The 72089-nt window shown below is 37.5% G+C and overlaps 1 protein-coding gene across 1 annotated transcript; it reads right to left on the bottom strand.

The window, feature by feature from the left end:
• Positions 1-18824: 18824 nt before the first annotated feature.
• On the bottom strand, positions 18825-54786 carry LOC112616348 (40S ribosomal protein S4, X isoform-like). The gene is made up of 3 exons (XM_025373312.1): positions 54691-54786; positions 53740-53796; positions 18825-19463 (listed from the first exon to the last, which is right to left on the bottom strand). The coding sequence occupies exons 1-3, from the start codon at positions 54784-54786 to the stop codon at positions 18897-18899; spliced, it is 720 nt and encodes a 239-aa protein (XP_025229097.1). The 3' UTR covers positions 18825-18896.
• Between the last annotated feature and the right edge of the window lie 17303 nt (positions 54787-72089).

The following is a 72089-nucleotide window of genomic DNA, read 5'->3' as shown; positions in this document are numbered from 1 at the left end:
CTCTTCTTGCTACCTGCTAATTGCTAATTAGCTACTTGCTACTTGCTAATCTTCCTCTCATATTTTCCAGTCCCCACTGTTATCCCCAGACACACACTGATATGTTTCTGTCACTATAAACATTACATTTTCTAGAATTCTATAAAAATGAAATTATACTATATGTACTCCTTCTTGGTCTAGTGCCTTTTGTTAATACTTAGCATAAGTATGTTGAAATGAATCCATACTGTTGTGTGTATCAATAATTCATTTATTTATATTGCTAAATGATATTTCATTACATGAATATGCCCCAATTTGTTTATCCATTCACTTGTTAATGGTCATTCGGGTTGTTTTCAGTTTTTGGCTATTACAGATGAAGTTTCTATGAACATTTGTATGTAAATCTTTGTTTGGGTGTATTTTTTCACTTCCTTTGAGTAATTATTAATATAGTCACTCCAGCTTTTTTTTTCAGTAGTGTTAGAATGATATATCTTTTCCCATTATTTTACTTTTAACCTATTTGTGCATTTATATTTAAGCGTGTTTCTTACAGGCAGCATACAATGGAACTTTTTTTATTCTAATCTGACAGTTTCTGCCTTTTAACTGGAATGTTTGGACCATTTCCATTTAATGTGATTATAAGTGTTTTTAAGCTTACGCCTACCATTTGCTGTTTCTTTTTTATTTATCTCATTTTTTTCTTTGTTCCTCTTTTCTTCTGTCTGCCTTCTTTTAGAGTAATTATTTTTATAATTTCATTTCAATTACTTTGTTGGCTTATTAGCTATAACCTTTTGTTTTGCTCTTTTAGTGGTTATTTTAGGGTTTATAGTATACATTTTTAATTTTTCCCAGTCTGACTTCATTTGATATTATGCCACTTCACATGAAGTATAATAACCTTAAAGAGTATACTTTCATGTCTCCCCTTCTGGGCTTTGTTCTTTTGTTATCACACATTTACTTAATACATGTAAAAGTAAAATTAAGGTAAATTTTAGTTTTATTACATTTCGAAGAATTGGGGCCATAATTTCTTCAAATATTTCTTCTGTGTCCTTTTATCTTTTCTTTCCTTTATGCATGCCAATTACATGTAAGTTAGATGTGTGAAGTTGTCCTACGTTTCATTGATGATCTGATGATCTGTTCATTTTTTTTCATTCTTACATTCTGTGTTTTATTACAGATAGCTTCCATTGCTGTATTTTTAAGTTTATTAATTATATATTCTTTAATGTCTTATCTATCATTCATCCCATCCAGTATATTTTTCATCTCAAACCTTATTGTTTTCATCTCTATAATTTTGCTTTGGATCTTTTAAAAAACTCTTTAATGTTTCTACTTAACATGTTCAATCTTTCCTCTAGCTTTTCGAACATAGGGAATAGAGTTATATTAACCATTTTAATATCGCTGTCTTCTAGTTCAAATATGTGTGTCAGTTCTGGGTGTGTTTTGGTTGCCTGGTAATCTTTAATAGGACATCAGGAATTGTGAATTTTTCCTTCTTGAGTGCTGGATGTTTTTGTATTCTTATAAATATTCTTCAGCTTGCTCTGGGATAAAGTTAATTTACCTGGAAACAGTTTGATCTTTTGGGGTCTTGCTTTTAAGATGTTTGTCAGGAATAGAGCAGCATTTAATCTAGGTCTAATCTCTACTACTGAAGCAAGGCCCTTCTCATTACTCAACACTCCATGAATTATGAAAATTACCAGTCTGGCCAATTAAAACAGCACTATTATTGGAGTTGTCTTAGTACCAAGTATTCTTTTCTCTAAAACTTTTTGGGAGTCCTTTCATTGGCCTTGGGTAGTTTTCTTAAGTGCATGTGCTGTTTGGTGGTCTGCTGAATGCTTGAGGTGGATTTTCTGTAAATCTCCGTAATTTCTGCCTGTGCAGCTCTCTTGTTATTGCTCTCTTTTGTTAACTCCAGATGTGTTGCTCTCCTAGGCCTCTTAGCAATGTCTTTTCAACCCAGGGAGTTTGACACATTCTATTTGAGTTTGCCACAGTGGCCTGGAAACTCTCTCAATGCAGTACATTGGGCAATAGTAGGGCTAATTCTGTTAGCTTCTCATTTATCAGGAATTATATCCTTCATAGCCTGATGTCCAATGACTTAATGACCATTGTTTCATATATTTTGTCCCATTGTTTCAGATGGGAAGGTAGATCCTGTCCCTGTTATTGCATCTTGGTTTGAAGACGTTCCTAGTCATTCTTTCTTTGATGTTGGGTTTTAGCTCTCTTTTGAATGCTCTCTCTCGGAATAGTTTCTTCCTCAACTGTATGAGCAGTCAGCACAGGATAGATCTGCTCTTGTCTCTGGAGGGAATAGGTACTTATCTTGGTATGCTTTGCCTTGATTTAATGCTTCCTTAACTCTCTACTCACAGTCAAACGAAATATGCTGAAGCTCAAGATTAGCAATTGGGCCGAGTACAGTGGCTCATGCCTATAATTCCAGCCATTTTGGAGGCTGAGGTGGGAGGATCACTTAAGCCCAAGAGTTCAAGACTCACCTGGGAAACACAGTGAGACCCTGTCTCTACAAAAAATTTTAAAAAATAGTAGGGCATGGTGGCACACACCTGTAGTCCTAGCTACCTGGGAGGCCAAGTCAAGAAAATAGCTGGAGCCCAGGAGGTTAAGCCTGCAGTAAGCTGTGATCACACCACTGCATTCCAGCCTGGGTGACAGAGTGAGACCCTGTCTCAAAAAAAAAAAAAATAGCAATTGTACCTGGGGATGAGGGGCCCTGGAGATCACCCAGTCACCTCTAAAATGTCTTCATATAGAAGCACAAAGCATAACCTTTGTTTCAATCTAGATCAGAAGGAACCAAAGCTCCCACATTTGACTGGAGCATCCTTTCATCAATTCTGCCTCTCATGACATCAGCAGCTTGGCTGAGGATTTAGAGATTCAGAATTCTAGCCAAGTATCTTTCCATCCTCTATGACTAACATGGTAAATCCATTTTGGAACAAAGTAGGAAGAAAGAATTTTTTACTTAAATGCCAGTATTTATAGTTTGTTGTGTATGATTATGTTAATGTTAACTGTATATATTCATTTCCCCTTGGTATACATTCACTTTTTCTCAATTTTTGTTATTTTTGGAGTTTTAATCCCCTACAGATCTGTCCATAGGTAAGTACTTGAACTTGGTGGGTCCAGATATTAATAACTATAGCACAGATGAGTGGAATGAGCATAGAAGGTAAGTAGCCCCTTTACAGGTGACTTGAACTAGAAATCTTTCTGCACATGCTGTAATTTATAATAGTAAATCTGAGTGTGCACATACTAGTCATGGAAATTGAGCTCAGAAAAATTTAACGGGTATCAAAATTTTACACTTAAAATTCTAGTCTTGCTCATGGGAGTAATTAGCCTTTACTCAGACAGAGATTATCAAGCAATTTTTCTTCATACACTTACTCTTATTATTTATAGCAAGAATATTTTGACAGTAGTGGAAAGCGTCCAAATGGGAAGAAGGTTGACTTTTATGAGACTATGACTTTAGGGTCAAATGACTGATAATATTCAGTCTTGCTTTCAAAAATAGACAACTGAAAATTAGTAATGGGAAAAGTGTTCCTCAGAAGACAGGCTGATATAGATCTTCAAATACTTGGGGTGAATCACTGGAAAGCAGCGTTAAAAATGTTTCCTCGCCAACTTCTCCTTCATTAGCAACAGAGAAAATCAAGTCTTTAGTCTTTGACCACTTTGTTGAGAGGAATTATGATCAGGTTGGGAAGTCTTAGGAAGGCAGTGTGGAAAGAGCACTACCGGAAATTTTTGTATCTGTGCCCAGATCAGCCATGAAAAGATGTGAGTTTTAGGAGACCATGGGCTGAATTCACAACATCCTGCATGTTAGCATTTCTTCCAAGAGTAAATTTCTCATTCATTAAATAGATATTTTGCAAGCACCTACCAATGATCATGTACCATTAGCCAAAAGGAGAAGAGGCAAGCAAGTACGAGTAAGGCAAGCTTTGCCTCTAGGACCCCTCAAATTGGGGTCATCTAATTTATTCACTTAACGCATTCCATACACTTCATGTTTCTTCTGTGGGGAATTGATGGGGAGGACAAAGCTATAGTTTGTATGCCTATAACTCTGTCTGATTAAGATGTATTTGTCCACCTTTTGTACTTTATTGCATTTGTTTTTCTCTACTAATTATCAATCTTCCCAGAAATAGGAGTTGTGTCTGAAATTACTTTTTTGACCCTCCCTTCTATCCCCTCCCAATCAGAACCATAGACAGAAGATTCCACAAACCATATCAAGCAACAGTTTAATAGGTTTTAATGACTCAAACTCCTAGGAGTCTCCATTATGTCAGGTAACATCAGATATCTCTTATTTTTGAAATACTTTGTATGATCTTCTTCTTGTTTAGATATTATATATTCTTGGAGCAGGCAAAAGACCCACTGTACCTTTGGGAAGAGCTTAAAACTGAATTCTAAAACTGGCATGTTCATACAATGGAATACTATTCACCAATAAAAACAATGAACTACTGATACAACATGGATAAATATCAAATGTGTTGTTATATGTGAAAGAAGCCAGACTTAAAAGATTACATACAGTATGGTTCCATTTATATGGCACTCCGGAAAAGGAAGAACTATAGAAGCAGAAAATAAATCTATAGTTTTCAGGGTGTGGGGGCTGGTGGAAGGAGGAATGAGGACTATAAAGGGGTATGAGGGAATTTGGGAAGTAATGGAAATGTATATTTTAACATGGCAGTCATTACTATATGCACTTGCCAAGATGTACAGAACTGTACACTAAAATGGTATATTTTATTATAAATAAGTTATACCTCAATAAACCTGGGCAAGAGGAGACATGTTCAATGCCCATTAGGACCTATCACCTTGAGTTTATGTGTGTTAGGGAGGTGCTGAGAGCTATGAGCTCATACAGGATGCAATCTTGGGGGAAATATGTATTTCCACAATACATATTAGTTTGCACTCTGCTGTATCAGCCAGACAAAAAAAAAGGATGAATAACTGTGTGTGTGCATGTGTATATGCTTATATTTCCTATTTAAGGCAGTAAAGGAAAGCTATGCTGACTGAGGATAAGGAACAAAAAAAAATGAGTTAAAAGATAAAAAAGAGATAAATTGATAAATCTGGCTATATGTAAGGTACTCTTTTAAACATTTTACATATATAAATTATTTCACTCTCATAACAGCTCTATGGTGGGTACTATTATCGTCCGTGTTTTACAAATGAGAAAACTGAGGTGTGGCTTAGATAAGTAAATTGCCAAAGGTCACACAGTTACTAAATAATGAGTCTGGGATTTAAACCCAGGCAGTCTGGTTCCAGAAGTCAGGCTCTTCCTAACTCTACTCCACTGCCTTTCTAATCATTAGAGAATACTAGCTAGAACATTAGAAAATAATTGTCCCCACCTAGATTTCATGTCAAGTTTAATTTCCAGGATCACTTCTAGTAAACAAAGAGCAATGTTCTCCCCACCCAAATCCAAAGGGGGAAATCAGGAGGCAGAGTGTTCATAAGTTGTTCATTCCCAGTCATGTTATATCAAGCTACACTGGACTTCACTTTTGACAGGGAATAGAAAGATAAGACAATATTTTAGAAAAAGAAGAGGCAATTCGTTTGTGGGGTGATCAAAGGGCAGGCTATGTCACAATTCATTTTGAGTGTCAGATATTTACAGAACTGCTTTCTCCCCCACAATTCAGTTTCTTGTTACATAACTTTTTTGTAGCTACAATTTATTCCATTAATCCCACATGTTCTAATATGACGGCAGTGTCTTTAAAACTGCGACCCAACGGCAAAAACATTGGCTCTGCCACACACACAAAAATCCCCAGCAATAAAATCTGTTTAAAAAGATAAATCCATTTCGATATTCTTATTTATTTACACTTTACCTTGCTCCACAAAAAAAAAAAAAAAAAAGATATGTGATATGGTATTTTTTTCTGCAAAGCCCATGAACATTCACAATTTAACCAATCTATATGTCTGCAGTCTCACCATAGATGATGTGCTGACCAAATATGATACATATTAGAATTCGTACTGAACATCACATTCATCTTCAAGCTGCAATCTTTTCCCATGTTTCTTTGTCAAAGACTTTTGGAAATGTTATGCTAAAAATAACAGACTTTTAATGTGAGTAACAGGTTAACAAAATGAAAGTTGCTATAGAAACAGAATGCACACTTCAGAAAATGGAACTGCAAGGAGAAATCGTATTTATTGGCTACAATGAATTGGCGAAAGCTTATCAATATATATCTTATAGTCTGTTGCAGATAGCTTTGGTAGCTACTAATTAACAATATTTCCCAAAATTTTCCTGAGTTTTAAGAATGTAGGCAATCACGGATGTTCATTCAAGAGGCAGAAAAAAAAGATGGCTACTTCATGGATTCATGTACATAAGGAATCATTCCTTCAGCATAAGCAAAAGTAGGTCTATTAGGGTAGGGCCTTCATGTCTCCTTAATGCTGCGTTTTGTTTTGATGTCTTAACCATTACTATGTGCAAGGTTGTCAGAATTATTCACATCAATGAGGGAGCGCCCGAATCTCTGAGGATTATAATTTACATGGGGTTTGGTATGCTTGGTTTGCTCTGTGTAGTAATCCTGTAGTGTACTTAAGGAAAACCTTAATGATTGGATATCTCCTGTTTAACTGCTTTATTAGGGAGTATTTTATTTATTATTGCTCTCCAACTGCGACTTTTGACTGAATATTGCCAAGATTTGACTATATTCTATTAAAGAGAAACAAATAGCAGTTTTTATACAGCATGCACCACTCTGCTTTTATAACCTGCATTTTTCATGCAGTAAATCCAGACACTTTACAATCATTAAGGATATAGAAGAAGACTTAGCTCCATAACAGCTTCTCTCCAGAGCTCAACCTGTGCTATAAAACAAGCCACCACAGAAAACATGCACTCCAGCTCAGCTCCCTAAAAGCCCAAACCCCCTGTTGTAAATAAGGTATTTCTGGTAGGAAAGTCATAGTTTGTGTTGAATGTTTTGCTTCTTTGATCCAGATGGCTGTTGTTTCTTCTCTGCTTACCTCCTCCAAATTACAATTTGCCCTCTTTCTCAGATCATTAATAATGTAGCCTCTGATAAGTGCACAGGCCTTAAGTGAGACGACTACATTGCCATTGCTAGGACCCAGCTGGTTTCTGCACTGAGGTTATGTAAGGCTCTAACTAGGCAGGCTTTTTCTTCTCCTCATACATCTGGAAAGCTTTCCTCCAAGGAATATCGAGATGATTGTGATGAGCACTGCTTTGGACTTTACTGAAGTTGCCCTGGGACTCCCTTATTCCCATGCTGTCTCCCCAGCACCTGGCTCCTCCTGTGTGAGAGAGCAGTGATGGTAACAAATGGGGCTGTTTGGGCTAGACCGACAGAGAGAAAGTTAATAGGCTCAGACTTAATTGCTTTCTACCTGAGACTGCAATTTCCTTCAGGATATGCAAATGGCTCTCTGGAGAAAATGGAACCAAGATAGATCAGGGCCATTTTCAAACTTTATGAAATTCTGGACGTGAAGCAGTAAAAATGACCTTTCTTTCTTCCCTTGACCCTAAAGAGCAGTCTTAACAATACAGGAGGATCATGTTCAGCAGCGACAATACCTGATGAAAACTGGGCCACATTGGAGTGTAGGTACTTTTATTGAGTCTTGACTATATGCTGGGCATTGTGCCTTATCTCATGTCTTAGCTTATTCTATTTTTACAACAGCCATGTGAGGTAAGAAGTATTCTTGTAATGGTTAATCAATTCTTTTTTCACCTCAGTTCTTTTGAATGCTTGTTCTCTTTCTTGTTGAACACATAAAACATTCAGAACTACTGAATTCCCTTTTTCCTTCTGTCATTTTTTAAATACTACATCTTTCTCAAACAAGAATCTTACTCTTTTTTTCCTCATAATGTTACTCTAAAAATAATAATTTTAAACATCCTTTTAATGGCATTGATCTTTCAATTTAATACAGAAATCAGCAAACTTTCTTTGTAAAGAGCCACATAGTAAATATTTTAGGCTTTGCAGGCTATACAGTCTTTGTCTCAATGACTCAGCTCTTCTGTATTAGTGTGCAAAAGCAATATAGACAAAACATAAAGGAATGGACATGGCCATGTTCCAATAAAACTTTATTTACAGAAATGAGAGGCCTGCCCATGAACTTTATTTTGTGAAATCTGGATTAAAAAAAAAAAAAAAAGAAAAAGGTGGCAGAGAGATGGTGGGGAAAGCAAAGTGATAGTTCTTAATTAATTCATTTCTAGGACCACTTTATTGTCTGGTTTTAGACAAGTCACTTCATTTCTCTGTGGCTTAGTTTCTTTATCTGTGAAATAAGAGTAACAGCTTCCTCATGGGATTATTGTGAAGATTAAAAGACAAGAAAGTTCATCCTGGACTTCTCCCCGTTTAAGTTTGGTTAACACTGTTAGATTATTTACAATATTTTAGGCATTTGTTTAAATGCTCATTATAGAACCATAAGACAAAGCCCTTGTTTCCTTTACCACCTCCCAGGAATTCAAAGAACATTAATCGTGGCTCAGAGGATAAAGGAAAGCTTCAGATAGGAGGCATTTAAGGTCAACCTTGAAAGATGAGTGGAATTTTTTAAGTTGAGAAGCAAGAGAAGGACGTTCCAAGTAGAGATAATAGCAGGAGCAAAGAGATATAAAAGCTTTGTAAAATTGCATGGTATTTTCACAGAACTGTGAAAAATAGTCCAATATGGCTGGAGAACATGATGATGCATGGCACGGTAGATACTGATAGACCCTACCTGATATCCATTCTCCTTCCTTCTTTACTCATAAGTCTTTGATTTTTTCCAAATCAGAATATGTACCCAACTTAAAATATACAATCTTTCAGTGTCCCTGGAAAGGGACAGCAAAGAATAAGGCTTTCTTTTTGCCACTTGTATTTTGGGTTCGGGGGGTACACATGCAAGTTTGTTGCATAGGTAAATTTCATGTTGCTGAAGCTTGGTATACAAATAATCCTGTCACCAAGATAGTGAGCTTAATACCTGATAGGTAGCCTTCTAACCCATACTTCTTTCCCATCCTGCCCACTGAAGCAGTCCCCAGTTTCTACTGTTCCCATCTTTGTGTCCATGTGCATTCAGTGTTTAGTGAGAATATGTGATACTTGGTTTTCTGCTCCTGAGATAATTTGCTTAGTATAATGGCTTCCAGCTGCATTCATGGTGCTGCAAGGGACATGATTTCATTCTTCTTTATGACTACGTAGTATTCCATAGTGTATATGTACCACATTTTCTTTATTTAGTCCACTGTTGATGGCCATCTTGGTTGATTCCATGTCTTTGCTATTGTTAATAGTGCTGCAATGAAAATACCAGTGCCTGTGTCTTTTTGGTAGAACAATTAATTTTCCTTTGAGCATATATCCAATAGTGAAATTGCTGCATTGATGGTATTTCTGTTTTAAGTTCTTTGAAAAATCTCCACACTACTTTACACAGTGGCTGAACTAACTTACATTCCCACCAGTAGTGGGAATGTGCATAAGCATTCCCCTTCTCTGCAACTTTGCCAGCATCTGTTGTTTTTGACTTTTTGATAATAGCCATTCTGACTAGTGTGAGATGGTATCTCATTGTGGTTTTAGTTTGCATTTCTCTAATGATTAGTGATGGTGAGTACTTCTTCATGTTTGTTGGACATGTGTATGTCTTCTTTTGTGAAGTGTCTGTTCATGTTCTTTGCCCATTTTTTTATGGGGTTATTCATTTTTGGCTTGCTGATTTGTTTAAATTTCTTGTAGATTATGGATATTAGACTTTTGTCAAATGCATAGTTTGCAAATATTTTCTCCCATGATGTAGGTTGTCTCTTTACTCTGTTGATAGTTTCTTTTGCTGTGCAGAAGTTCTTTAGTCTAATTAGGTCCCACTTGTCAATTTTTGTTTTTGTTGCAGTTGCTTTTAGGAACTTAGTCATAAATTCTTTGCCAAGGCCAATGTCCAAAGTGGTATTTCCTAGGTTTTCTTCTAAGTTTTTCATTATTGTTTTAGGTCTTACATTTAAGTCATTAGTCCATCTTTGGTTAGTTTTTGTACATGATGAAATAAAGAGGTCCAGTTTCAATCTTCTGTATATGGCTAAAGAAGGCTTTCTTCTGACCTGGAATGTGGATTTAACACTTGAAGTTTCAGTAACCCATTCACAACCATAAAAACCAAAGCCACATATTGTCAGTGACATAACAGCCTGTTTTCCCTGTGACATTTTTCAGCCGCCACACTGGTTCTAATGACCTGTTTCCAGATTTTTGCTACATGAGAAAAAAATAGTCTGCTTATTTGTTTAAGCCACTGCACATTATGTTTTTCATTGTTCACAATTGAACAAAATTCTAACTTATTCACAATAAAGTTGGAAGTAATAAGAAAGATGCCAAAAATAGATTAAGTTCATATTGTTAAGAGTACCAATTGTTACAGTAAAGAGTTTAGACTCTATTCTGTAGACAGTTGAGAAACATCAAAAGTTTCTAAGCAAAGGAGAGATGTAAAATATTTTATTAAACAGTAGACCATTAAGCTCTGAGTATACGCCAGGTACTATGGGGAACCACATAGACAAACAACAATAACAACGAGAAGGAGACAGACAAACAAATACAATTACTACAAATAATATGTTTATGAAGGAAACAAATGGTTTAGCTAAAGAGTAATCAGAGTGGCCTACTTTAGGTATAATAAGAAAACCTCTTTGTGGAGGTAAAAATTGAATTCAGACCTAAAAGATGAGATGAAATTGATCATTCAAATACTGCTAATAGCATTCTAGGCAAACAGGCCAGCATTTGCAAAGGTTCTGAAGCAGGACAGAGCTTAACAGCTTATAGGAACTTTAAGAAGCTCAGTGGGACTAGAGCTTATTACCCAAATTGGGAGTTAAAGGTTTCATCTGAGGACTTAGAGATATGTAGTACCTTGTAACACTATGGTAAAGGGTTTTAAAGGCAACAGGAATCCATTGAGGGGTTTTAAGTGGTATGATCCAAGTCATGTTTTAAACGAGTGTTCTTGATATGGTATAGAGAATGGATTAGAAAGGAGTAAGAGTAGAGTGATATAAACCAGACATCATTTGTTGTACTGGTCTAGACGAAAGATGATGGTGGGATGATGATGGCCTTGTCTAAGGCAGTGATGATAGGGATGAAGAAGTGTGGATACTTGAGGTTCATCAGGATGACTTGCTGTATGGATTGGATATAGGGGGTTAAGAAAAAGGAGGAATCAAGGATGGCTGTCTCTGAACTGAGTTTCTGGGTGGAAAATGATACCACTTACTGAGATGGGGAAGACTGATAGGAGGGGATAGGTTTTGGATGGAAAATTAATTGTTCTGTTTTAGACATGATAAGTTTCCAATGCCTCTGAGATACTTAAGTGGAAACAAGTAGACTGTTGGATATGTGGAATGTGTGAGTCTGAGATTTAGAGAATTCCTCTGGCCAGAGATAAAATTATGACTCATCACCAAAATGATGGTATTTTAGTCCAAGAGAATAGATGGGCTCACTTTGGAATATTATGTAGAGAAAGAGAAAATATGAAGTCTGTTTGCGAAAGGAAGAGGAAGAATTGATTAGAAAAAAGAGAGAGGAAGGGATGGATTTAAGAGAGAGTTTACAGGAAGAATCCACAAATTGTTGGAGCCTGATTAGATTGCAGGAGTAAGAAAGTTGAAGTCAAAGATAGCCTGGAGGTTCCCTTTTGCTTGATTGATTATATGCTGATGCTTTCTATCAGTATGTGATACACAGAAGGAAAGTGGAGTTTCAGAGTGAGATAACAAGTTTGATTATCGTGCTGTAAGGTTGAACATCAGATAGGCTTAAAGCCTGGAACTGCTGGCTGATGCTTTTGAAAAATTGTCCCTTCTTCACCTATACCTGAAGCAAACACTCAGGAATTGTGCGTAGTTGTTTTGAAGCTGGTGGAAAGGTAGACAGAATGCCCAGAATAGTCATGTTGGTTGTGGAGAGCTTTTTGAAGGCTATGAACCTCCATAAGGATGGCAAGGGGAATTTCTTATGCCTAGTGCAATTCTTATTCCATATTAGTTGTGTCGTCCACAGCTGAATGTTCCTGTGGGGAAATTTGGGGACCTAGAAAGCTTTACCTTCAACTGGGCATATATTCTGTACATTCAATGCCATTTACTGATCTTCACAGAAACTTCACAGAAACTTCACAGATCTTCACAGAAACTTCAGCTGTGTCTATTGCTGTGTTCCTGAGGATCATATCACTGATTCACTGTTTAAATGGAGTTACTACAAGGTCCTTGGATCCTGATAGCTGTGTTGATAAGGAGAATGAGAAACCACAAAGGTATTACTATCAGAATGCTAAGGTAACAAGTGGACCATCTTTGTTATTAAAATAAAAGGTGTGGCTAGGAAGAAAGGAAGAAGCATTACAGTGAAGTATGTCAATTGCCACCTTGGTTCCACATAGTTTGACTTTCTGGATTGAATATTAGAAATGGTCACAGTTATAATTTCCTGGTTGCTTCTATTGCTTCAAGTCAAAGGGTCAAAGATACCTGAGGTATTATGCCAGAACATGAAATTACTGAATCCAGTCTGAGTAGTCATGGAAATTGAGACCAAAGCTGTTTTCTGGCAGAAATTGAATACTTACGGTATTTTAGATGTGAACGAAAGAAGTGAAAATTAAACAGAGCAAATTCTTTGCCTTTATTTTAGATTTTGTCAGAGGCAGCAGATTTTTATAACAAAAAGAATATTAAAATAAGAAGTTTTAAATGTGGGAGGAAGTAGTGGCGATAATGATAAAATTAAGTAAAGCTCAATCTTCACTGATCTTGCTTGAAAAAGTGGATAAAGAATAACTGGGTCCATGTAGAGTTTTAATTATGAATAACTATGCTTTAAATTTTGTGTACTAAATGTCTTCCTTTATTGTCAGCTCTGACCTTAGAACTCTGAGATTTATGCAAACTAATTGGGTTTTTAAAAATATGTTCAGAGGCAGCCACTCAAAAATAATTTTCTCATTGGATCAGGCACTGTTCAAGTGGAAATCAAAAGTATTTCAATGAGGCGTAAAACATCCATCCATTAAGGGGTAAAAGAAATGATTTCTTTTTAAAATTTCTGTTTGAAAGATAAATGTTTGTTTGCATGAAAGTTGACCAGGAGGTGTTCAATTGTTTAAATGTGATTGAGAATGACAAAGCTATGTGCCATCATTTTCAGGATAACTCACAGTTCCTAACTATACCAATTGAAATGACATGTGACAATGCAACTAAAATGGTAAATAATCGACTTGATAATTATAATTTTGCTTGGGAAAAAAACAGCTCCCTAAACTAAGGTAAGAAGAAGATATTCAACCTCTCCAAAGTTACAAATCTTGGGGCTAGGAACAATTGACACATGTATTTGTTTTAAACAATCTCGAAGCTAGGAAATAATGAGAGGTTTGACAAATCTGTCCTCCCTTGAAACTTCAGTAAAAGATGGAGAAATATCATAAAAGGTTTTTAAAGTTACAGTGGTGGGGAAGGTCTCAAAAAATAAATGAATGCTAGTGAGAAAAACAGGTATCAAAGTGAGTTAGTAGTCAGGCACTCTTGCACTGTCAGCCTGTTTTAGTCTGCTCAGGCTGCCATTACAAAATACCATAGACTGGGTGACTTAAACAACAGACATTTATTCTCTCACAGTTCTGGAGGTCAGAAGTTCAAAATCAAGGTTCTGGCTGATTGAATTCTGTACCCAGGGACAGAAAAAGAGAGAAAGTGAGCTCTAGTGTCTTTCTTATGAGGACACTAATCCTATTAGATCAGGGCTCCATCCATATGCCTCATTTAACTTTATTTACTTCTGTAAAGGTCCCATTTCCAAATACAGCCATACTGGGTTAGCGCTTCAACATATGAATTTTGCAGGGACATGAACATTCAGTTCATAAGACAGCCCAAAAGAGGAGTGAGGGGAGGGACAGACTCACTGGGATACTGCGGGCAGGATGGAGTGAGGTGTCCTGGTCTGTGTGCAGGCCCAGCTGAGAACTACTCTGAGAAACAGAAGTCCCTTGAACTACCCACCACCCACCTGGCAATAAGGAAACCTGATAGTGGGGAGGAAAGGCTGCAAACCTGGATGAGAAGATGCTGTGAGGCCAAACTGTGGGCTGGCTGAGCCCACCCCTAACCCATCCCAGAGCTGATTAAGCCTGAGACTAGGGTGTAATGGACCACCCAGCTGGAGACCAGTGGTGTCACTTGGAAAAAGTGACAGAAAAAAGGTTTTAGCAGTACCAAACAGAAACTTCAGGTAGACATGTTTTCATTCCCTAAATGAAGGTCTAAGAAGACAAACAAACTGTAAGCCTCTAAAATTGCCAGTTCCAGCCAGGGTAGTGGCTTACAACTATAATCCCAGCACTTGGGGAGGCCAAGGTGGGAGGATCGCTTGAGCAATAGGAGTTTGAGAACAACCTGGAAAACATAGTGAGATCCCATCTCTACAAAAAAATAAAAACCTTAGCCAGGCATGGTGGCATGTGCTTGCAGTCACAGCTACTTAGGGGCTGAAGAGGGAGGATCCCTTGAGCCTTGGAGGTCGAGGCTACAGTGAGCAGTGATCATGCCACTGCACTCCAGCCTGAGCAACAAAGCAAGACCCTGTCTCAACAATAACAAAATGCCAATTCCTAGGAATCACTTGGGTAGGAGATACCTGGGACATTTAAACATGTGTAAGGTTATGTTAATAAGGATACAGAGGTTAGCATAAAAAGCAGGGTTTCCCAACTACAGGCATTTTGGGCTGGATAGTTCTTTGATATAGGGGTCTGTCCTGGGCATTGTAGAACGTTTAGCAGCATCCCTGGCCTCCACCTACTAGATGCCAGTAGCACTGCTTCCCAAGTTTTGACCACCAAAAATTTCTCCAGATATAGGTGTTGAGAACCTCTGGCCTAAAGGGAGGGCTACTAGTGGCCTAATAGAGACAATGTATACGCCCAAATAAAATGACCGTTTGCAGAATTAACTGAAATGCTAAATGAAGTCATAAGACCATGGCAATGCTAAAAAGGAAGCCATCATATAATACGCCCCAGGAAAAAGTCAAGCCAATGTGAGTCAGTTTCTTTCAAAAATGGGAGGGATTAACAAATTGTTCAATTAAAGAAAACGTTACCAAAACCAAAAAAAAAAAAAAAGTTACAATTAATTAATTATTTAGTTTTGTGATTTAGTTCTTTCACTGGATAGTTATTGTAGTGTGCGTGAAATGTCAAACATCCACACATTCACACTTACAAATATAATAATTTGACAGTGCAAAATTAATAACTCTGAGGTCAAGTTATGGAATAAAAAGTATACTTTGGGGGGTTACTTTGGGAAACTGATCTTCACTTTGTCAGGTCTTACTGTAAATACTTGAATGTGCACTGGTATTTTTATATGATTTACACCTGATGACTCTCAAAAGTCAAGCAGTACGTCGCCAGTAAGCTGTAAAACCATGCAAGGAGAGCTTTTCATGGCACCCCACCTCAGTTCCATGTCTCTGTGTGGAACTTTGGGGGAGCTGGGATATTACACTTTTAGTGGGGAGGATGATGTGGTAGCTTCTGTTTTCTATAGCTACCTCCATAAATTTTTATGTCTTTTGCTATTGAAAAAACTTTACGTCTTCTACAACAATGTCTGTTAGTGTCTTTCTGTCAATCATATCACTGTCCTGTTGTGATGACTGAGCAGGTGCCTTTTTTATCCTGTAGTGTTGTGTATTAGACATTAGGAATTGCAGAAATGAGACTTAAATTTGCACCAGTCTCTTATATTTCCCTTTGGATTTTTCTCCTCCTTTTATCTTTGGGGTCATCAGAGGACCCCTGTGTAGTCACATTACTTTCTTTAGATTGCTCTCTCTTTTTAAAAAATTTCCCCTTAATCTAATTTCTTATTATATTATAAAATTTATGAAACCGCTCATCTCTCTTGAACACCTTTTAGAGACCTTGATTGTGAGATTATAACCACATTCTATCTGATATTTTAAGAATAAAGTCCAGGGTACCTTTATTTCTATTGCCAATATTGCATTTTTAGAAACTCCTAGATCCTGAGGCTATATATATCTATATATACTCCAAGAAGATTACTTACTTCCAAACTTTCTGTCATATTCATTTTAAGAACTCTATTGGCCTAGTTGGTGAGAATTAAGCCCAGAGTAAGAGTTCATCTTGATAGTTCCTCTACATGCAGATACAGCATTGTCAGTGAGAAAAGTCAAGTATGTGTCAAATACTTAGTTGAATGATAACTTATTTAGATATAAATACCTTGCCTCCAAAACAGATATAGAAATGGTATTAGGAAAGCATAGTCTATTTATGGTGAATTCATAATTGCTGAAATGCTTTTTATTCTGTTTTAAGCTTATATACTGACATAATTTCAGACCTACATAAAAGTTGCTAAAATAGTACAAACATACACCCTTCATCCAGATGCCATGAATGTTAACATTTCAACACATTTGCTGTGTCTATATGAATCATTTTAAACAAAAGACACAGGCTGAAACACAAGATGCTCCTAGAGATGTACAAACTATGACCACAAATATTGCATCTTTCTCCCTTCACACAAACCTCCTACCAGCCACACAGCCAGACATGGACAGTTTCCTAGTTGCCCCTTTCCTCTTACATTAGATGCATGGATCTGCCTCCCTCAGTAGACGTCTTACTACCTTGGAGAGCAGGAACTATCTATTATTTACTTCTCAATCCTTAGCCTGCTATTCAGTGCCCAGCACATTGTAAAGGTACTCAGTTTGTGTGGAATAAATTTTTCCTTTTATAGGGATGGGTTTGTCATTTTTGTTTGTTTGTTTTAGTATTGGTTTGCCTCTAAAACAGATGTTCCCTTTTGTCCTCGAGTTCTTCCAGTAAATATAGACTTATAAGCATATAAAGCCATAGCTGAAACTTTTAGGTCCAGAACTATGAGGATGGTGCTAGAGAATATGTGGGCATGGGAAACAATTCTCATTAAAGAAAGAGCAAGGGTTTTGATGATGTTCCAGAATCCACCCCCCAACCTTTTTTTTTTTTTTTTAAGACAGTTCAACAGGATAGCAAGGTATAAAAGTGTGACAGATTATCATGTGTTTGAATAGAGTAGTATTGCTAGTTAACAAAAACCTGAAGTTTTGACACATTCAACAGTGAGCTTTTAACCTAGTCATTACAGTTCAGATTATGGAATGAGAACCAATTAGATTACACATGCAGATATCCAAATATTAAAATATTGGGTAAAAATAGTATGGATCCAGCTGATGAAATCATGGGCTAAAGAAGTGACTGGACCACAAATAGAAATGCCAGATTAAAAAAGATCTATCCATTCACTCTTTATTTTTATTATTTTTTTTAAATTTTTTAGGATGGAGTCTCACTTAGTCACCCATACTGGAGTGCAGTGGCGCAATCTTGGCTCACTGCAACCTCTACCTCCTGGGTTCAAGCCATTCTTGGGCCTCAGCCTCTTGAGTAGCTGGGATTACAGGCGTATGCCACCACACCTGGCTAATTTTTGTATTTTTAGTAGAAACGGGGTTTCACCGTGTTGGCCAGACTGGTCTCAAACTCCTGACCTCAAGTGATCCACCCATCTCAGCCTCCCAAACTGCTGAGAATACAGGTGTGAGCCCCTGCACCTGGCCAGCCATCCACTCTTTTAATAGACCTCTGTTATAATCATAACTTCCCATTATCTTTTGAAAAGTTTTTCTATATTTGAGGAAACCCCACCTGTGATTCCTGTGTGTAGAAGTCTGAATTCAAATTACCACCCTCCTTTACGGCAAGCAATGTGACTTAGACTCCATGAATCAGATATATCTATGACAGATTTAAATTTTGAAATAAACAAAAAAGCGAAACAATCTTGGCATGAAGTTTCTGTTTGTGCCAGCACAGATAATAGCCAGGGCACTTGCAACCTTGAGTGCCTGATGCAGAAGTAGCATTGTGGCTGGCAGCAGTAATGGTAGAAGTAAAGTCAAACTTTTGGCATTTTAATGCCTAGCAGGAGCAGTAGAGGTAGTTTATTCTCACATATATCAGATATATCAATTCTGGGATATCATTATTTTAGTTACCTAATACCTTTATTTTTGCCTTTAAATCTGTTACAGTGAAAACAACCGAAGTAGATTATTTGTTTGCAACTGCCTAATACACTATTAGAGATAACTCCCACTAAAAGGAGAAATGTAATCAACAATCAAGATTGAAGGTATCAAGAAACAGGAACAGTAAATACAGTCTTTAAGAAAAGCAAATGCTGCAGAAACTTAATTGGAACCACAGCATTCTTGGGTAGCTCATATTTGGTTGACTCCTTGGCTCTTACCTCATGCTCACTTTGAATTCATAATTGGCCCTTCATAGAGTTCCCCAAGACAGAACTCACTCTACGACACATGATTGGAAGTGGATATTTTCTTGAGGATTTCATGGACACATAAAGGGGAGGTTGCATTTTACCATCTTAAAATGTTACACTGTGTTACTGTTAAACATCCCTATTCCATTCCCGAAGTCCTTATCTAGCTGACAAAAAAAATAAGAGGGTTGGATTTTGGTATCAAGAGCATAAGGAAATTTTAACTACATTTTTTTTTTTAATCCTGCCACAATATTTTTAATTATGTACAAAGGTCTGACATGGCACCCAGGGACCCATTTCACCCACTGCTCTGTTTGGCCGCCAGTCTTTTGTCTCTCTCTTCAGCAATGGTGAGGCGGATACCCTTTCCTCGGGGAAGAGAAATCCATGGTTTGTTGCCCTTGCCAATAACAAAAATGTTGGAAAGTCGAGTGGCAAAGCTGTTGCCATTGGCATCTTTCACGTGAACCACGTCAAAAGATCCAGGATGCCTCTCTCTGTTGGTGATCACACCAATTCTTCCCAGGTTAGCACCTCCAGTCACCATACACAGGTTACCAGTGTTGAACTTGATGAAATCAGTAATCTTGCCAGTCTCCAAATCAATCTGAATGGTATCATTCACCTTGATGAGGGGATCGGGGTAGCGGATGGTACGGGCATCATGAGTCACCAGATGAGGGATTCCTTTTGTGCCCACAAAGATCCTTCTCACTTTGCATAACTTGTACTTGGCCTCCTCAGGTGTAATACGATGTACAGCAAAGCGACCCTTGGTGTCATAGATCAGACGGAAATTCTCTCCCGTCTTGTCAATGCTGATGACATCCATGAATCCAGCAGGGTAGGTTATATCAGTTCTTAACTACATTTTAAAATCGGAGAGTGCCTTGAAAATACACTTCCCATGGAATAAGCACCATATACTTACAAGTTCCTTTCCTTTAAAGACTTTGGAGAATCTCTTAGAACTCATTATCAATTTTCAGGGAAAATGGGAACATAGACATCAATAATTGTGGAGAAATGGCAAAGAAGAAAGAAGAAATTGTTCTTTGTCTCAGTACACTGTTGTTTGTCTCTTTCAGTACATGTGTTTGTGTGTGCGTGCGTGCATGTGTGCGTGAAGCAGGGATAGAGAAGTTACGTAGAAGCCTTTAAGTGGCCATGGACCAGTATGCTTTCTGTGAATTCTCCTGGAAATTCTCCCAATTATTTAAATTTTCCATGCTAATGGGCTTGCCCATCACAGCCCTCTGGAAGAGCGGACTCTGGTCCTTTGTAAGAGCCAAGAGAGTGTCTCTTTTCCCTGGAGCTGACTGCCTCTATTTATTTTCATTAGTGGAAATGAAAACAAATGGAGTCCCTAGGTGCCCTAGGCAGAAGGGTTGCTGTGCACCCACATTGCTGCTGCCTGCAGACTTCCAAGCTCATTCAGAAACCTTGCCAAGAGAGGAATGCTTCCGCCATGGCTCTCCCCTTTAGGGCCTCGGGACACATTATTTTGAATTATATCAGAAGAGGAGACTGTTAAATTAAAATGCAGCACTAGTACTAACTTATTTCCAACCAAATGAAAGCTATGTAGAATCAGTCTCCTTAGATATTACCATTTCTAGGTGTATGCTGAATACTTGCTTCCTCGGCCTGAATTTAGCCACCATCCTCATACAACACTCAAGCTCTATTGCTGTCTATGGAATTTTGCATAAACAAAGGATCTCATAAATAGTCACAGTGATTTGTTGGAATTTGTGTTTACAAAAGGTTTTTTCCTGCTTTGCAAACTCAGCCTCAGATCTGCAGCATTGTAAAGCTGTTTGCCCTCAACAGATGTTCTGCCTCTTGCTGGCTGTGTTATTGGCTGCACTCATTTGTCTCATTCTGCTATTCACTTCCATAACACAGCCTGGAAATGTTATTTCTCCTCTCCCCTGTACAACCCTCTCTACTAGTGACTTGTCCACTGCTTCACTCCTGAAACCACAGCTACTGAGCTCTGTATCCTCCTCTGTATTGCAGTTATTTCTGCTTCCATGGCTCTTCACAGTTGGATACTAAAAGCAGTGATGACTAACGCCTTCATTTTTTCTCTTGACACCATCTCCCCATGCTTAAGCTTTTCTGTCACAGTGGGAGACAGCACCACTAGAAAAATTCAGTCACCCAGCAAGGATGTCTTAGAGTAATATTGACCCTTCCCTCTCTTTTGTTTCTTTAGTATTTAAAGCAATCTCTATATGCTGCTGAAATGTGTTTAATCTTTATCATCTTATCCATTATTGTAGTCAAATGCCTAGTCCTATCTCTAATCCAACCTGTTGTAATAGTATCCTCACTGATAATCACATCTGGGGCTTTATTTCAACAAATGTTTACTGAGAAATGAGGAGACATTTATTGGGAAGTTGCTTCTGGATGTAGACTCCCTTTTTGTCTGTATTCTCAAGCTTCTGGAGAGGTGATTTTTTTGTTTCACAGAGACAAGTAACTCCTTTCTTATTTTCCTCCAAAGGGGTATGCCATTGGACCCCTCTTCTTGGAGAGGTAACTCTGAGCATCAAAGATGAAAATAAGAGGATGAGCATATTATTTAAAGAGGGGGTTATCTGAGACAAGTCATAGCTCTGTGACAAGTCAACAGTACCTGGGTGTCAGTGGACTCTAAGGTAGTTTGCCTATGGTGAGTTGTGAAATTTGACAACGTGTTATAAATCAAGCATTTCCCCTGATTAATAAACTGTCTCTTGTATTCTGTGCCAAGCACTGTGTTCGAGGCTGTGGGAGATACAAAGATGTGGAGATGAGGTTTCTTTCTCTACTTATTTATTGTGAGTTCCCGCTTTGACTAGGATCTCCATCCCTCTCCAGCAGCCACCTGCACAGACAAGCCTATAGCAGCTGCAAGAAGGGGCGGAGAGTTAGGAGGGTCAGTGTGACACCACAAGCCACCCACTAAAGATATCAACATCCAGTCTAATGTTCCGTGGGGTTCTGAACACCTTAGTGTCTCTCCATTGTCCTCACCCTCTACGAATCTAAGTAGTTCTCAAGCCTGGGTGCACATTAGAATTATTGGGAAACTTAAAAAATATGTTATAAAATCTAAAATTGTTAACATGATAAGTATTATGTTTTGTATATTTAAGATAAGATATATATAAGATAAAAAATGTAGTAGACCCTCTACCTTCAAGAGGTGGAGCATAACTTTCCACTCCAATTGTGGGCTGCCCATTGTGTGACTTTCTTCCAAAGGGTACAATATGGAAAGCGGGGTAAGTATCCAATGAAGAAACCTGCCAAACCTCAGCCAGGTGATCAAGGATCTCAACAGCGATAAGATATGTTGATAACATGTGCCAGTGAAATGTGATAAAAATGGCACTTTACCCCTATGATCTTTCTCTCCAAAATCTATAACTCAAATTTAATCATGAGAAAGACATCAGAAAACTCCCAATTAAGGGACAGTCTAGAAAATACCTAACCAGCAATCTTCAAAACTGTCAAGGTCATCAAAAACAAGGAAAGTATGAGAAACTGTCACAATCAAGAGGAGCCTAAGGAGACATGACAACTAAATATAATGTGATATCCTGGGTGGGATCCTGATACAGAAAAAGAACACTGGGTAAAAATCGAGAAAATCTGAGTAAAGCATGGATATTAGTCAATAATAATGTATCAATATTGGTTCATAATTATCCCAAGTATCCCATACTAACATAAGATGTTAATAATAGGGAATAATAATAAGCAGGATGTGGGGTATATAGGAACTCCCTGTACTATTTTTTCAATAATTCTATCAATCTAAAGCTGTTCTAAAAGAAAAAAGTTTATTAAATAAATAAATATGCTTGGCTCTTACGCAGGTTAATACAATCTACACCTTTGCACGTGGGGTCTGGGAAACTTTTATTACAAGCTCTCCAGGTGATTTTGATGCACAGTGAGCTTTAAAAGCCACTGGTTCACCTGGCCCTGCCCCTGCAGTCAAGATTCTGATGTAAGCCTGCTGGCTTATTTCACCTGCTTTTGCCTTCCTCAGTTCTTAGAACTAGATTTATTGATGGGCCTCATTTCTTGGCCCAGGTCCGGCTTGTTTTCTGAGTCAAATCTGAGCAAGCCAAGATATCCAGCTTATAATGGGAGTGAGCTCAGGCTGGGGCTGGACATTTGTTTCCCTTACCCCGCATAGACTTGAGACAATGTTCAGTACTCCCTGGCTCCTCCCAGCCAGAAATGACCCAGTGTGTAGGAATGTGCTTTTATGTTAATTCTTCTCCGTGGTCTCTTTGGGGAAACTGTTCATATCAAGATTTCCTCTTGTGTAGGGGCCTCATACCTCTTATGTGGAGACCTTACCTTTGCTAATTTTCTTTCTTAAAGACTTTGTCCCCTCTCCTTGGTCACTGATTAGACCCTGATGGAGGTAGAAAGAGGCTCTAAATGACTCTACCTAAATCCTGTGTCATTGACTTTCAGTTTTCTGGAAGTTTTGCCTTTCATGCCTCATCTGCCAGGTTAGACCTCCTGAGCCCTGTGCCATGAACTCCCCAACAGGGTCTCTGCAGCCTCTGGGTAAGGTTCTCCAGTCCATACCTAAATGTTAGAAATGATCCTAGCTCAACTTCATCTTGCTGGCCCTCTTTTACTCATCATGATACATTGAGACTTGAATCCACTGCCATTATGACAACAGCCCTTCTGCCAAGCCAAACTTCTCTTTCTCTTGACATTCAATTTGTACCTCTAATGGATCTGCCACCCTGATATCCAAATACATCAGTCAGGGAGCAGCACTCTCACATCTACTGCTCTCCACTAAAACTTATTTCTTATCCCACACTTATCCCATTCTGCTAGATTTCATCTATATATTCCCCTTGCTCTTTCTTTCTGCCATTGCCTGTGGAATTTTTCTAGTTCTTCTTCCTTGCCTCACCAATATCATCACCAGGCAAGTGAACAAAATCTGAAATTTGAAAAACAGACAAAAACAAACAGAAAGAAAGAATTTAGAAGAAACAGACAATATAGGAAGTAGAAGAAAACTTAAAAGAGAAATAAAAACCTATAATTATTATCCTAAAAGTGATAAGAGAAACTATTTCATCCATGAAACATAAACAAAATGATACATTAAAAATGTAAAAATAAGAGAGTTCTTGGAAGTTAAAATTTGATACAGAAAATTTAAAACCCCATTAGAAAAGTTGTTTGTTTGGTTTTTGCTTGTGCTTTCACTTCTGGGTAGGGACTTGATAGGTACCCTTGACTTCTTGCCTCTTTGAAATGAACAAATTAGGCAGAATATTCTTTGGCTACTGCTATTGGGTGTGTGAGGCTGCTCCAGAGTGCTTGACCAAGTACCTGGTTAGATTAATGAACCTAAGTCTACACTGCAGGGCCATTCATATATCTGTAGGATCACCTGAGTTGGGAGGGGGTCTCAAGATCAAGATTTAGGTTGAGGATCAGAAAGTTTCCTTTTATCCTCGAGTCCAAATCAGATTTAAAAAAAAAATTCCAACTCTTATTTTAAGTTCAGGGGTATATGTGCAGGATGTGCAGGTTCGTTACATAGGTAAACATGTGCCATGGTGGTTTGCTGCACAGAGCATCCCATCACCCAGGTATTAAACCCAGTATCCATTAGCTATTCTTCCCGATCCTCTCTCTCCTCCCACCCCCTACCCTCTGACAGACCCCACTGTGTGTTTTTCCCCACTATGTGTCCATGTGTTTTCATCATTTAGCTCCAAATTATAAGCGAGAACACGTTGATATGATTTGGCTGTGTCCCCAACCAAATCTCATCTTCAGTTGTAGTTCCCATAATCCCCATGTGTTGTGGGAGGGAACCCACTGGTAATTGAGAAGGTAATTGAATCATGGGGGCAGTTTCCCCCATGCTGTTCTCGTGTTAGTAATTTTTCACGAGACCTGATGGTTTTAGAAGGGGCTTCCGCCTTCCCTTGGCTCTCGTTATTCTCTCTGTGGCCACCTTGTGAAGACGGATGTGTTTGTTTCACCTTTCACCATGATAATAAGTTTCCTGAGGTCTCCCCAGCCCTGCAGAACTGTGAGTCAATTAACTTCTTTCCTTTATAAATTACTCAATCTCAGGTATGGCCTTAGAGCAGCGTGAGAATGGATACACATATGGTATTTGGTTTTCTGTTCTTGTGTTAGTTTGTCAAGAATAATGGCCTCCAGCTTCATACATGTCCCTAGAGAGGACATGATCTCATTCAATTTTAAGGCTGCATAGTATTCCATGGTATATATCTACCACATTTTCTTTATCCAGTCTATCATTGATGCGCAATTAGGTTGATTCTATATCTTTGTTATTGTGAATAGTGCTGCAATGAACATATGTGTGCATGTATCTTTATAATAGAATGATTTATATTCCTTTGAGTATATACCCAGTAATGGGATTGCTGGGTTGAATAGTATTTCTGCCTCTAGGTCTTTGAGGAATTGCCACACTGTCTTTCACAATGGTTGAACTAATTTACACTACCACCAACAGTGTGAAAGCATTCCTTTTTCTCCATAACTTCACCAGCATCTGTTGTTTTTTTACTTTTAATTGTCATTTTGACGGTGTGAGATGGTATCTCATTGTGGTTTTGATTTGCATTTCTGTAATGATCAGTGATGTTGATCTTTTTTTCATATGTTTGCTGGCTGCATGTATACCTTCTTTTGAGAAGTGTTTTTTCATGTCCTTTGCCTACTTTTTAATGAGGTTGCCAAATCAGATTCTTAAATACAGAGTTTAGCTGTTAGCCCTGTATTGGGATATTTTGGGATCAACCATCAAGCTATTAATAAAGTCCTATTAGGCCCCATCTGACTTCTGACCTTTGTGTGCATGCTTGAACAAGCAGAATCTCAGATGGGAGAGGAATGAATAGTAACTTAAACCTCTAACATTACCCCTTCCCCCAGTAACTAGAAGGAAATGTCAGAAAACTAAGGCATGTGTCAAACATGTATGTTTAAGAAACTTTTAGTGACCTAAAATAAAATAAAAAATTAAAATAAATTCCCAATACTATATCAGGACCTTCATGTGTCTCCATAGTCTACCTCCTCAGAGGGTTTATACAATATACCTCCCACTCATTGCTCTTATTAACCAAAACAATAATAACAAGAATAATTGTTTTATGAAGTACTTACTTTGTGCCAGGCATTGTGCTAAGTACCTTATAAATATTATTTTACTCAGACTTCATAAAATATTCCAAAAGTCCAATATTCTTGTTATTCTCATTTCACAGATTCAAAAACTGAAGCACAGCCCCCTCCCCCAATGTGGTATAACATCACTCACAGAGAATTTCCCTAGACCCATGGTTTCCAAGTTGAGAGGAGGAAATTGGAGGTGGACATTCTGTCTCCCCACCAGTCTGGGGATATTCACAGGAAGCCCACTCCAATCCTGTACCACAAGAACCCCTGGGAGTTGCAGGAGAATTGAACCACTAGGGGCAAATTGGGGACCAGAGAGGAGAGCTGATCACAGTGACTGAAACACAGATCTTGGCAATTCCTCTGAACTCTGGTTGGCAGGGTGCCACATTGAAGAGACAGACTGGCACCATAGCACTCCAGGGGTCACAGTTCACTAGAGGGCCTAAATCCCTGGCCAGAGTTTCCCATAAAGGTGCTCATACAGAGCCTATCACTGATCTGGAAATAGTTAAAAGGTCAACATTAAGTTCTGATACCTGCTTAAGTCCTTCCAAAACTAGGAAACAATGGCAGGGCAGCAATATAGTTCTAGGGCAACATGTGCCTTCTAATGCTCACTATAAGTCTTCCCTAGAGCAGGAAACGAAAGAAGGATAACCAGTTAGTTCCAATGTAGTGTTTAGTTCTGGTGCTCACTATAAGTTCTCTCCAGAATGGGAAGAATCACCAGGCCATCACTTACGTTCTGATGTTAATCAGTAAAGGTCTAACATCACCAACGTACAACTGCATACACTAGAAGAGGTGGCTGTCTCTTCAAATGTGTAGGCATCAATGTAAAGACACACAGATTGTGAAAACTCAGATAACTATAACACTATCAAGAGAAGCCAACAAAGTTCCAGCAATGGATCCAGAAAAATTGAAGATCTATGAATTGTCAGACAAAAAGTTCAGATTGATCCTCTTGAAGAAATTCAGGGAATCATGAGAAAATACAGATAGAGAACTAAAAGAAATTTGGAAAACAATCCAGGAACAAAATGAGATTTGTTAAAGTAATATAAATCAAATAGAAATCTTAGAATTAAAAAAATAGAAATTTTAGAAATGCTGGATACAAAAACTCAACTGAAAACTTATTTGAAAGCTTCAACAGAAGACTTGATCAAACAGAGGAAAGTATAAGTGAGCTTGAAGACAGAATATACGAAATTACGCAATCAGAAGAGCAAAAAAAAAAAAAAAGGAGTAAAAAGGAATGGAGAAGGCCTATGAGAATTATGGAACACCATCAAGTAAACTAACCTCCATATAATAGAAATTCCTAAAGAAGATGGGAGAGAAAAAGACCTAGAAAGCATATTTGAGGAAACAATGGCTGAAAAGGGACAAAGATGACAACATTCAGATACAGAAATCTCAAAGGTCACCAATTAAATTCAGCCCAAAGAGAAAATTTCCAAAACACATTATACTCAAATTAGCAATAATCAAAGACAATAAAAGAATACTCAAAGCAACAAGAGAATAAAATACATATCACATTCAATGAAGCCCCAAAGAGGACATCTCAGCAGAAACTTTGAAGGCCATGAGAAAGCAGGATGCTATTTTCAAAGAGCTGAAAGAAAAAAACTGACAAAAAACAATACCATTCCCAGCAAAGCTTTTCTTCAAACAGGAAAAAGAGATGAAGATGTTCCCAAACAAACAAAAGCTGGATAATTCATCAACACCAGATCTGTCTTATAAGGAATGTTAAAGGAGGCTCTTCACTCTGAAAAAAAAAAATGGACATGCCTGTCTAACAACAACAACAAAAAAGATGGTATTAAACTCACTAGTAAAGGAAAGAAAACAAGTTAACAATATGCTAATACTGTATTTGGAGTAAGTAAACCACATGTATCTTAAGTGTGAAAACTAAAAGAAAAAAACTGTAAAATCAACTACAACAGTTAGTTAAGAGATAGACAATATAAAAAGACGTAAACTGAAACATCCATAACTCAAACTGTGTGTCTGTGGGAGGGGGATGATGTTAGAGTGTAGAGGTTGCTTTTGTTACCTTTATTTTCCTTGTCATTAAAGTTAAGTCATTATCAGTTTAAAATAACGTGTTTTAACTATAAGATAGTTTTTAAACCTCATGGTAACCACAAACAAAATCCTGTAATAGATGCACTATAAACAAATAATACAGCATCAAAACATACTGCTAGAGAAAAACACTTAAGAACAGGAAAACAGAAAGACAGAAATGGAGAAATGATTAAAAAAAAGAAAAGAAAAGAAAATAACTATCCAAATGGCAGTAGTAAATCCTTATCTATCAATATCATTGAATGTAAATGGATGAAATTCTTCAATTAGAATAAATAGAGTGGTTGAGTGAATTTTAAAAAACAAGAACCAAATACATACTGTCTACAAGAAACTGACTTCACCTATAAAGACATATACAGAAAGGGAAGGGATAGAAAAAGTGAAGGATGAAAAAGATATTGCAATCAAATGGATACAAAAATAGAGCAAGAATAGATCTTTTACTAGTAGCTCTTTTTTTTTTAAATAGAGTTTAAATCAAGAATGGCAAAAAAAGACAAAGAAGGCCATTATATAATGATAACGGGATCAATATAGCAAGAGATATACAATTTTACATATATATACACTCAACCCTGAATCAGCCAAATATATAAAATAAATATTAATAGACCTAAAAAGAGAGATTAGCTACAATACAATAACAGTAGGGGATATCACCACCTCACTTTCAGTGACGGACAGATCATCTAGAAAGACAACCAAGAAATAAATTCAGAGTTAGACTGCACTCTAGACCAAATGAACCTAATAGATATTTATACACATTCCATTCAGCAGCTACAAAATACATGTTTTCCTCAACAGTATATGAAACCTTTTTGAGGATAAACCATATGTTAGGTCACAAGACAAGTCTTAATAATTTTTTTTAAATTGATATCATGTCAAATATCTTTTCTGACCACAATGAAATAAAATTAGAAATCAGTAACAGAAGGAACATTGGAAACTAAAACTGCATGCAAATTTAAAAAAAAAAAAAAATGCTCCTGAACCATAAATGGGTCAATAAAGAAATTTAAAAGGAAATTTAAAAATTCCTTGAGAAAAATGAAAATAGAAACAGAATATAGCAAAAATCTATAGGATATAGCAAAAGCAGTTCTAAGAGGTGAATTTATAGCAATAACTGCCTAAATCCAAAAAGTAGAAAGACTTCAAATAAACAACCTAATGATGCATCTCAAGGAACTAAAAGAGCAAGAATAAACCAAACCAGAAATTAGTAGATGAAAATAAATAATAAAGATCAGAGCAGAAATAAATGAAATTTAGGCTAAGATTAATGAAATGATAGTTGGTTATTCAAAAATAAGAAGAGTTGACAAACCTTTAACTAAACTAAGAAAAAGGAGAGAAGACCAAAATAAATGAAAGCAGAGACAAAAAGGAGACATTACAACTGATACCACAGAAATACAGATGATCATTAAAATGTATTACCAACAAGGATATTCCAACAAATTGGAAAACAGAGAAGAAATGAATAAATTCCTGAACATATACAACCTACCAAGATTGAATCATGAAGAAATAGAATATCAGAACAAACCAATAACAAATAATGAGATCAAAGCAGTAGTAAAATGTCTCCCATCAAGGAAAATCCCAGGACCTGATGACTTCACTGCTGAGTCTTACCAAGCATTTAAAGAAAAATACCAATTGTACTCAAACTATTTCAAAAATGAAGAAGAGGAAGAAGAAGAAGATGAGGAAGAAATGCTTTCAAACTCATTCTAGGAGGCTAACATTACACTGATATCAAAAGTAGACAAGGACACAACAACAGCAACAACAAGAACTACAAGGCAATATCCCTAATGAATGTAGACACAAAAATCCTCAAAAAAAGCTAGCAAACAGAATTAAACAACACATTAAAAAGATTATTGTACTTGGCCATAAAAAGTAATGAAATATATTTTGCAGCAACTTTGATGGAACTGGAGACCATTGTTCAAATGGAGAACCAAATACTGTATGTTCTCACTTACAAGTGGGAGCTAAACTATGGGTATGCAAAGGCATACAGAGTAGTTTAATGGACACTGGAGACTCAGAAGCAGGAGAATTGGAGGTAGGTGAGGGACAAAAAGTCACCTGTTAGGTCAATGTACATTATTTGGGTGACAGGTACACTAAAAGCCCAGACTTCATCACTATACAACTCATCCATGTAATTGAAAAACACCGTACATTTAAAGCTATTGAAATTGTTTAGAAAAAGATCATTGATCATGATTATGTGAGATTAATCCCAGTGTTGCAAGGATGGCTCAACATGTGCAAATCAATAAATGTGGTACATCATATTAACAAAATCAAGAACAAAAACCATATCATCATTTCAATAGATGTTCAAAAAGCATTCAATAAAAGTTATACCTTCATGCTAAAAACTCTTAACAAACCGAGTATAGAAGGAACATACCTCAAAACAATAAAGGCCATATATGACAATCCCACAAATAACATCATAGTAAACAGAGAAAAAAATAAAAGCCTTTAGTCTAAGATCTGGACTAAGACAAAGATGCCCACTTTAACTGCTTTTATTCAACATAGTAATGGAATTTCTAGCCAGAGCAATTAGGTAAGAGAAAGAAATAAAGGGCATCCAAACTGGAAAGAAAGAAGTCAAATCATCCTTATTCACAGATGAAATGATCCTATATTTAGAAAAAACTAAAGAATCCACAAAAAAGAACTGATAAATTCAGTAAAGTTGCAGGATACAAATCAATATACAAAAATCGGTTGCATTTTTGTACACCATCAGTGAGCATTCTGAAAAAGAAATCAAGAAAGAAATTTCACTTACAATAGCTACAAAAATACCTAGGATAAATTTACCCAAAGAGGTAAAAGATTCCTACAATGAAAACTATAAAATTCTGATGAAAGAAATTGAAAAAGGACACCAAAAAATTTAGATATCCCGTGTTCATGGACTGAAGAGTTAATATTATGAAAATATCCATACTATCCTAAGTGATCTACAGATTCAATGCAATTCATATCACAATATCAATTACATTCTTAACAGCACAGAAGAAAATACAATGCTACAATTTGTATGGAATCACACACACACAAAAAAACCTAAATAGGCAAAGCAATCCTGAGCTAATAGAACAAAGCTGAAGGCATTACACTACCAGACTTCAAAATATTCTACAAAGCTGACGTAACCAAAATAAGATGGTACTAGCATAAAAAAACAGGCATGTAGACCAACGGAACAGAATAGAAAACCTAGAAACAATTCCATGCATTTATAGTTTTTCAGCAAAAGCATTAAGAACATTCATTGGGGAAAAGACAGTCTCTTCAATAAATTGTGCTAGGAAAACTGGATATCCATATACAGAAAAATAAAACTAGGCCCCTATCTCTTACCACATAAAAAAATCAAATCAAAATGGATTAAAAATTAGATTTAAGACTTAAAACTATAAAACTACTTGAGAAAAAACATTGAGGAAATTATCCAGGGCATTGGCCTAGATGAATATATTTTGGGTAAGACCTCAAAAGCACAAATAGCAAAAGCAAAAATAGATAAATGGGATTGCATCAAGCTAAAAAGCATCTGCACAGCAAAGGAAACAGTAAACAAAGTGAAGAAACAACCCATAAAATGGCAGGAAATATTTGCAAACTATCCATCTGACAAAGGATTAATAACCAGAATGTAAAAGAAACTCAAATAACTCAATAGCCAAAAAACAATCAAACAAATAATCCAATTTGAAAATGGACAGTAATCTGAATAGACATTTAACCAAAGAAGATATACAAATTGCCAACAGGTATATGGAAAATATGCTCAGTATCACTAATCATCAGGAAAATGCAAATCAAAATCACAATGGGATAAAATCTCACCCCAGTCAAAATGGCTATTATCAAAAAGACAAATATATATATAACAAATGCTATTGAAGATGCAGGGAAAGGGAAATGCCAGTACACTGTTGGTGGGAATATAGATTACTACAGCTATATTCCATGTTCTTGTGAGAACACTCCTCTTAGCTATTAAGCCACTTTGTCTTGACATACCGAAAGCCTGATATGTCTGCAAGTTTATATCTTCCAGTATAGAGGTTCCTTTAAAAACTAAAAATCGATCTACCATATGATTCAGCAATCCCTGCTGGGTATATATCCTAAAGAAAGGAAATCAGTATATCAAAGACATATCTGCACTCCCATGTTTATTGTAGCACTATTTACAATAGCCAAGATATGGAAGCAACCTGAGTGTCCATCAGTGAATGAATGGACAAAAAAAAAAAAATGTGGTATATATACACAAGAGAATATTATTCAGTCACAAAAAAGAATGAAATACTGTCATTTTCAGCAACATGGATGAAACTGGGGGACGTTGTGTTAAGTGAGATAAGCCAGGCACAGAAATATCAAATGTTCTCACTCATAAGTGGGAGCTAAAAAAGTTGATCTCATGGAAGTAGAGATTAGAATGGTGATTACCAGAGGCTGGAAAGGGTAGCAGGGAGGAGAAATAAAGAAAGGTGGTTTAATGAGTACAAAAATGCAGTTAGATAGAAAGAACAAGTTCTAGTACTGTAGCACTGTAGGGTGATAATGGTTAACAATAATTTATTATATATTTCAGAATAACTAGAAGATTTGGAATGTTCCCGACACAAAGAAATAATAAATATTTGACATGATGGATATCTCAGTTACCCAGATTTGATCCTTACACATTGTATGCATGTATCAAAATACCACGTGTAATCCAAAAATATGTACAATTATGTATCACTAAGGAATTTTTAAGAAGAAAACAGGCACAGAGAGATCAAGTAAATTGTTCATGATCTATTAAGAGAAGGGGTCTGGATTAGAATACAGGAAAACTGCCTCTAAGCTGTATTCTCATTTCTAAACTTCTTAATAGTGCTTTAGTGCAATATTAGTTCTTTGACTAGAGTCTCTCTCCTTTCCCTCTCTCTATGGAAATTTGTTTATTACTCAAATGCCAACCCAAATATCATTTCTTCCATGAAACATTCCTCTCTCAGAATTCCTCTGTCCTCGGTATTCTCATCAAATTTTAAAAATACCCATATGACATAGATGAGGTTCCCCAGAAGCAGACCTAATATGAAGGATTTTGTGTGATTTATGAACTAGGTGGTCCCAGGAGAAACTGGTAAGGCAGTGGGGAAGCTAGACAGGGAGAAGGAAGAAGACAGGAAAAGGGGAGATTTCAGGTGAAGCCCTAGCCACAGTTTGATCCCACAGGAAAGCTCTAGAGTATAAGTTAATCCTCAGAGTTTGTCTTGACCTAAGGCAAAGGAGCTAAAATTTCCCCTACACTTAACAGTCATTAGCTAAGCACCTCACCCCTGGAAGATATAAACTTGCAGACATTTCAGGCTTTCAGTATGTCAAGACAAAGTGGCTTAATAGCCAAGAGGAGTGCTCTCATAAGAACATGGAAGCTATGGGCTCTTAGAGGCAAAATCATCCAAAAACTGGGGAGGGGTTCACAAAAATGTTAAAAGGGATATGAGGGCATCAGGGCAGAGCCCCAATAGTGTCTGGTAATCTCTGCAATATAATTTGCAGTATTACCACATCTGCACTAATCTTGATTTCAGTATATGCATCCTTTACTATACTACTTGATAACACCTCCTGCATCTTTTTATTTGCACCTAACAAATGTTATTTTGATTTAATTCACTTTAATAATGAAGAGAGGTCATGACCAGACTTATGAATTATTAATTCATTTCTTGGCTCCTCTGAAAATTATTTACTCTCTATCACCTATGATTAGCTCCACTCTTGTTAAAATCCCCAGAGATATCAACCTGTACTGAACATGCCCTTTTAAATCCTATAAGGATAAAGTTCAGAGGACCTAGCTAAAGACCACTCTCCAGGGCTATTTTCATCTAGAACTCATTCTGAACAACCAAGTTAGCCATTGTACTACCCTTCTAGAACCAAATAAGTTTCTACCCTCTCAACACCATCCCTTCCCCCTTCTTAATTTCAATACTGAATAAAGAAAATTTGAGGATAACTTTGTAGCTGACTTAAGGTAAAGACAGTGAGTGAATTCATAAGTGAATACCTAATTTCACAACATCAAGATAGAGAGAAAGCTCTGCATGTTGAGTTGCTGCCATTGCAAGCGTTGTTCATGAAACAACCTGCTCACAGGCTCATAAAACCATTTCCTTTCAGTGCTTTCTCGAGGCTGGAAGATGACCTTAGTGCAGAGTCATTTGATTTCCCCAGAATACATATAGCAAGAACTGCAACGAAGAGAAATCCCTGAAATAACTTGTGCTATAAACATAAAGTAGAAGCAAGAGGTAGCCCTTTATCAAATTTCTACATAATAATGCCCCACATTATTTAATACGTACTGTGGGCCAGCCCATATGTGAGTGTCAGAGATGTCTTAGCTAGTTTATCCACATAACTACACTTTGATGTGGGCCCTGTTTTTTAGATGAGGAAACTAAGATCTGAGGGCGGGAATCAGATTTCCCAAAAGTTTTATAGTAGAAATCTGAGATTTGAGTACAGGAATAAATGACTGATGTCAGCATCTGAATCCAGAACCCGGTTCCCTTCTAGTTCCCCGCACAGAATCAGAACATGAGGGGTCTTCAATCAACCTCTCTCAATACATATAGAGCCTGTTTAATATCAATATCATCAAATAGTTTTGGAAGTCTCGCATTGAAGATAATGTTACTCCCAATGAAACCTTAAATACATATCTAGCACCCAACACAAATGTCTTAAGTACCTCTTAAGAATCCCTCATCATGTAAAGCTTTGCTGAACTTACATGAATTATAAATAGAATATTGATGTATAAAAATAATAGAAATAAGGACACAAGGAAAATATTTATCCTATTAGACAAAATGACTTAGAGTTCATGTGTTTGAGAGCATTGGAACTGATCAGTAATGTTCACTAAAAGTAACAAGTATGTAAATGGACCTCTGTTCTAGAACATGTGCTTAGCCATTAATCCATATTTGTCTATACATAGACAACAATGCATACATAATTCTCTAATTCAGACCTTTCGTTACTTCAATCTGGCTTTATGTCTATTAATCCTATTTAATTGAACTTCTAATTAAATAGCTTTAAATTGAACTATTAAACTTCTTTGCTATTTTTTACTTAAAGTAATGAATTCTGGTATGTATGGCTGTTGAGAGTAGACAATGTTTTTTATTTTGTTTGTTATTTTAAATTTTGTTTCATTCTTTCTTAGGTTAAATTTAATCTTACATGGCTGTCTTTCTTAGGGTATCAAGGTCCTACCAGGAAACAGAGGCATGCTTTAGTATGTAGGGAGAGTTTAATGAAAGGACAATTTACAGAGAGGTGGACAGGATGTAGGGAAATCATTTGACAATGGCACAGTACCCAGGGCTAGTAAAAAGGGCCTGGGCCTATTACTTATTGCTAGCCCTGAGTCCAAAGGGAGGGAGCTATTATCAAGACCTAGAGATCTATAGGGTTGTGTGGGATGGCAGCTAACAGGCCCTGCAAGAAGAAAGCTAAGAACATAAATACCCAACCGTACTCTCCCTCCTTCCAATCTCCCACTACGTGATGGCTTGCACCTGTAATCCCAGCACAACATGGTGAGACTCCATTTCTATGAAAAAATAAAAAATTAGCTGAGTGTAGTAGCGTGCACCTGTGGTCCCATCTACTTGGGAGGCTGAGGTGGGAGAATTGCTTGAGCCCAGGTCAAAGCTATTGTGAGCCACGATCATGCCACTGCACTCCAGCCTGGGTGACAGAGTGAGACCTTGTCAAAAAAAAAAAAAAAAAAAAAAAAGTGGGAGCAAAAGGGAGGGAGAAGCTGCCATACTTTTTTTTTTTTTTTGAGATGGAGTCTTGCACTGTCGCCCAGACTGGAGTGCAATGGCATGATCTTGGCTCACTGCAAGCTCCGCCTTCTGGGTTCATGCCGTTCTCCTACCTCAGCCTCCCAAGTAGCTGGGACTACAGGCACCTGCCACCACGCCCAGCTGCTTTTTTTTGTATTTTTAGTAGAGACGAGGTTTCACCGTGTTAGCCAGGATGGTCTCGATCTCCTGACCTCGTGATCCACATGCCTCGGTCTCCCAAAGTGCTGGGATTACAGGCGTGAGCCACCGTGCCCAGCCCATACTCTTTTAAACAAACAGATCTCATGTGAACTAACAAAGCAGGAACTCATTCATCACCAAGAGGATGATGCTAAGCCATTCCTGAGGGATCCATTCCCATCACCCAAAAACCTTCCACTGGGCCCCACTTCCAACATTGGGAATTGCATTTTGACATTAGATTTGGAGGGGACAAACATCCAAACTATATCAAATGCTTTTGTTGGAAAGAGATGAAGTATCAGTAAATTAAAAAGATACCATTGAAACTAAACGTATTTATTTAAAAGATTAGAAACAATCATTTTCTCATACAAATAATCCCACTCTGCCAGGGCTCTGGGCATTTGATTCTAAAATCAACATTATTCTTTTCATGATTACTCATCATTCATTGTGCACCTATCATGAAATTGGCTCTTCTACTCACTAGCTGGGTATTTAATTCTGTACGCCTCAGAGCCCTAATCTGTAAAATGGAGACCAAAATAATACATATCTCATAAGGTTGTTGTAATAAATGAGCTAATACATACAAAATGCTTGTATGACTTTGCCTGATCCTTACTGTTCTCAGTAGCAGCTATTATTTGAATCAATGTTATTATTACTATCACTTTGCTTTCTTTCAGTTCATCTGTGAAGATTAGCTATTATGATGATTCTAGTTTTACAGATGAGAAAAGTGAAGCCCAGAGAAGTTAAGCAACTTTCTCAAGGTAATACAGCTAGTCAGTGGAGAAGTCTATCTGAAGAGTCTGTTACCAAAGACACTGTAATCTGAATTTCATTGATATTGATCTAAAGGAAAATTTATTGTGATAACTATGTTGAAAATAGACTGCTTTGGTACATTTATTCAGTGACATTTTCATTACAAAAAGATCTCTGCCTCCAGGTTTCTTTGGCCCCATTTGTTTTCCCATTCTTCCATCCCAGGTCCTCCCTCAGCAATTATAGATTGCAGGATGGAAGAGAAGAGGGAAAGGTGGCAAGCAAGCAGCAGAATCAGGCTGGAGGAGGGTATGATGCCCATTTATACCCAGAACTCAAATGTTCAACTCAGCTTCAGCAACAATTCATCTTATAAATCAATTTGGCAGGGCATCAGCTTTAAAATCCATTACATTGAATCAGGAGTGGAGTTTGCAGCTAATTTGCCGACAGGGAACCCTTACATGGCAGTGACCTTTTAAGCTAGCATAAACCAATGTTTTTGTTCGCCTCTGCTTCTCTCCACGCCACTGAGTCAGTTTTGTTCCTGCCTGTTTCTTCATGTGGAAAGAAGAGTTGAAATGTTTACTCTCACTCTCCTTAGAAAAATAGATATTAGCTGAATGATGACATTGTTTCTTACTCTAGATTATCTCTTCGACTTTTACTTGCCACAATAGCTGTCACCAAATCATTTTTCTTAATAGGAAGAGGCTTAATAACTATTTTTTAAATGCTCATTTATTTATCAGTTACTTAAAATCTGGCTTCCCCTCACCAAGACTTGACAGAAATTGTTTCTTGGAAAACCACCCGTGATATCCTAATTACCAGACCCTGAAACTTATTTTTTCTTTTTTTCTTTGTCAATGCTTCTCCAGCATTTGACCATGTGGACTACCAACCTTTTCTTCTTGAAACTCTCTATTTCCTTTGCTTCCACAGCATTCAAATATTTTGGTACTTATTCAGCTATCTAAAGACTGCTCAATATCAAGCTCTTCAGTCTCTTGTAGATAATCCATGAGCTTATTTCATTAACTTCCATGGTAGACAGGATATATCCATCCCACAGAGGTCCATATGTCCTAATCCCTGGGATCTGCAAATTTTGCATGGTAAAAGGGAGTTTGCAGATATGATTATGTTAAGGATTTTGAGATGGGGAGATATGCCTGTATTATCCAGGTGGGTCAAATGTAATCACAAAGATCTTTATTAAAGAGAAGCAAGAGAGTTAGAGTCATAGCAGGAGATATAATATTGAAGCAGAGGTGAGAGAGGAGAGATTAGATTGCTTGCTTTGAACATGGTGGAAGGGGCCATAGCCAAGGAAAGTGGACAATCTCTAGAAGGTGGAAAAGGCAAAGAAATAGATTTTCCTTTAGAGACTCCAAAGGGAATTCAGCCCTACCTACACCTTGACTTTAGGATTTCCGACTTCCCTTACTCCCAGATGATAAATTTGTGTTATTTGGAACCACTAAGTTTGTGGTGATTTGTTACAGCAGCAATAGGAAACGATTAAAACTGTCTTTTTCAATTCTTTATTTCTCACTGTGAAAATTCTTCCAAATTCCAGATTGACAATTATCTTCTAGACATCCTTACCTGGATACTTCAGCAGAATCTCAAACACAACTAGTCCACCATTAAAATTATTGTCTTTCTCCAAAAATCTGTTCCTCAGTGGACTTTAACAATTGCATTCATTCATTTATGTATTGACTCTTTCATTAATGTATTTATTCACAAACTAATATGTTTATGAGTGCCTACAATGCTGATACCACTGAGACTCTTAGAATGCAAGTGTTAACAAAATATAAAGTTTCAGCCTCAATGGGGATGATATTCTAGGGAAGAGATAGACAAAACCAGGAAAAAAATAAAATAAAATAAAATAGTTCCTGCTAGTGAAAGTTTTCTGTATACTGTCGAGCAAGGTAATGGAATAGAGAGTAACATGATGTAGGACAGGTGAATGGTGGCTCTTTTAAATAGGATGTTCAGAGAATGTCTGTCTGAGAAGGTGATATTTGAGCAGAGATCTAATTGAAGAGAAGTAAGAATGAGAGTGTATATAGGAGTAGCATTCCAGAAAGGAAGTACAACAAACAGAAAGGTCCTGAGACAAGAATGAATTTGGATTGTTCATGTTCAACTGATTGCAAGAAGATGGGAGTAGACTGGGCAATGTGCGGAGGGGTAAAAAATGGGGTCAGAAAGATAGGCAGACTTTTTTGGGTTGTAGTCATAATTTCGATTGTTATCTAAATGTGATAGGAAACCACTAGACAATTTTGAACAGGGGAGTGAAGTAAACTGATTTATAGTTTAAAAAAAAAAAAATCACTGCAGCTTCTTTATAAAGAACAAAATGAAGACAGAAAGAGGAAGTTGTGATGATGGGGGTGATCCTCTAAAGAGGGGATAATTTCCAGAGCAAAAATATCAGGTGGTACAGAGGAGGAGGTTTACAGTATAAGATTAGTCGTCATTGTTATTCCTTATTTTTTACGGGTGGCACAGAGAGAATATCAATTCTGGTAGAAGAGGTTGTAGATTTGATGACAATAAAAAAGTATGAAAATATGAATATGATGAAGGATTGGAAAAGGGGAAAGAAGATAGGAAATAGACTTCTCAACAAGTATCACAGCAACTTTACCAGCGAAAGAAGGCACATTTGCTAGGCAGCAGTGATGAAGGCCCACTTAGATAGTGGTTCTGATAGGATTTAAGAATAGTTGAAATGAGGGTAATAAAATTATGAGCTAGAAACATAGATGACTGTGGTCATGACATTTGAGTTCAGATTAAGGATATTTTCCAATATGAATGAGGCTGAGTAACTAGGAGTGCAGTATACAATGACTGCTAAAATAATAAACTAGGAATTGTGAGGTCTGGGGCAGTGCAATTCAAAGACCTGTGGCTTTTGGTGGAGAATGAAGGTAAAATGATTTGGAAGTGACAAGGACACCTATCTTACCTTGAGGTCCTATAAGTAGCATGTAAAAGGGATGCAGAAAAATCCATTATTGTCCTTAGGAAACAGCCAGATTATAATTAAAACAAGAAGGTGAAGGGAACATTAAGAGATAAAGTAAAGGAAACAGGGAATTGTGCTGGTGACAGGCCTTGAATTTCAGAGGATGTGGAACTCAGGATCATGGAAATGTGAGAGATGATATCAGACTTGCACCTGCATGGAGGTGGATGGAGAGAAAGTCTAGATGATGGTGGATGATCTGGGAGATTTGGACTTCTGGTAGTAACTGATGAAAACACACATGGGAGGGAGGTTGATAGAATAGGAAGGACAAAGAATTAGTCTTAATATGGTCTCTTAGAAGAAGATGGGGCATCAATTGTATTGAGAGTGACAGTTGATATCAATGGCCTTCACAATGTTGAGTTCTGTTGTAAATATTGTCTTGCCTGGAGTACTCTGAGCCCTGTGGGCCTATTTTATAGTGGAGGAGGAGTCCACTAGAAACAGGTGCTGTTTAGGCCTGTCTTGAATCTGGTTGAGACTGATGGTGTTCTGGCCAAGGCATAAAGCTGATCTTACTAGGTCTTCTTGCCCAGATTTGCTTTTTGAGTCCTAGGCCTCCATATCTAACTCTCTGCTCAGCTTCTTCATTTCAATGGCTCAAAGATATCTCAAATTCAACAAGTTCAACACAGCACTGATAATCTCCAAACTCTCTACCCCAAATTTAATCCTCTTTCAGTGTCTCCTCATGTATGAGACTGTACAAATCAAAATTGAAGAGTCATCCTTGACACTTCCTTCTCCTTAACCACCGTGTCGTATCTACTCTGGAGGAAAGTGGAGCAAGACAGCTGAATAGAAACCTCTACCGATTGTCCTCCCCACAGGAAAACCAACTTGAACAACTATGCACACAAAAAAGCACCTTCATAAGAACCAAAAATCAGGTGAGTGATCACAATACCTGGTTTTAACTTCCTATCACTGAAAGTCACTGAAGAGGGTAAAAAAGACAGTCTTGAATTGCCAATGCCAACCCTCCCCCATACCCTGGCAGTAGCTGTGTGGCACAAAGAGAAAAATCTGTGTACTTGGGGTAGGGAGAGCACAGTGATCGTGGGACTTTGCGTTGGAACTCAGTGCTGCCCTGTCACAGTGGAAAGCAATACTGGGAAAAACTCAGCCAGCACTCAGAGGGAACATTTAGACAAGCCCTAGCCAGAGAGGAATTGCCCATCCCAGCAGTTGGAAGCTGAGTTCTGGCAAGCCTTGCTGCTCCAGGTTAAAGTGCTCTGAGGTTCTAAATAAACTTGAAATGCAGTCTAAACCACAAGAATTGCAATTTCTAGACAAGTCCTGGTGTTATGCTGGGCTCACAGCGAGTGGACTTGGGGGCCATATCACCCCGTGAGACACCAACCGGGGTGGCCAGGGGAGTGCTTGAGCTACCCCTCCCCCAACCCCAGGCAGTGCAGCTCACAGCTCCGGGAGAGACTCCTTCCTTCCATTTGAAAAGAGGAGAGGAAAGAGTAAAGAGGACTTATTCTTACAACTTGGATACCAGATCAGCCACAGTAGGATAGGGCAGCAGGCAGAGGCCCAAGACCCCCATTTAAGGCCCTAGCACCCTGAAGACATTTCTAGACGCACTGTGGCCCAGAAGGGAACCAACTTCCTTGAAGGGAAGGGCTCAGTCCTGAAAGAATTCATTGTTTGCTGACTGAAGAGCCCTTGGGCCCTGAATAATCAGCAGCAGTGGCACCTAGGGAATACTCGCTATGGACCTTGGGTGAGACTCAGAGATGTATTGGTTTTAAGTGTGACCCAGCACATTTCTAGTTGTGGTGGCAATGGAGAGGGACTCCTTCTGCTTGAGAAAAGGAGATGGAAGAGTAAGGGGACTTTGTCTTGTAGCTTAGGTATCAACTCAGCCACAGTGGGGTAGAGCAACAAGCAGCCTCCTGGGGCCCCTGATTCCAGGCCTTGGCTCTTATATAGCATCTGAACCTGCCCTGGGCCAAAGGGGAGCCCACTGCTCTGAAAGTAGAGTCCCAGACCAGGCAGCAATCAGCACAAGCTGACTGAAGAGCCCTAGTGCCTTGAATGAACATCAGCAGTAGTAGCCAGTATATAATCTAGACCTGAGGTAATGGTGGCCATGGGGAGAAATTCCTCTGTTTGTGGAAGGGGAGGGAAAAGTGGGAAGGATTTTGTCTTGTGGCTTGGGTGCCAGCTCAGACACAGTAGAACAGAGCACCAGGTAGATTCCTAATGTTTCCAACTCCAGACTCTGGCTCCTGGGTGGCATCTCTGGACCCACCTGGGACTGTGAGGAACTCACCACCCTGAAGAGAAGGACACAAGCTTGCACAGCTTTTCCACCTGTTGATTATAGGGCCCTAGGGCCTTCAGCGAACATTGGCAGTAGCCAGGCAGTGGTTACCATGGGCCTTGGGTGAGACCCAGTGCTGTGCTGGCTTCAGGACTCACCCAGCACAGTCCCAGTGGTGGTGGCCGCAGGGGTCCTTGTGTCTCCCCTCCCCCAGCTCCAGGCAACTCATCACGGAGAGAGAGAGATTTGGAAGAAAGTAAGGGAAGACAATAAGAATCTCTCCATGGTGATCCAGAGAATTCTTCCAGATCTTATTCAAGACCACCAAGGCAGTATCTTTACCAGTCTGCAAGATCCACAATGTTACTGGACTTGGGGTGCCCCCTAATGCAGATATAGCTACAGCAGCCAGTAAGGTAGATCACAATACCTAAGTCCCTTCGAATACCTGGAAAACCTTCCCAAGAAGGATGGGTAAAAGCAAGTCCAGACTGCAAAGACTAAAATAAATATCTGATTGTTCAATGCCGAGACACCAATGAACATACACAAGCATCAAGACCATCCAGGAAACATGACCAAAAAAATAAACTAGATAAGGCATCAGGGATCAATCACAGTGAGACAGCTATCTGACTTTTCATACAAAGAATTCAGAATAGCTGGTTTGAGGAAACTCAGCAAAATTCAAGATAACACAGAGAAGGAATTCAGAATCCTATAAAATAAATTTAACAAAGAGATTGACATAATTAAAAAGACTCAAACAGATATTGCAGAGTTGAAAAATGCAATGGACATAGATACTGCAGAACTGAAAAATGTAATTGATATACTAAAGAATGCATCAGAATGTCTTAACAGTGGAATTGATGAAACAGAGGAAAGAATTAATGACTCTGAAGACAAGCTATTTGAAAATATACACGCGGAGAAGAAAAAAGAAAAGAATAAAAAAGAATGAAGCACATCTACAAGATCTAGAAAATAGACTTGAAAGGGCAAATATAAGAGTTATTGGTCTTAAAGGGGAGGTAGAAGGGAAGATCAGGGTAGAAAGTTTATTTGAAGGGATAATAACAGAGAACTTTCCAAACCTAGAGAGAGATATTAATATTCAAGCTCAAGAAGGTTTTAGAATACCAAGCAGATTTAACCAAAAGAATACTACCTCAAGACATTTAATAACTAAATTCTTAAAGTTCAAAAATAAAGGATTCTAAGAAAGCAAAAGAAAAGAAACAAATGGCACATGATGGAACTCCAAAACATCTGGCAGCATGGCATATTTGAAGTGCAGAGGGGAAAATAAACAAACAAACAAAAAACAAAACAAAAAAAAAAATTTTATCCTAGAATCCACGGAAAATACCCTTCAAACATGAATGAGGAAGAGAGACTTTCCCAGACAAACAAAAGCTGAGGAATTTCATCAACACCAGAACTGTACTACAAGAAATGGTAAAGGTAGTTCTTGAATGTGAAAGAACAGGACATTAAGGAGAGATAAGCAATCATCTGAAAACAGAAAACTCACTGGTAATAGTAAATACAAAGAAAAATAGAGAATATTATAACACTATAATTGTGGTGTATAAACTACTCATATTTTGAGTAGAAAGACTAAATGATGAACTAATAAAAATAATAACTGCAACTTTTCAAGACATAGTACAATAAAATATAAATAGAAACAACAAAAGTTTAAAAGCAGGGGGATAAAATTAAAGTGTGGAGTTTTTATCAGTTTTCTCTGTTACTTTGGTTGTTTACAAAATCAGTCTTCTGTTGTCATCAGTTCAAAATAATGGGTTATAAGATATTATTTGCAAGCTTCATGGTAACCTCAAATGAAAAAAATACAACAGATACACAAAACATAAAAATCAGGAAATTAAAACATACCACCAGAGAAAATCATCTTCACTACAAGAAAGATAGGAAGGAAGCAAAGAAGGAAGAGAATATCACAAAACAGTCAGAAAGCAAATAACAGAATGGCAGGAATAAGTCCTTACTCATCAGTAATAACACTGAATGTCAATGAACTAAACTCTCCAATCAAAATACATAGAGTACCTGAATGATTTTTTTAAAAAAAGACCCAAAGATATGTTGCCTACAAGAAATATAATTCATCTATAAAGACACACATAGACTGAAAATGAAAGGATGGAAGAAGACAGCTCATGCAAATGGAAACCAAAAAGAGAGCAGGAGTAGCTCTACTTAGACAAAATATATTTTAACAGAAAAACTATACAAAGAGACAAAGAAGGACATTGTATAATGATAAAGGGGTCAATTCAGCAAGAGAATATAGTAATTGTAAACATATATACATCCAACACTGGAGCACCCAAATATATAAAACAAATATTAGAGCTAAAGGGATAGATAGACCCCAATACAATAATAACTGGAGACTTCAGTATCCTATTTTCAGGATTGGAAAGATCATCCAGACAGAAAATTAACAGGAGAATATCTGACTTAATCTACATTAAAAACCAAATTGACCTAATAGATATTTATAGAACATGTCATCCAATGGCTGCAGAATACACATTCTTTTCCTCAGCACATGGATCATTGTCAAAGGTAGACCATATGTTATACCACAAAACAAGTCTCAGAACCTTCAAAAAATTGAAATAATATCAAGCATCTTCTGTGATCACAATAGAATAAAACTAGAAATCAAAAACAAGAGGAATTTTGGAGGCAATACAAACACACGGAAATTTTAAAAATATGCTCCTGAATGATCAGTGGTTTGATGAAGAAATTAAGAGAGACATTGAAAAATTTCTTGAAATGAGTGACAACAGAAATGCAATATACCAAAACCTACGAAACACAGCAAAAGTGGTACTTAGAGGGACGCTTATGGCTATAAGTGCCTACATCAAAAAAGAAGAAAACCCTCAAATAAGAAACCTAACAGTACATCTTAAAGAACTCGAACAACAGAAGCAAACCAAACCCAAAATTGGTAGAAAAGAAACAATAAAAATCAGAGCAGAAATAAACAAAATTGAAACAAAAAACAATAAAAGAATCCACAAAAAGTTGTTTTTTTGAAAAGATAAAAAGTTGACAAATCTTTCCCCAGATTATCTAACAAGAAAAGAAAGGCCCAAATAAATAAAACCAGAGGTGAAAAAGAAGACATTACAACCAATACAGTATAAATGCAAATGATTATTAGAAGCTACTATGAGCTTCTAATAATAAAATAAATTGGAAAAACTAAAAGAAATGTATAAATTGATAAACACATACAACCTACCAAGATTGAACCATGAAGAACTCCAAAACCTGAACAGACCAATTACAAGTAACAAGAGCCATGATAAAAAGTCTTGCAGTAAAGAAAAGCCTGGGACCTGATGGCATCACTGCTGAATTCCACCAAACATTTAAAGAGGAACTAATGCCAATCCTACTCAAACTATTCTGAAAAATAGAGTAGTAGGAGATACTCCAAATCCATTCTATAAAGCCAATATTACCCTGATATCGAAGCCAAAGGCACATCAGAAACAGGAAACTACAGGCCAATATCCCTGATGAATATTGACGTGAAAATTCTCAACAAAATACTAGCAAACTCAGTTCAACAACACTTTAAAAAAAGCATTCATCATGACCAAGTGGGATTTATCCCTGGGATACAAGGATTGTTCAGCATATGCAAATCAATTAATGTGATGCATCATATCAACAGAATGAAGGACAAAAATTATAGGATCATTTCAACTGTTGCTGAAAAAGCATTTGATAAAATGCAACATCCCTTCATAATAATAAAAAACTCCCAAAAAACTCGGTGTAGAAGGAAAATACATCAACACAATAGAAGCCATATATGACAGTTCCAGAGCTAATATCATACTGAGTGGGGAAACACTGAAAGCCTTTCCTGTAAGATCTGGAACACAACAAGGATGCCCACTTTTACCACTGTTATTCAACATAGTACTGAAAGTCCTAGCTAGAGCAATCAGAAAAGAACAAAATAAAGTACATCCAAATTGGAAATGAAGAAGTCAAATTATCCTTGTTTGCAGATGATATGACCTTATATTTGGAAAAACCTAAAGACTCCACACAAGAAAAAATATCAGAACTGATAAACAAATTGAGTAAAGTTGCAGGATACACAATCAACATACAAAAATCAGTAGCATTTCTATATGACAACAGTGAACAATCGGAAAATAATCAAGAAAATAACCCCATTTACCATAGCTGCAAAAAAAATAAAATACCTAGGAATTAACCAAATAAGTGAAAGATTGCTCTGATGAAAACTGTAAAACATGGATGAAAAAAATTGAAGAGAACACACACACACAAATGGAAAGATATCCCATGTTCTTAGATTGGAAGAATCAATATTGTTAAAATGTCCCTAATGCCCAAAGCAATCTACAGATTCAATGCAATCTCTATCAGAATACCAATGGCATCCTTCACAGAAATAGAGAAAAACAATCCAAGTTTATATGGAACCAGAAAAGATCCAGAATATTCAAAGCTATTCTAAGCAAAAAGAACAAAACTGAAGGAATCATGTTACCTTACTTCACATTATACTACACAGCTATAGTAACCAAAACAGCATGATATTGGCATAACAATAGACACAGACAGACCAATAGAACAGAATAGAGAACCCAGAAACAAATCCATACATCTACAGTAAACTTGTTTTCAACAAAGTTGCCAAGAACATACATTGGGAAAAGGACAGTCTCTTCAGTAAATGGTGCTGGGAAAACTCTGTATCCATATGCAGAAGAATGAAACTAGACCCGTATCTCTTGCCATGTATAAAAATCAAACCAAGATTGATTAAATATTTAAATCTAAGTCCTCAGAATATAACACTACTATTAAAAAAATTGGGGAAACTGACCCACACATTGGACTGGGCAAAGATTTCTTGATTAATACCCCACAAGCACAAGCAACTAAAGCAAAAATGGACAAATGAGATCATATCAAGTTAAAAAGCTTGTGAAAGAAATAATCAACAAAGTGAAGGGAAAACCCACAGAATGGGAGAAAATATTTGCAAACTACCCATCTGACAAGAGATTAAGTAACCAGAATATATGAGGAGCTCGAACAGCTCTTAGGAAAATATCTAATGATCCAAATAAAAAATGGGCAAAAGATTTGAATAGACATTTCTCAAAAGACATACAAATGGCAAACAGGTATATGGAAAGGTGCTCAACATCATTGATATTTAGAGAAATGTAACTCAAAACTACAATGATGTATCATTTCATCCCAGTTAAAATTGATTTTTTCCAAAAGACAAACAATAACAAATGCTGATGAGAATGTGGAGAAAAGGAAACCCTTAAGCACTGCTGATAGGAATGTTAAATTAGTATAACCACTACAGAGAACAGTTTTAAGGTTCCTCAGAAAACTAATAACAGAGCTACCAGGTGATTCAGGAATCCCATTGCTAGGTATATACCCCCCAAAAAGAAATCAGTATATCAAAGAGATACCTGCACTCTCATATTTATTGCAGCACTAGTCACAATAGCCAAGACTTGGAAGGAATGGAAGTGTCTGTCAAAAGATGAATGGCTAAAGAAAATGTGGTACATATATACAATGGAGTACTACTCTTCAGCCATAAAGAAGAATGAGAACCTGTTATTTGCAGCAACATGAATAGAAACTGGAGGTCATTATGTTAAGTGAAATAAGCCAAGCACACAAAGACAAACATGACATGTTCTCCCTTATTTGTGGGATCTAAAAATCAAAACAATTGAATTCATGGACATAGAGAGTAGAATGATGATTACCAGAGGCTGGAAATGTTAGCAGAGCCGGTTGTGGGGAGGTGGGGATGGTTAATAGGTAGAAGAATATAATTAGATAGAATGAATAAGATTTAATATTTGACAGCACAACAGAGTGACTCCAGTCAACAATAGTTTATTGTACATTTAAAAACAACTAAAATAGTATAATTTGATTGTTGGTAACACAAAGAAAGGATAAGTGCTTGAGGTGATGAAAACCCCATTTACCCTAATGTGATTTTTACACACTGTGTGCCTGTATCAAAATATCTCGTATAGCCCGCAAATATATACATCTATTATGTACCCACTAAAATAAAGTTTAAAATTTAAAAAAATCTACTCCTACAACATAACCCAAATCTATCCACTATTTTTTCCATTTCCAGTACAGACACCCTTCACAGATACTACTGTAGAGCAAGTCACCATGTTTTGTCCTCTGTTCTATTATAGCAACCTCCCAGCTGGTCTTACTCCTTCCATTCCTGCTCCTGATACAACTATCAGATTGCTTTTTGTAAAAAACATAAATCATACTGTATTTATCTCCAGCTGAACCCCTTCTATGAATTTCCAATGTATTTAAAATAAAATCCCAATTATTTGTTCATAATATTTATGACCCAACAAGAACTGGTGGTAGCTCACCAAACTCTAGCCACACAAACCCTTCTAGCCATACAAACCCTTCGACCTTTGATCATCCGAAATTTGTTCCAGACTTTGAACTTTTGCATTTGTTACTCCCTCTACCTAGAACTCTCAGCTCTAGAGTTTCAAATGGATGGTTCTTTCTCATCACTTAGGCCTCAAAACAAATGTCACCTTCTCAGCACTGCTTTGTCTTACATGTACTATAAAGTAGCCAACCCTCACCTCTTGCCTGCTCCAGTCACCATCACATTACTGTTATATTTTCTTCATCTCTGTTGTAATTGTAATTCATTTTGTTTATTTACTTGATGACTTATTTTTTGCCTGTTTCTGTTTTCTAGAATGTAACCTCTAGAAAGGCAGCAGCTGAATCATGTCCCCCACAATATGTTCAGTGCCTAGAAAAGTGCTTGGTGCATAGTAGTCATTCACTATTATTTTTTGAATGAATATCAAATATTTCTATTGTTAAATAATTACACTCCCCATGAACTGGGTAGATCCAGTCTCATAAGATTACCAGTTGAAAATTTTAATGTACCATTATTTAATAGGTCACTATTTAAATTGCTCCACAAACTCTTTACCTTTAAATTTCTGCTTTTGCCCTTTTACAAGGATGAAGCTACTCTGATTTTGAGGGACCTAGCAAAAGATTACAATATCATAATAACTTCCCAGATCTATTCTAAAAAGCAGTGTACTTTTTAGTGTGCAAAATTATTTGGATGAAATCATGTTCAAGGTTTAAATGCCTCTATTTACCACTAACATATTATAAAATATTTACTTAGCTCTCTTTAGGAAAAAAAGCAAGATCTCTCTGTCTCTCTCTCTCTCTACACACACACACACACACACGCTTTCAAAATAGCTATTTTTTAAGGTCATGTACACTCCAGAAAATAGCTTTATTTGATGGTAATAGCTACTTATTAGAAAAAGATCTGTTTGTTTCTAAAGGATTACCTTTTTGTCTTCCAGAAAAATATGTCAATAACCATTGGAGTATAGAGAAATCTTTACCTTCTTGATTTTTTTCACTGTACTATTTGATGTCATTTGCTGGGGAGGTTGAGATAACTGTTGGTGAAAGTACACATTTATAAAAGAACCCTGCTGAGGCTATGTGGAAAGATTCGTAACGGCTAAGAATTGCAGGCTGCTCAGTTAATTGATTTTTTTGTATCTGGAGAATAGCCATTCCTTTATTTTCACTGTAGTTGGCGTATAATAGACCGATCTCAAGGTGCACAATTGAAGTCTCTCCAGTTGTGAGAACATGTGCTTTTAACTGGAATGCTTGGTACCAATTTAATAAAGAAAATTATATGGGTTGACATTAACCCTTCCTATTTGTTCATGTGGGCATGTTATTATTCTCATGGCTTAGAGTTGACCCAGAATACAAATAAGAAAAGGGCAATAAATAAGTGTATTTATGTCGAGTACCACATGCCTTTTTTCTCATTATATGTGGATTCTTTTTTCTTCTTAGAACTGGAAATAGAGCTATTTTTTGGTCCTATTTCTAAGGGGTGTGGATAATATTCTACTCTCAAAACTAATCATAATCATTATATACGCCATGCACTTTTATGAAACTGTGAATCTTTACAAACATTAATTCTCAGAGCTCCACTATTAAGCAACATAGGTTGACTCCACAAATCAGATATTCTCTTTCCTTGTTGCCAGGATACTACATAGAGTTTCCAGAGCTGGAGTCTAAGACAGCTGTCCTTTTTTTTTTTTTATCACGGCTTCCTTAAAGGGTAGTTAACAGGCAGTTTATGGAGAAAACATCCCATTTATTTCTGGGATAGTTGAACTTTATTGACAGTTCTGAACTAAAAGTCCACTGCAATAGTATAATATGTTCATTATAATCAATGCATTAGTTATAAGTAAAGCAAGTTTGGCCTAGCTATTTCATCCCTGGAATTCTCAGTTCAAGTAGACTTTTCAGATGAGAAGTCCAACTTCAATGAGAATGAAGAGTTTCCAAGTCTCCTGGCTTGTATGGTCAAGAGATTAAGATTAATGATTGGCATTTTATTCATGAAATGTGTCAATAATTCATTTTTTGTGTCTTTTCACAACACTTTTGTAGGTGTTGAAGGAAGAGGAAAGGAATGTATATTTTGCAGGAGGTACAATTCTTTGGAATTCTAAAAAACAAAGATTTCTCTGTGTATTAAACAACTCTTCTCTGCTATAAAGTAAAAGGATAATAGGGAAGGTAAAAATGTATCTGCATTCATGGAACATATTAAAATACCCATTGAAATTCCTGGTGGCTGGTCTTCCCTTCAAAAGTACATACTTCAACTTATTTTCTATTTATTTTTGGGGGAAGCCCACATTTTAATTAAAGTCATAAACCTGAAATGTGATTATCAACTGAAAGAAGGAAAAATCACCTACTCTTTAGATACTAAACATACTGGTTAGCCTTTGCTGTATAGCAAACTACCCCAAAGCTTGATGATTTCAGACAACAACAATTTAATGAGCAAGCAATTCTGGGGATTGGCACTTTAGATTATGCTCATCTGAGCAATTATTCTGGCCTCTGCTGGGGTCATTCATGCCTTTGTGATCAGCTGCTGGGTTGCCTGGGGGATGGCTTTTTCAGATGACCTCATATTAGACAGCTCATTCCTCCTCCGTGTGGGTTCTTATACTGCAACAGGCTGCTAAGCAATGATCCAAGAGGTTAAGCACAAGCACGCAAATCCTCTTGAGGTCTATCCTCGTAACTAACATAACATCATTTTAGTGGCATTCTATTGGTCAAAGCAAATCCCAAGACCAGGGGGTGAGGCCTGGTGTATTAGTTCGCTCTCTCATTGCTATAAAGAACTACCTTATACTGGATAATTTATAAAGAAAAGAAGTTTTCATCAGTGTTCTATGATTACTAAAAAAAAGAAGAAAGAAAGAGGTTTAGTTGGCTCACAGTTCCACAGTCTATACAGGAAGTAAAGCAGAGGAAGCCTCAGGAAACTTTCAATCATGGAAGAAGGTAAGGGGAAGCAGGAATGTCCTACATGGTTGGAGCAGAAGGAAGAGAGAGAAGGGGGAGTTGCTACACACTTTCAAATAACTAGATCTCATGAGAACTCAATCACTATCAAGAGAACAGCAAGGGGGAAATCTGCCCCCATGATCCAGTCACCTCCCACCAGTCCCCTTCTCCTACTCTGAGGATTACAATTCAACACGAGATTTGGGTGGGGTCACAAATCCAAATTATATCACCCAGTAAATCACAAAAAAAGAAGATTCAGAGATGTGCAAGCAGATACCTTGCCCCAAGAGTAGATCTCAATTATGGAGGTCAGATCCTAATGTCCTTCAGGCATGAACATGTACAAATAACTCTCCCTGCTGTGATCTCATGCTCAAAATGCAGCCTTCGGATTTAATTTGTTTTTTCATGTAGTATGCTGAGAATTTCCTGGTCAATGGATTCAAGTAGAATTTATATTTCTTATTACAAATGGGTAAATTGGCACTCAGCTCCACTTAACCTCATTTCTGACCATCTTTTTTGCTTTTTTTCCCTCCCATTAAATAAAGTAGCTTCTTTCTTTCTCTGAACTCTGTGTTCTGTGGTACCCAGATATTGGACGTATGGTTCTGTTTCATCACAGGCTCCATATACTCTTCCTCTTCCTTTTCCTTTGGAGGCAAGGGCTGGGCTGCAGCATGGCCACCATCATGTTTACCTCAAAAGGAGCCACAGCGGTTCTAAAGGTCTAGGTCTGATTACCTGGACCCGCAGAGGCTCTGCCTTCTTTGTTTAGTGGGGTCAGATGGGATGTTAGTGCCCCATGGGATGGATTTTGATCAATGAGACTGAAGGAAGAAAGGAACTGGTTGATAAATTGTTTTTTCTTCCTCTCTTTCCAATACAACCAGATGGTTCAGAGAAGCAGTGATTTCACATATCCTCTGTAAAGATGTCCTATATGACCAATCAGTCAGGTTTTCTGTACGCCTATGGATGCCTTGGTAATGTATCGCTTTGTAATGGCTTTTGCTCCTTCCTTGACTCAAATCCCCTTTTCCTTCATTCTTGGTTCACTGAGATTGCACTCTCTCCACAAAGCAAGCATATAAGCTGTGTATCATGCCTTCATTCTCTGTTTCATGAGGAACTCGGGATAAAATGAAACATGGAAGACAGTAACTTTTCATGCATTTGTTAACTACTAAGTAAACATGGAATTAGAGAATTTGTTTGTTTTGAGTTTTGACCAACAAATAAATAATGGCCTTATTTCAGAATAACCCTGACAAACTGGGGCATGTTGTTTTGCTGAGGCATAACTCTTCCTGTCCCATGCTTTGAGACAGATTGGTGGAGTCACTTAGCTAGAGAATGACAGCACACTGCCTACAGCAAAGCCAGTTTGGATAAATTATGCTATGTGTGGAATTTTTAAAATACTTATAAAAGAAGATTTTTTTTTTCTGATACACAGCGAGGACAGAAACTGTTTTGGAAATTATGGTGGCCTGTAAATATATATATATGTAAACCTAGGGATGAAATGCCTGTGCTATCATCCCTTTTACAACTCTACAATCTAAATTAAAAGTTGAATTCATCACATCACACAACTAATAAAATTTAAATAAACCATATTAATTTTATATAGAAAATAAGTTTTTGCTGAAGCTATACTAGTGCTCACCATTGATATTACATATACAAATATGATAGTGTACCATACGATGATTTGATTATCTCACTGTTTTCTCTGTTTAAATAATTTTAAGACCTTTTGTCCTATATTAATTCTGCCTCTGTATTTTTCTGTTAGCCCAAAATAATTGAAGTAGAACATTCCTACAAAACATAGTCGTTTTCAGGATAGGACATGCAACTCTTATGTAAGTAATTTAAGTCAAAATTTAATAATGTCATAGTTCAGTGCTTTTTAAAAGCAAAAGTCTAGGGTTTTTTTCCCTCATGACTGTTTAAAGAAATCAGTGTTTGCCCAATAGCAGGTGCTAAAAGTTTTCATTTGTGGCATTAGAGGGGGATAGCAAGAGCAAAGCAATGTGCCTACCAGTATATTAAAATGTAAATGCCGGTGCTTCATGATCCTTTTGTGCAACGTGGTCACCTAAACACAAGCATAAACATGCACATTAAAATAAAGTAATGCTCAATCTTAAGATGGTCATCTAGCAATGAGACAAAGACAAAAGGAAAAGGGAAAAAAATGGGAGAGGTGGGGAATGGACAACATTAAACCCTGTAGAATGTGTGACCTCCAAGATGTCTCCCCTCCAGGCTGTCCCCCAGCTGCAAGGTAGAGGATGGGTAATCCACATTGAGTAGGGAAGAGAATGGGCCAGGGGTTACAGGGTCTGGGTCCCAGAGCTGAGAAAGCTGAGACCCACATGTGGACCTTGGTGACTTCACCATGTGACTCCGCATGCCATTTGGGACAGGTCATGTGGGAAACCCCAATGGTGCCTTTGCTGCAAATCTGGAAAAGATATGGTCATAGGGCACCTCCGGTGTCCTGCCTCTGCTTGGCCCAGTTTTGTTTGCTGGTGTTTTGCCACCAGAGATAGCCCTTGCATTGTCCTAATCTATATTTGTGAATTATGCTGGTTTCCTGGAGATTGTCACCACCCGCCAAAGGTGGGTGCATTAAAAGACACCATTGGTTCTGGGGCTTGGTGGTGTCTCATGAGTTCAAGCATATCCCTGGCCTAGGCCATGTCACTGTCCGTTAGTTGAGGAAAAAGCAGTTCTCAGGTGCAAGCAAGGACCACCTTTTGTAACTGTCACTGTCCTGGCCTTGAGAAAAGAGGCCACCCTCCTTGGGGCACCCCATGGATGACACAGTTAGTACCAGAGGTTCCAGAGAGGGTGGATGAAGCTGTTGGTCTCTTCATAGTTGGCACAGACGATTTTGGATATTTCTGGGTGGGCAGTTTCTTTGCATGTTTCAGGAGAGGTTAATTGATTTTGGGTTTACATGTCAGGCCTTTAGTTTGGGTCTTACTTTAGTGGTTGTTTGGGGACCCAAGGGAGAGAGATGGGCAGTGGATGGGGCTTTTCTGTGTGCTCCTGTGGACGGTTCTTTTGCTTTTGTTTTCATTTCGCATTCTTCCTTCTCCACAAGTCAAAGTCATTTCCTGTGGTTTCCACTGTGTGGACAGTGCTCAAGCGCGGTGCTTGCCAGAGGGATTAGAGGCTGGGTGAACCCCAGGTCACAGACATGATGAAGCAGATAAACTGTTCTTCTGGTTCCTGTCTAACCTCAGAGGGGCAAAAACCCTCCCCAGGAAGGAGAAGAGTGTTCAAAAGCCAGACTTTTGGAGAAGAGGCAGCTGGGCAGGGCTAAAAGCCTTCAGTATGAACTGTGGAGAAGCAGCCCTTGTCCCTACTGTGGGCTGAGGGGACCCCAGCTGGGCACCCTGGGTCAGACTGAAGCCAACAATGCCAGCTGCCCTTTTTAGCCTGCTGGCAATGCCACGTGTGCTAGAGAAGATGGAGGATCCCTGTGCCAGGAGCCCACTTGGTCTTCCCAAGGGGCAGTGCCCCAGTGAAGAGAGAAGCAAGAAAATAAAGTTCCTTGTAGGTCCTCTGTCAAAAAAAGTAAAAATAAAAAATTAGATGGCCATCCATATGATAGAGAACATGCTACTCTTATTAATTTTAAATATAATTGGAATGAAAATTCATACTCTTAGAAGGAATCTTGTAATAAACTCATGGACACAAAACACTTTCCATGGACTCCTGCAAAGATGACGTCCACCACTGTGGAGACATGCTCTAGTGCAGTGATTCTTAATTTATTTGTCATCTCTTTGTAAATCAGGTAACAAAAAACAAACAAACAAACAAACAAAAAATTGGTTTTATCCTAGCAAAGTTTACATGTGTGCACAAACAATATTTTGAATATAGTTTCAGTAAGTTTATGAATGTCCTGATGGCAATCCAAGGACTAGCATAATTACATTATTTCATTGAATTCTTCCAATTATCTCAGTAAGTAGTATCCTGTAGAGAAATCTCAGAGTAGCATAATTATGCTCCCTTTTGTATGTTAATTGCTTTTTCTCCAAGATTCCCTTAGGATACTTTTTTCTTAATCTTCAAATATCAGTAACTTTACCAGTTACTTTCCCTAGGAAACAGCCTAATTTGCTCTTCAGAGCCAAACAAGACTTTTATTTCAAAAACACTTTTTTCTATTAAATCTTTGAATGCATTTTTCCATCTTTTCTGTTCTTCTTTTCTTTCATCTGAATTCCATATCTAATGATCTTTTTGTAATTTTACATCTCATTCATTTTAATTTTCATTTTGCGTACTTTTTTTGAAGTTTGACTTCCATGTCACTGATTGTGGCATTAAATACTGTTTATTCTATTTATGATTGCATCAAATGTGACACTTATTTTTGTAAATATTTAATTTACTTCTAATTTACTTTTATTTCTCATATTTCTCTTCATTCATGACTTTTTTTCATCTCCTTTTGTTTTATCACATCTTTTTTAAAACAAGATTGTGATGCCTGTGTGTTTTTTGAAATTATAGACAAATTTCTTTTCACCTCTTAGCTTTTAAGTCACCCTTATTATAATACATACTATTCATTTGCTTTTGAATTACGTTTTTCCTTTCTTGATTTTGTAATTTCTACTCATTAGTCAAGTAGTTTTTCATTAATTCTTTATCTTTGTTTTGAAATTGGACCAGTTGATGAATTTAAAGAGCACCCTTACTAGTGCTGGCCTTCCTAAGAATAAAATTTTTATCTTTCTTACTACTTGGAAGACTCTCTGTTGCTCATGATCTAACATAATTTCTAATTGATGCATGTTTAATTTATAATGGAGATGTGACACTTGTGAATATTTATATACCAGATATCATTGTGTTATCGTTCATAAAACAGAAACTGTAAGAAATGCAAGAAAAAAATAGAGAAAATTACGTTAGCATTAATATTAGTAAGTCTGGGTTTACTTGTTCTATACAGAATTATAGAAATATATTGAAGAAAAGAAATGCCATACGTCAATAAGGTAAAACAAATTGTTATATTTTGAACTCAAATAAACTGATAGAAAAAGTAAACCAGGAGTGGTGGCTCATGCCTGTAATTCTAGCACTTTAGGTGGCTGAGGCAGGAGGATGGCTTGAGGCCAGAAGTTTAATACCAACCTAGGCAACAAAATGAGGCCCCGTCTCTACAAAAAATAAAAAATTAACTAGGCATGGTGGTGTACACCTGTACTTCCAGCTCCTCAGGAAGCTGAGGCAGGAGAATCACTTGAGTCAGGGAGGTCGAGGCTGCAGTGAGCTGTGATTGTGCCACTGTACTCCAGCCTGGGCAACAGAGCAAGACCCTGCCTCAAAAAAAAAAAACAGCAACAACAACAACAACAAAAAAACCAAAACAAAACAGAACAAAAAACGCTGAAAATATTTTGGCAAGACCACAGAAGACGTAAATAATGTGATTCATTAACTTGGCTTTTAAGTTACGAAAATGGTGAATTAAAATTTACCAAAATTCTTTTGAATTTGTCTATTGCTTCAATTTATTCTGTCACTTTTTGCTTTGTAGACTTGAGGAGTATGTTATTAGACATGTACAATCCCAGAACTGTCATATATTTCTGATGGATTAACACTTACATCATTACAAAATATCTCTCTTTCTAGGAATGGTTTTGCCCAAAAGTTTACCTTGTCTGATATTAGTCCAGCTACCCCAGATTTCTTGTGGTAAGTTGCTGTTTGACTATTTCTATGCTCTTTAAACATTTTTGCATACTTATATCTAAAGTGTGTATCTTACAAACAGAATATATTTGAGTTCTGTTTTTTATCCAGTCTGATAACTGCTGGAATATTCAAACCATTAACATTTAATGTGATTACTTACATATTTGTATTTAAATCTACCATCATACTTGCTTTTCTACATGTTTCATATATTTTATGTTTTTTCTCTCCTTTCTTCCTTTCTTTGCATTTATTAAATATTCTTTTATTATTCTATTTATCCTCTATTATTATCTTTCCTCTCTATTAGCTTATTATTCTATTCCCCATTTGTTAGCTTATTACTTAGACATTTTTACTCTTCAAGATTATCCTAGATATTAAAACATGAATTCTTTATTCATTAGTTGTAATATAAATTAAATGTTTTCCTACATCCCAGAAAATTCAAGGACCTTTGAACACATAAATTTCATTCATTCTTTGTGGTATATTGTATTTTTTTTTCTGCTTCAAAATAAATAAAAATGTAAAAAATACATTTTTATTTCTGTATTCTGGTAAAAGAATATATAAGTCTTTGGCTACATGGCTCACATTGGTCAAAAGAATGTAAATAGAAGTGACTATATGTGATGTTTAAGAAGAAACTTCAGCGCTATTGGATAATTCTTCCATTTCTCTTTTTGTTCTGCTATGAGAATAGAATATCTCAAATAGTGGTTACTTCCACTGGCTGGATTTTGAAATGAAGACAATATATGGAGAGGAACCAAAGCCAACTAAGAGCTACAGTGGTCAACATAAAATGTGAGAAAACAATAATTGTTGTGATAATGTACTGAGATTTGGGTAATTGTTACTGTAGCATAGCTTATGGATGCTAACCAAAACACTCCTTCTTTTCTTTTATGTTATATTGAAATGTATTTTACTTCTAAATGTATAAAAACAGTCTTGGACATTATCGTTACAGCTTTATGCAGTCTATATTTATTTAAAATTATTTACATGTTTACCTCCTTTTTTTTAGAAAACTCTTCATTCCTTCTGATTTCTCTGTGTTTCTATCTGGGATCATTTTCCTGTTACATGAAGAAATCCTTTTGTTAATTCTCATTATGTTGTTATGCTGGTGATTAATTTTCTTAGCTTTTGTTTCTCTCAAATCATTTTTGCTTTTTGTATTTTTAATTTTGTAGAGGCAGAGTGTCACTCTGTCATCCAGCCTGGAGTGCAGTGGTGTTATCACAGCTCACTGCAGCCTTGAACTCCTGGGTTCAAGTGATCCTTCCACCTCAGCCTCCCAAATAGCTGGGAGTGCAAGCATGCAACACCACACCCAGATAACTTTTTTCTTTTTCTTTCATTCTTTCTTTTTGGTTTGTTTGTTTGTTTGTAGAAACAGCATCTCACTATGATGCCCAGGCTGGTCTTGACCTCCTGGTCTCAAGCAATCCTACGTCAACCTCCCAAAGTGCTGGTATTATAGTTGTTAATCACCATGCCCAGTCTTGCTTTGCTTTTTAAGAATGTTTTTGGTGGGTAGAGAATTCTAGGTTGGCAGTTATTTCAGCATTTTGAAGATTCCATTCCATTGCTTTCTGGCCTCCATCATTTCTGTTGAGAAGTTTGTTAGATGTTGTAGCATTTCTCCTTTGAAGATAAATATATTTTCCCTCTGATTACTGTCAAGATTTTATTTTTGTTTTTGATTTTCAGTAGTTTTACTCTGATGGATCTGCATGTAGTTTTCTTTATGAGTATCTTACTTCTGGTTTCTAGTATTTATCAAGTCTGTGGGTTGGTACATTTCATCAGTTTTGTAAAATTCTCAGTTTTTATCTCTTTAAATGTGTTTCTATTTCCTCTTTTTCTGGGACTCAGTTTTCGTATATGCTAGATGTTTTCATTGTGCACCATGTACACTATATATACTTCATACTATTGTTTTGTATTGTCTATCCTTTTATCTTTTTATGTGTCACTTCTGAGCATGTTATTCTGAACTATAATCCAGTTTTATAATTCTTTCATTAGCTATATCTAATCTTTTAAATGTATTTAATGTGTTCTTAATTTTAGTTATTATAATTTTTCTATTATAAAATTTCCATTGGCTTCTTTCTTAATTATAATTTCTAATTCTCTAGTGGAATCTCTGAACATAAGAACAGTTATTTTAAAGTAGTGCTTGGTAATTTTAATATCTGATCTCCTGGAGGACTATTTCTATTGTTTCATTTTTCTCCTTTCTTATCTGCACACCAATTTTTTATTGTATCTGATCATTGTGCATAAAAAACTATAAAGACAATTTGAAGCTCTTGGCTATGTTTTCTTCCTTCAGTGAGGACTTAACTTTGTTTCTGCTACATAGTTATGGTAAATGCATATCACCTTTATCAATCAGGTATTGAGCTATTTTAAAGCTGGATTTTAGTAATTTGAATGAAGGCTAGAGTATTTGCCATTCAGCATTATTTTAAAATTAGAGGTCTTTGGGGATCCCAACTTAAAGGCTATGATGTTTATCAAGGTCCCTCCTTTTTCACAGGCTCTGAAGTTTAGTCCTTCCCCCAAGCCTATGAAATTTCCAGAAGCCTTCCTCATCTTTTCAGCTTCTCAGGCACCACCAGCTTCTTGTCTTCTTTACTTCTCAGACACAGTATTTTGCTCAGCTTCCTGGCCTCTCAGAAGGCAGTTTGGATTTTCAAAGGCCTTGAAGTATGTGTATTATCTTCCTATTGTGGCTTAAAACAAAACACATTTATTATCTCAGAGTTGCTGTGGATCAGGGGTCTGGGCCCAACTTGCCTGGGTGCTCTGCTAAGGGACTCACAAATATGTGATCAAGATGTTATAGAGGCTACATATTTCCTTAAGGCTATATGATTGAGGGATCCAGATTTCTGCTGGCTAGAGGTCATCTTCAAGTCCTAGAGGCCACCTGCTGTTTCCTGCCATGTGACCTTCTCTTTGGCAGTTCACAACATGGCAGGTTGCTTCTTGAAGGCCTGCATGAGAGTATCTGTCTCCAAACAGCTAAGATCGAGTCTTACATAATGTAACCTGATAATGAGAGTGACAGCCAACACCTTTGCTATATACCATAAGCAAATTAGGTTAGTGAAATCTCATTTCCTATTGCATATGCTATTGACTAGAAGCAACTCAGAATTGTCATCCACACTTAAGGCCTTGAGGGTGGTATGAATTCCTGTAATGCCTCCAAAATGTGGTACTGGTTTTTGTTTATTATTTTTATAGTTAGAAGCAGTTCTAGTGGTTTTCATCTGGCCTTTTCTTCCGTAATAGCCCTCTCTATATATGTCACAGAACCAATGTGGTGATTCTGCCAGTTACTAAGCATGTCCATTCCAGGTATATATATTTTAAATGGAGAAATAGACCCTTGATGGGTATGCATACCCACTGGGACCACTTTGAGATAGAACTGAGCTGAAATTCCATCACCTGACCTTTTACCTCCATAAGCACCTACTCTAAGTGTGTGGACATCAGTGACATTTTGGGTCTTCAGGAATTAGTGTCAGTTCAGAGCCAGCATCTAGTAATTCCCCCCAAAGACTGAATATTTCCCCTTCCCAAATGTACAATCACCTGGGTAAATAGTAAAAGTCTGCAAGTAACTCTGGGGAAGGCTAGTAGGAAGATTAACAGAATAAATTTGTGGCAGTGTATTAGGCTCTTTCCTCAAGGAGGCCTGATCTCCCCTTCACTCAATCAATTTTAGGTTGGTGAACTGGCTCAAATCTGGGAATTGACTCAAGGGTCATCGTATTTTAGAGATTCAAGTAAGACTTCCGTTCACTAAGCTTAGATCTGTTCTGCTTATATAGATCAAGTAAGAATTTAGTAAACTGTCCATTTTTTTTTTTTTTAGGGGCACCACGATCAACCAGCCAACACTAAAGATTTCTGTGAATCAGACTCTTCTAATCACTGCTTTGACTCTGTTGGCAATTGTGGTAACTATACTCATCTTGTCTTAGGCAATTTGTATTAGTTTCTTAGGTTTGCCATAAAAAAGTACCACAAACTGGGTGGCTTAAAACTATAGAAATTTATTCTCCTACATTATGGAGGCTAGAAGGCTGAAATCAAGGTGTTAGCAAAGTTGATTCCTTCTGAGGCTCTGAAGGGGAATCTATTCCATACCTCTCTCCTAGTTTCTGATGATTCCTGGTGATCCTTGGTATTCCTTGGCTTGCAACTGCATCGCTCCAACCTCTGCCTTTGTCATGACACAGCATTCTCCCTGTGCATCTCTGTGCCTAAATTTCCCTCTTATAAGGACACCAGTCATTGGATTAAAGGCCACTTTAATCCTTTACAACCTCATCTTAATTCGATTATATCTACACAGATCCTATTTTCAAATAAGGTCACATTCACAAATACTGGGGGTCAGAACTTCAACATATCTTTTTGGAGGAACACAATTCAACTCACAAAGGCAATTAAGTGCTGCCACTGCCACTTGACCTTTGTCGTCTCAAGAGTCTATCATTGTCATTACATCTAGGGATCCTGGTTTATGGTAGCAGTTCCCATGATAATTTCTGGTCTATAATGAATAGCCAGCACAAAGCTCATCAAGGATGCTGGAGCTCCCCTTACAGATTTATTTCTCATAGCCAGGGTAAAGGGTACGTTCTGAGAGCCCTCTCAAGGTGAGTGAGTAGGTCTTATATAATAAAGACACTCCAACATTCAAATGTTTCTAAGCCTCTAGATATCTTCCTCTACAGTATACCCCAAAAGTTCTGGCATTTTGATTTCATTTATCATAGGTCACTTTTGGGTCCATGTTTCAGCCAACCAACCAAGTAAACTGTCAAGCCCCTCAACTTGAAACACTGAATCTAGAATATTTGCTTAGTTGGCCCTGTTATGGACTGCATTGTTGCCCCTCCCCAAAATGTATATGTTGAAACCCTAACCCCCAATGTGACTATATTTGGAGATGGAGATAATTAAGTAAAATGAGGTCATAAGGGTGAGGCCTTAATTCCATATGGCTGACGTCCTTATAAGAAAAGGAAGAGACATCAGAACTGTCTCTCTCTCTCTCCATGTGAATGCCCAGAAGAAAGGCCATGTGAAGTTACAGTAAGAAGGTAGTCATCTGCAAGCCGGAAAATGCCCTCCACAGAAACTAAGCCTGTTGGCACCTTGATCTTGAACTTCGTCCTTCAGAACTGTGAGAAAATAATTTTTTGTTATTTAAGCCACCCTGTCCATGGTATTTTGTTATGGCGCACCAAGCTGATGAATACAGGCCCATATCAACTAATTCTGCCCAATCCAACTTCATTTTCCTTTCACTTTGACCCCATATCTTTAAAATTGATTCCTATGCATATGTCCCAGGTTTCTGCCTATATAAAATGATAAAACTGTGCAATGCTTTTGGTATGCATAACAGCTCCTCATGGGTTACACTTTGTACTTTACCCCTCTGAGCCTGCTGGGAATTCAGGTAAGTTATAGGTTTAGAAGCAAAGAGAGGTGGTAGGGGTAGTTCTTAAAGAGGATGATCAGTGCCTTACCAGTCAACTACCTCAGGAAAGGCAGGCAAAGGAGGGCTAATCTTCTCAAGACAGGAGTAGAAGGGCTGCTTCTACTGGCAAAAAAGGCTCAGCAGAACTCAGGGGTTAAAGTCCCCAGCTTTATGAGAATCTGCCCATAGGATCCCGTTCCAGCTTTATACTTATACAGAGGCTACAAGGCTGAGAAATCACTTTGCATTATTCAGCCACTGGCAGGGCGGAGGCTCTGAATTTTGGTTTTCAGGGCCCTGTGGCTGTGGAAGGAAGGTAAGAATTTCTTTCAGGGCAAACAGAAGCTTTCAGTTTCTTTATGTGGACTTTGAGCTGATAATTCAAATTCCTGAGCCTATCCTTTCCCTACTTTCTCCAGCACAGTTAGGAGCAAACAGCCAACCTCACTGTACTCCTTGGTTTGATTAAAATGTGCTAAGGCATCAAATACATGGTCACCCAGAACCTTGTCTTCTGTAAGTATTTGGTTAGGAGTAACTGTAAGGAATAATTAGAAGGACAGCCGAGAAAGGAATGAGGCCAATAGACCCAAGTTCAGGCAAGCTGATTTATTGTCAGTCCTGCTGGGCTACCTCTTGACAAAAGCAGAGGAGGCAACCCCGCTTACAGGGTATAGCAAGGTTTTATAGGGCATAGAACTGGGTCAGGGTGAAGGAAAAAGAAAAGAGGCAGGGTCGGGGTGGGGGGTCCTTTGTGCCACGTTTCTGACCGCTTCCTGGAGATGTTTTTCTTGCCAGTTCTGTTGTGCAAGGTAGACGTCTTAACCACATCCTGGAACAGCTGGCCTCTGGTCAAACAGTTACAGGTGGGTTTGGGGTAGGGTGTTTTACTTTTGGCCTTTGGGGCTTAGGTCTATGGGAGGGGGAAATAGTCCAGTTGGGTGGACCCTAACAGTAACCAGTGGTGATATTTTGTATATCTCTATTGCCACATCATGCCATTGACTACCAGTGCCCTTCTTACTGCTGGAAATAGACTCATTAGTGCTTTTAAATTTAATCATATTAGAGAAGATTCAAAACCAAGTCAGAGAATTCGTACTTAAGATTCTATCTCCCTGGAACCACTCTTGGTATTAAAATCTGTATCAGTTAGCATTTAATCAGAGAAGCAAAAACTAGTATCTATCTATATCTATATATTTATATCAGATATTCTGCAGAATGGCACTGTTGACTTTTCGGCTGGATAATTCTTTGATGGGGTGTGAGGGTGGGGGACAGTCCTGTGAATTGTGGGTTCATCTATGGCCTCTACTCACTAGATGCCAGTAGAACAACTCCCTACTCTCCACCAAGTTGTAACAACCAAAAATGTATGCAGACATTGCCAAGTGTTTCCTGAGGGTGAAAATTGCCACCAGCTGAGAACTACTGGTATCTCTATATTATCTATATTTTTATTTATAGCTATATGTGTTTGTTTCTTTATCTGTCAGAGAGAGAAATTGGTTATATGGAATTGGCCTTATGTGATTGTGGGAGCTGGCTAAGCAGTCTCTGTATGGCTTCACATAATGCCATACATGATGCTGAGGCTTCAAGATCACGGGGATGGCAGTCAGAAAAGGAAGATCACAAGCAGGCTGGAACCAACAAGCTTAAGCTGGAACTCTGTGGAGAAGGACTAAAACCTGTGTTCATTCTTGTTGCCTCTTACCTTGGTAATGAGGGTATCCAGTGGAAGTGGGGCCCTTTGCCACAAAGTGAAACACACACAGCTGGCCTAGGAGTCTGAGAAGCTGAAAGAATATCAGCAGCAGGTAGAGCAGCCGCAGAATGAGAAGCTGCTTCACACCAGTAGGGTGAATCTACAGATCAGCAGCAATATGTGTGAGCCACAGAATGGCCACCGCTTCTCTTCCAGCCTCCAAATCTCTCAAGAATCTTCCCTATGTCTGACCTCAACTCAAAACAAACAAGAGAAAAAATTCTGGGAAATGCAATTCAGCCTAGACAAGGTGACATATGAGAAAGCCATTTCAAGATAGTTTGCTCAAAGTAGGATCCAAATTATGCCGATACTCAAATGAAAATATTATCCAAGCTGGAAGAATGTGTAGTTCCAAAGACTGACTACAAAATAAATTATGAGCTTAAATGGATCAAAGTCATATTAAATATGTAGAAACTTCAGAACTCCACAAATCAAAAGTATATCATGTATGGATGGAAATTGTTTTCTTCATTGCTGAGATAGAAAAAGGATTTGTCTGGCACAATGTATGACCCTTTGTCTATTCAAAATGATCACAGCTAATGCAAGACATTTAACAGAAAGATAAATTTAATGTTAACAAGCACATTTGATAATTGTCCCAGGAAAGATTATAGGTAATTAGATGGAAGTATTTTTCAAGTAATCTAGGGTAGTCAACATTTTAAATGCACCACAGAGACATTTATCTCAGCAATTCAGCAAAGCAGCATCAACTCTTGAGTCAGAATAAAAGCTTTCAGCTTCTCATTGGAGAAGATTCTGAGCATTTACTTTATTTATAGTAAGACTCTCTCAAATTTTTCTCTAAGATTTCCCAGAACCTTTCTGAGGCTTCATGCAATTTATGTAAGTCACTTAACAAGCACTTGTTGAGCTGTTACTATGTGTCTGGCACTCTTCTAGGTGCTCTCTATATACAAAGAATAAAATAGACAAAAATTCTATTCTCAAGAAACAAGCTTTCAGTGAATCAATAAACAAATATATATACACACACATATAGTTGTGACAAGTGTTATGAAGAAAAATATGGCTGGGTAAAAAGATAGAGAGTTATACAGAGGAATGCTCATGCTTTTTTATATCAAGTATTCAGGTCTTTATACTTTATATCAAGTATTTATATCAAGATACTTTGTATCAAGTATTCAAAGTCCACTAAAGATGATCTGTAAGTATAGATTTGAATCAAATGAGGAAGTAAGTGAGTGAGGATTTCTAGAGGGGAAATCCTAGCATTCTAGGAGAGGGAATCATAAATGCAAAGGCCCAGAAGATTGGAGCTGTTAGTATGTTAGAGGTCCAGCAAGGAGTGCCTAGAGTAGAAGAAGCCAGGGAAAGAGAGTTGGGAGGTGATGTCAATAAAGATCCAGGGGCCAGACTCAGAGACCATGGTTAAGATTTTCTTCTGAGAGACAAGAGAAACCACTGGAGGATTTTGAGCAGAGTGGCATGATCTGAGTTTTGTTTTTAAACGATCTTTCTGTTTGCTTTCTGGCAAGTTGACATTAAGGGGACAGTGGTGGAAACAGGAAGACCAATGAGGAGGCTATTGCAATAATTCAGGATACTAGGGTGGTAGTGATGAAAATAAGGTAGGATAGTCAGATTCTGGACTTCTGGGTATATTTTAAAATAGAGATTATGGGATTTGCTTATAGATGCTATGTGGGATGTAAGAGAAAGGGGTCAAATAAATGTAATTATTTTTTAAAACTTCATATTTCACTTCTCTCCTCCTTTTCTCCAACAGAGTCATCATTTCTCTCTCTCCGAACACTCAGCACCCTACCACTTGCCTCTAGGTGTCTAAAACACTTACCATTCCCCCTACCCCTATAATGAGACATCCAACCCAACTCCACCACTTCTGTTTGTCTCTTTTTGCTATAAAAATTCTCCCTTTCTGCCTGTTCCTTATTCAGTGCTCACCCCATCACTCCATTCAAAGCCTTTATGCTCTGAGACTAACTTTTTCTGCTCACATCTTAAACAGAAAGCATCTGATGTAAGTAATTCAGATTCAGGTAGAAATGACTAATAATTTAAATTAAAATAGTTACTTTTTAGGGAGGTATTTTAAAAAGCTTTGAAATCACCCAAATAAGCCCTTTTCTTGTAAACACTCCTAAGTTCTATGACCACCTACAAATTACACTTACCCTTTTCTTGTGGTAAACACTCCATGAGTTCTATGATCACCTACAAATCACACTTAGTTGGTGACTGCCCCCATCCACGCAGGCCTTATGCTGACATTATCAAGGCTCACGCTTTATCAGAAAAGGAAACTACAAGAAATGAATCACGAATCATTATTTTTAAAGAGCAACTCCCTCACAGCTTGCTTATCACTATTACTAAATGAAGAAAAGAGCTAAACATGTGAACTTACATCACAAGAAGAAAGATCGAAGTCTCTTAACATACCTGAACAGACTTGTCATAAACTATTGTCTGCTCTGTGGACCCAGCAGACTTTGTCCCAGGCCATTGAATGTTCTGAGCCCATTGAATTCCCCTAAGAATCATTTACTACTCCCCCTAAAATCATCCATGTTTCCCTATCTCCCTTTCCACTAAGAAGAAGGGTAAATAAGCATCTCTACCCAATTGTGTGGTGGGGTAATCTCTCTGTGATTTTTCCCTTCGTGCATATGAATACATTTGTATGCCTTCTCTCTTACTAATCTGCCTTTTCAGTGGGCCTTCAGAAGGTGAATGGGAAGTTTTCCATTGGTCCCTACAAGGTCTTAGTTACCTGACCAAACCTAGCAGCACAAGTTGGGAAATTTTTAACCAGAGAAGAAACACTAAGTGAACATTATTTTGTTATCAAGGTAGCCCTGATGAAGTAGCTGGGAAAATTCTTTTACTTACTGTTTTTCTTCAGCCCTTATCTACAGGTACAGCCGCTTAAAAAAAAAAAAAAACAGATGAGCCCCATGATGGAGTCAGAGCTTCCTGACCCCTGACCAGATACCAGAGGGAGATAAGACCCTGAAACCAACCCAAACTGGAAGAGATAACCCCAGTGGCCTTTAGATCATTAACATACCATCATAATGCTAAAATTCCCACCACAGAAAGAAAATTTCTGCCATTTTATGTACATGGGTTGTACGAAGATGTGCGTTTATGAGTTGAGTCTGCACATCTGTAGTCCCACCCTGCACATGCTAACCTTCCTTCTTGCTCCTCGGACCCAGTCCTTAAAAACTCCATGTCTTCTATTGGTCGGGGAGAAAGGGTCTTTAGAGTGTAAGCTCACTCCATCTCCATTTCTGGAAAGGAATAAAACCGACTTGCCTTTTGTTCCAATTGGGTGTTCTTTCTCTGCGACCAGTACAAAGTAGGGAAAAAACTCAATTTGCCAATGACAATATGAGCAACTAGCAATTTGAGCCAGTATAGCCACCTTATTTTCCCTGTACCATCTTCCATTTGAGATAATGTGTGCTTCTAAGAATATATACTTTTATTGCCATGATAGAACTGAAGTGGATGAAAGCCCCTCTAGCTGCTCTATATCTGGTTATTCAATGGATCCCCGAATCCCGTTATAAAACCTATAAGATTTTATTTGCTCATATTTCCCAAATGAAAAAACGATTCAGTTTTATTTTCTTTTTGTCTCCTCAAACAAACAAACAAACAAAGCTAAGCTAGGTTTGACAAAAAAGTATCTAGGTTCTTCTCCCCATCGCACCCCCGACCCCCAAGAAACTTACTCTGAAAAGAGAGAATAATAGAGATTAAATGTCCGCTGTGTCAAGTTTTAATTCAAAGTGATAACATGAAAAGAGACCCCCCAATATCACCCTGGCTCGGGTGATATAGCAGGGTAAGTGGCAAGCCCTTCTCTAGGCACCTATTCCAAGATAGGCTACTGTGAGGTGATTTCAAAATTGCTGGCTCTAATCAGAGAAAAAGATCTGTCTTTCTTAGGGGCTTTGTTCACATGTTTTACCTCTTTTCTTCATTTATTAATAATGATAAGCAAGCTGTGATGGAGTTGCTCTTTAAAAATAATGATTCATGATTCATTTCCTATAGTTTCCTTTTCTGATAAAGCGTGAGCCTTGATAATGTCAGCATAAGGCCTGCGTAGATGGGGGTCAGTCACCAACTAAGTGTAATTTGCAGGTGATCATAGAGCTCGTCACTACTTAGAAGTGTTTACCACAAGAAAAGGGCTCATTTGGATGATTTCAAAGCTTTTTAAAATACCCCCCTAGAAGAGACCAGAGATAATTGTTTTCTTCTTTGGTGGGTCTAGACTTTAGGCAGATAAGAGAATTTCAGAGAACAACTTCATCCAGTGCTTTGAGAGAGACAAAGAACTAAGAGACAGGAGTGGGGGAGGTCAGAGAAATCTTGAGGCTTCTTATTCAGTTCAGGATGTCAAAGTGTCATATTTTGTGAGTATTCGTTTCTGCGACCCAACATGCCCCTGTCTGAAACTTACCAAGAAGTTTCACACCTAGAGTTCATGGCTATGGAGAAAAAATTAAGCCAGTAGCTGAATGGCAAAGGATCCCACCAAACTGGTCTCTCATTCTTGGGACTAGGCCAGTTCAACTAAACAGCTGTGCCTCATTTTAGAAGATGGTGTTGCAGATGGCTCTCAAAGCTAGGCCACTATATTATGTAGGAAAACAGATCTTTAATAAGAGGGATCTCTGTGGAAATAGAAGGGGGAAAAAAAGTCAATGTCTGAAGCAGTCTACAAGCTAGTCCTTCTAAAGTTTGGAGGGCAGCCAGTTGAGAAGACCAGTGGCAACCTGACAGATTTTCCTAGATTGTAATTTGCGTGTAAAGCGTGTCCAAATATGAGCTATTGCGATGATTTTTCTCCACAGCCAATTTGACTAGCCTCAGCTTGCAGGGCCTCAGGAAAAAGGCAGTTTTAATTTCAGTAAGTCCAAGTCAGAAAAAAATGAAAGGAAAATTTGGAAAGATTACTTTGAAGACTTGTCACCAGGAAACAATTCAAGATTCAGCCCAAATTGTAAGTAAATAATAAAAACTCAAAAACAATGAACAAGGCAAAAATCTAAGAACAGGTGTACTATGGTTTTCTTCTGAAACATAATTTTTCTCTCTCCAATATTCCATTTTTCTAAAGATAAAACATGGTAGGACAAATCTACTTGCAAAATAAGCTTTAGCCTTATTACACTTGGTTTCATTATTTGTGTAAAATACAGCAAGAATAGTGATTGGCTATATAGGCTCTTTTAAAGTTAGCTTTGATGGAACTTTTTTGTAAGAAATCTCAGATTTGACTTTTAAAAGCCAGTCAAGGACAAGAAACCAAGGCAAGGATTTGCCATCAGGCTGTACCTATAATACCTGTACAAATTGGGAAAATCCTTCTGTTCCTAAGGTCCCCAAAATATCTTGACTTTCCTGGGCCTGTGAGAGAGTAACAGTCTTTACTTTCCACAAAGTTAGGAACTTTGTAAAAGAACTGTGTAGACAAGGTAACAGGCCAGTCTTTATCCAAGTCTATTGGCTTTGTAAAGTCAACCCCAATCCTTTAAAGCAGTTTGATCACAGATGAAAATATGCTATTCTAGTCAAAGCCTTGGTAAAATAATCAGTGTCTCCAATTGTGTCCTGTTACCAAAGAAAACAGATTCTTATTAAACTTATGCAAATAACTATTTTGCCATAAAATAAGAATTTTCATGAATAGTTTCTGAATTCTTGAGAAATCAGGTAGAGAGAAAGGTATGGGTTTCCATTTTTCTTACCAAAGTATAGTTTACCCAATTGCTGTAAGCTATAAATAACTTTAAAAAATTCTTAACTCTGGAAAACAAACAAAACATACAAATAATAAGCAATGTTTCAAACAAAAAGATTACTGAAAAATCTTTTCACTCCTGTATCGGTTCAGTTCCATGTAATTAATTTTTATTTTGCTTGATGTTGGGTTAGCAATATTCATAAACCCATCAGTTTTCTTTTTTTAAGTAGAGTTTTGGAAGGTTTTACTTGGTTCAATAATATAATCTCCAGAATTTTCAGAAACCTATATTCAAGAGTACTTGCTAGAGTTCTTTCCATGAATTTAATTGAAGACTCAACACTTTAGGATTTGCAAAGTGCTTTTAGAAAAAAAAAAAAAAATCAGAAGGAAACAACTTACTTCTTATTTAAGACATATCAGATTTTTAGAACTCTTATACAATTTTGAAACACATTTCAGTAACATATTTATACAAATATAACCAAAGAATACTAAAGTTATGTGAACTTGAAAAGTATTTGGGCTAGTTAGTTTCTTGGCACTCATTTATTTATAATTCAATTTGGTACCATAGGGACAATATACAAACAGACATCTATATACATGTATGCATAAAAATACAGACACAAAGGCCTTATAGCTTTGGTTTTAAAATTTTAATTATGAAACAGGTAAAACTCACTAGTTTAAAAGGACAGTTTAATTAAATTGTGCCTCTGTAAAAGGAACAAGTTAGTTTGTTTATCCCACACTGCCAAAGCCCTTACTAAGTTTTAGAGAAAACAGGATAGCAAATTTACATTTCAAAGCACAGAGACAGTATTTATGTTTTTCTTAAGAATGAGCTTGGGTTTGTTAGAAGAAGGTTAAAACTGCCAACGTGACACAAAATTATAGAAATTTACCACAGTATTTTCTAAGGAGACTGATTTTATTTAGATAGGTAGTTTCTAATTTAGTCTCTGTTTTCTAACTGGACCACTGAGCTTAGGGTGGAGTTCATCAATGAATAATAGGGCTGATGAAGCATTTGCAGTTTTCAGGGCCTAATGTTTAAATATGAGAAAAGCAGGTGCAGCTGGAAGGCAGGGCATCTAGATCTCCAGAAATCAATAATTCTGTTTTTACACTGAATCTCAGCTCCCACAAAATTGGGCAATACCACTGGACAAGGCTGCACAAGACTTTCACAATGCATCTTGCTACAGGGACTTTCTCCCAAGGCTGGTGGGTGCTCCAACACCAATCAGCCCTCTCTCTGAAAAGTCCACCCCCCAGAAGAGTCTTATCCCTTGGTGCTGAGTGTTTCCACAGCCTCCAAGTATTCAAACTGCACCTTTCTTAAATAAACTTGCAAAGAAACAAGTAGCGTTCTACAGTAATAACCACTCATTGAAACCACTGTTAGCAACCCCAAACACTGTAGCCCTCATCAGTGACAAAGAAGTCATACCATATACAAAGGTCAAGTACTTTCTCACAGTACAGCATATCCCCTGGTATCTCACAATGCCAAACAGACCAGGTAAGAGAATGCAAAAGAGGGCAGAGCTGTAGACCTAAGAGGAAACTGCCCTGACTCCTGGG

This window comes from Theropithecus gelada, chromosome X (assembly GCF_003255815.1).
Source record: "Theropithecus gelada isolate Dixy chromosome X, Tgel_1.0, whole genome shotgun sequence".
In the NCBI taxonomy this organism is placed as follows: domain Eukaryota; kingdom Metazoa; phylum Chordata; class Mammalia; order Primates; family Cercopithecidae; genus Theropithecus; species Theropithecus gelada.
Note: the sequence above shows the minus strand (reverse complement) of the source record. Positions and strands in the feature narration are given on the sequence as shown.

What these genes read in the sequence shown, in the direction of transcription:
- LOC112616348 (XM_025373312.1), bottom strand. Translation starts at nt 54,786, where the DNA reads ATGAAAACAAAAGCAAAAGAACCGTCCACAGGAGCACACAGAAAAGCC. An exon ending in GTCCCCAAACAACCACTAAA is followed by an intron (nt 53,797 to 54,690) that starts GTAAGACCCAAA and finishes GCTTGTGTTTAG; the next exon opens with GTGACCACGTTGCACAAAAG. An exon ending in ATTTACATTTTAATATACTG is followed by an intron (nt 19,464 to 53,739) that starts GTAGGCACATTG and finishes TTTAAAATGTAG; the next exon opens with TTAAGAACTGATATAACCTA.